Here is a 53,065-nt window from a genome sequence, read left to right as displayed (position 1 = left end):
GCTCAAAGGCAGCCTGTTCAAAGTGAGTCTGCCCCCTTGCTTCTTACCACTTCCATGCTCACGAGTCCTCTTAATGTTACCCACCATCTACTGGGTCTCTCAGGCCAAAAACCTGGCTGTTCTTTTCATGGCTTTTTCTTTTGTCACCCATGGCATGGACTGCTAATAGCCTACCAATGGCTGCTTCCCTCCTCTTCTACTGATATAAAAGTTTTAATTAATTAATTAAGTTTTATTTTATTTTGAGAGAGAGAGAGAGAGAGAGCAGGGGAGGGTCAGAGAGAGAGGCTAAGAGAGACTCTTAAGCAGCCCACGCTCAACGTGGAGCCTGATATGGGACTCCATCCCACAACCCTGAGATCATGACCTGTGCTGAAATCAAGAGTCAGATGCTCAATCGACTGAGCCACCAGGCGCCCCTAAAAGCGTTCATTTCTATATGGTGCTCAACTCAAGACTACATTTCCCTTGCAGATGGGGGCAGCCACATGACTAAGTTCTGGCCAATGGAATATGAGTGGAAGTTATGTGTGTAGCTTTTAGGACATGCCTTTAAAGAGAAGGACTGAGATGCTTCCTCTCTCCTGCCTTTCCCTTGGCTAGAATGTGAACGTGAAAGCAGGAGCTAGAGCAAACATCGTGGGCATGGATTGAAGATGGCTGAGCAATTGGATGGATGGGGTCTTGGTCCCTGATATAGTCAAGCCACCATTCCAGGCTTGATGGGAAATAAACATCCGTCTTGCTTAAGCTCTTGCTATGTTTGGCTCACTTTGTTATGGTGGCCTAAGCTGTATTGTAACAGCCCCACTGTATCACCTCACTTCCCACTATAACCAATCCATCACCGTGTTGTACCAGTTCACTCCTTATTATCACCTCCTGATTCAGTTTCTTCTCCATTCTCACTGCCCTGTCTTCATTCAGGTTTTCATTGCCTCGCATCCGAGCTGTTGCTATAATTTTTTATCAGGTCTTCTTACCCTCTCCAACCCACACCCCCTCAGCGGTCCATCCTCTATGCTGCTGCTAAAACTATCCACCTTCCATATCTGTGTTTCTCAACCTCAGCACCATTGACATCTCAGTCCAAATAATGCTTGGCTGCAGGAGACTGTCCTGTCCACTGGAGGATGTCTAGCCTCATCTCTTGGCTGTACTCACTAGACGCCACTTGCATTCTCAAGTTGTGACAACCCCAAATGTCTCCAGATACTGCCAAATGTTCCGCGGGATGGGGAAGAATCACCCCTGTTGCAACCACTGCCCTACACCCATCTGAGTACATCTGTTCCTGGCCCTGGCCAAACCCTTCTGTGGCCCTCCATGGCTACCTACAGACTGAGTCCCATTTGGTGAGGCCCCTCATACGTTGGGTCTTGCTTTCTTCCCAGGATGGTGTTTCTCCTAAGCCCTCACGTGCACCCTGCTCTCCACTTACCCTGAACTTTTTGCCACATGCTGGATGTGCCATGGTCTTCAGCGCCTTTGAGACTTTGCAAATGCTATTTGTTCTCAGAGGCCCAAACGCCCACTCATCCTACTGGGTTTAGTCCAAAGGCCTCCTCCTTGGGGAAGCCTTCCTCCCATGGTCCAGGAAGGCTCAGCGGCTCCCTTGTTGGCCCCAACCCATGTATACCTTCCATCTGAATATGACTGTTCCTGTATTTGAGTGCCTCCCAGAACAAATTCACCCCTGTATACTGGCACTCAGCCAGGGCCTGCCACTTACTGAATGCTCTATTTGCTGAGTGGATGCAAAGCCCTGTGGCGAGCAACCAGGACAGTCGAGGGAAGGGACTACGTGTGGTGTGTCCAAAGGGGCAGATGGCACGGAGGCTTTGGAAGGGGGTGAGCCTGTTCATGGGTCTCAAACATCTGAGGCGATGGCCCCTAGGCCAGGGCAGGCACTATGGTGCCTGAAGAGGGGAAGGGAATCCACCGGTGGAGGTTCCAGGAGGTGGGTTTCGGTGTAATAAAAAGAAATGTTTAAAAGCATAGAACTTTAGGGGCGCCTGGGTGGCGCAGTCAGTTCAGCGTCAACTCTTGATTTCGGCTCAGGCATGACCTCACAGTTTGTGAGTTCAAGCCCTGCATCGGGCTCTGTGCTGACAGAGTGGGATTCTCTCTCTCTCCCTCTCTTTCTCTGTTCCTCCCCTGCTTGTGCTGTCTCTTTCTTTCTCTCTCTCTTTCAAAATAAATAACTAAACTTCAGAAAAACAAAAGAATAAAATTTTTAATTGTCTTTTAAAATAGTTGTTCTAATTGTCCATGAGATGCAATTCAGGAATGTGTTTCTATTTAAATGTAACGTAAGACAACACACAGTTATAAAAAATCCTTATCCATCACTCCCTCTGCTACTGTAGCAGTTCTGTGTGTCCTTCCACGTCCTTGTCCTTTCCTAAGCATTTATACATAGCTATAGACAGAGATCACATATGTGCACATGTGTGTACACACGTATATGTGCACACACATGCATGCACGTGTGCACACACATGCACACACGTGTGCATACACAGATGTGCGCGTTTACATGCACTGAACACACGCACGCACAGCATACATGTGTGTGCACGCACGTGTGTACACGTGCACATGTGTGTACATACACGTGTGTCTGTATGTGTGCATGCACGTGTGCGAATACACACACACACATACATATAGATATAAAACTGGATGAAACTTTATCTCACCTGCACTGTTCTTTCTGGTTCCTCCTCATCTGTGTTATGAAAGCTGTTTTATAAAACTGAGAAAACCGACAGAGACTTGGCTGGCAACGTAGTTTTTCAGTCCCGTTGTGAGAAGCTGTCCACACGAGCGAGAGAGATGGCTGTTGGTCTTTGAGAGTCACTGCTCTGAGAAGCGACCTAAAATTCTTCCTTCAAAGAACAGTCAGGGCTTTGGGAATGAGCTGGAAACCAGGTGGGGCCCCGTGGCCTTCTCTGATTCCAGCATGGCTGGGCGCCACCCCTGACCCTGGGGACCAGCAGGTGGGAGCAGAGCAGAGTGACCTGGGGAAGAAGAGGGGTGGGGGACAGGCAAAGACAAGAGCCTTGGGTGCTCATTTGAGGCTGATTCCATGAGCCATTCAGTAGGAAAACTGATTTCTGTACCATCTTCTGGCATCTTGTGTGATCATGATGGGCAAATAGTGACATTGTTTTCCTCACTATGTTTCCCATATATTGAAATATAACTGAGGAGTTATACATGTATGTGTTTTCCCCCTAAAACCAGTAATTGCAATATATAAAAATATATATATATAATATTAACTATAATATATAAGTAATATAATATATATTAATTATAATAATTTTGATAATGTATATATATTAATCTCTTTTTTAAATGTTTTTTTAATTTATTTTTGAGACAGGGAGAGACAAAGCATGAACAGGGGAGGGGCAGCGAGAGGGAGACACAGAATCTGAAACAGGCTCCAGGCTCTGAGCTGTCAGCACAGAGCCCGATGCGGGGCTCGAACTCACAGACCATGAGATCATGACCTGAGCCGAAGTCGGACGCTTAACCGACTGAGCCACCCAGGCGCCCCTATATATTAATCTCTTAATACATGAAGTATATTTTTCTTCTTTGGCCAATGAAGATGTATCCAATCTTTTTAAATTGGGTACTTGGTATGGGTTTTTATGATACACGGAATCATTGTCTTATGGAAGGACATTCACATTAACACAACCTATTGTTGCAAACAATTCTGCGCTGAGTGTTCTTGGGCATGTAGCTTTGTGCACACATACGATCGTGTGTGGTGTTGCACTGACCGTGGTGAATGGGTTTACACATTTTGAATTTTGATAGCTGCTGTTCTACCAATTTATATTCCCATCAACAGTACCCACATCCTGAGGAGCCCTGAGCGTTCTCCACCTTTTTTATCTTGCCAACCCCCCCCCCACCCCAGGGACTTCGTTGTGCAGTCCTGACTCCCCTCTCCCGGAGGTGGACCAAGCAGAGCTATAACTCTGTCTCTTGAGGTTGCTGTGAAGGGCTTTCATGACCCCAGCTCCCTGGGTTCTATGCATATTAACTAGACTTGGGAAACATGCATGGGTGGGAGGGATAGACCTCTTTGAAGCCCTAAGGCAACCCGGGCCCTTCCGGTTCGAGGGGAGGGGAGGGGGGCCTGGAAAGTGAGCCTTGAGGTTTATAGGGCCTGTGGGTGGTGAATCAGGCTCTTACTTTCACCAGGAGATCTCACTTCTGGGGGCTGACGGGGCCATTTTGCTTTCTCAGTAGCAAAGAACGTGCTGCTCCACGAAAGAGGGGTTCTCGGTGAGCTAAAGCTCACAGGTCCTGTAGCTGGATCCCCAGTCTGGAGAACTGGTCCTTCCTGCACGGGCTGCTTACTGTCTTGAAATCCATGTCCTGTCATGAACACCAGAGAGGATGGTAGGAGTGCTTTGGAAACTGGATGCCCTGTGGACAGCCAAGGGTCCTCCATTAAATCTGAAACTCCTGCCATACTATGCTTCCTGCAGTGTGGCTCTGACTGTGCCTCTACTCTCCTCCCAAACCCTCGGTGTCTCCCTACTGCCTGTAAGGGACCTCATGTTCCTCAGGGAGGCGTCCCAGCCCTCTCCAAGAAGACCTGCCACAAAGCCTAGGCTCAGAGTTTTTGGAGAGCCCCCTCTCCTTGCTCTGATTCAATGGTTTTCCTTAACTCGCTGCTCTCATATTTCCAGATCCTGCTCATCTTTGAAGGCCACCTTCTTCACGAAACTCAAATGCATCCACATTTATCCAACTTATGCTGAGGACTTCACGTCCCTCGACTTCTTGAAATCTTTACTCTAATTTAAACATGGCCACACTCCTATCTGCAAGAGTTAAGTGAGTGTAAGCACACAGTGGGAGGGAAAGCATACAATGCACAACCAGGGTTTGAATTTTGGCTCTGTCACTTAGAGTGTGATCTCAGGGAAATTAGTTAACTGCCCTGAGCCTTAGTTTTCTTAGTTACTCCCACTCACAGGATTATTGGTATATCAGTGGCTCTCAGCTCTGTGCGTGTGTGGGTGGGTGGGTGTGCATGCTCTGGCAACATGCATTTTTCGTTGTCTCAACTTGGGAGGGACACTAACGGTATCTAGTGGGTTGAGCCCAGGGATACTTTAAGCATCCTATGATACAGGCACATCTCACCTTTTTGCACCTTTTTCTTTCTTTTTTTTTTTTTTACAAAATCAAGATTTGTGGCAACCCTGCATCAAACAAGTCTATGGGTGCCATTTTTCCAATAACATTTGCTCACTTCATGTCTCTGTGTCATGTTTTGGTAATTTTTGCAGTATTATAACTTTTTCATCATTATTATATTTGTTGTGGTGATCTCTGATCCGTAATCTTTAATCTACTATGGTAATTGTCTTGGGGATCCACAAACCACACCCACATAGCATGGTGGACTTAATCCATAAATGTATGTATTCTGACTGCTTCACTGACTAGCTGCTCCCCCCATCTGTCTTCCTCCTTTTGAGCCTCCTAATTCCCTGACCCATAGCAATATTGAAATTAGGACAATTAATTGCCCTCACATTGGCCGCTAAGTGTTCAAGTGAAAGGAAGAACCACACGTCTCTTGCTTTAAATCAAAAGCTAGAAATGATTAAGCTTCATGAGGAAGGCATGCCGAAAGCTGAGACAGGCTGAAAGCTTGGCCTCTAGTGCCAAAGAGTTAGCCAAGTTGTGAATGCAAAGGAAAGTTCTTGAAGGAAAATTAAAAGTGCTACTCCAGTGAGCACATGAATGATAAAAAAAAAAAAAAAAAAAAAAAAAAAAGCAAAACAGCCTTATTGCTGATATGGCGAATGTCTGAGTGGTCTGGATAGAAGATCAAACCAGCCCCAATATTCCTTTAAGCCAAAGCCTAAGTCAGAGCACAGCCCTAACTCTTTTCAATCCTATGAAGCTGAGAGAAGAGAGGAAGCTGCACAATTAAAGATTGAAGCTAGCAGAGGTTGGCTCATGAGGTTTAAAGAAAGAAGTCGTCTCCATGATATAAACGTGCAAGGTGAAGCAGGAAGTTTTCCAGAAGGTCTAGCTTGGATAATTAATGAAAGTGGCTGCACTAAGCAACAGATGCTCAATGTAGACGAAATAACCTTCTCTTGAAAGAAGATGCCATCTAGGACTTTCACAGCTAGAGAGGAGAAGTCAATGCCTGGCCTCAGAACTTGAAAGCACAAGCTGACTCTTTGGAGACTTGAAGTTGAAGCCAGTGCTCAGTTACCATGCTGAAAATCCTAAGGCCTTTAAGAATTGTGCTAAATCTGCTCTCCCTGAGCTCTGTAAATGTAATAACAGCACCGGGATGACAGCACATCTGTTTACAACGTGTTTACTGAATACTTTAAGCCCACTGTTGAGACCTACTGCTCAGGAAAAAAAAGATTCTTTTAAGAATATGACTGCTCATGGACAAAGCACCTGCTCACCCAAGAGCTCTGTTGGAGAGGGGAAATGAGGTGTTCATGTTTGCTAGCCCGACATCCATTCTACAGGGCACGGGTCAAGGAGTCATTTCTACTTTCAAGTCTTAGTCCTAAAGAAATACATCTCAGAAAGCTTTACCGTCATAGTGATTCCTCTGATGGATCCGGGCAAAGTACACTGAACACCTTCTGGCAAGGCTTCACCGTTCTAGATGCCATGAAGAACATTCATGATACATAGGAGGAAGTCAAAATACCAACATAAACGGGAGTTTGGAAGAAGTTGATTCCAACCCTCATGGACGACTTTGAGGGCTCAAGACTCCCGTGCAGGAAGGAACTGCCGATGTGGTAGAAGTAGCAGAGAACCAGAATCAGAAGTGGAGCCTGAATATGGGACTGATTGCTGCAACCTCTTGATAAAATTTGAATGGATGAGAAGTGGCTTCTTAGGGATGAGCAAAGAGGGTGGTTCCTTGAGATGGAAGAGACTTCTGGTGAAGATGCTGTGAAGATGGTTGAAATGATAACAGAGGATTGAGAATATTACATAAACTTAGTTGATAAAGCAGTGGCAGGGTTTGAGAGGTCTGACTCTGATTTTAAAGGAAGTTCTGTGGGTAAACTGCTATCAAACAGCACCTACGTGTTCCAGAGAAATTTTTTGTGAAAGGAAGTGGCAAACTCCGTTGTTGCTTTGTCTTAAGAAGTCACCAGTGGCCACGGTTTTCAGCAGCCACCACCCTGACAAATCAGCAGCCGCCCACACTGAGGCATAAGTTCCTATCAGCAAAAACATTATGACTAGCTGAAAGCTCGGATGATGGTTAGCATTTTGAAAAAAAATCTTTTCTACATTTATTTATTTTTGAGAGACAGAGCACAGTGGGGGAGGGGCAGAGAGAGAATGAGACACAGAATCCGAAGCAGGCTCCAGGCTCTGAGCTGTCAGCACAGAGCCCGACGCGGGGCTTGAACTCACAGACTGCAAGATCATGACCTGAGCCGAAGTTAACTGACTTGAGCCACCCAGACGCCCCGATGGTTAGCATTTTTTAGCAATGAAGTATTTTGAAATTAAGGCATGTACATTGTTTTAGACATGATGCTATTGTGCACTTAACAGACTACAGTAGAGTGTAAAGGCAACTTTACACGTGCTAGGAAACTAAAAAATTCATTTGACTCGCTTTACTGTGATACTGGCTTTATTGTGGTGGTCTGAAACTGAACCCACAATATCTTTGAGGAATGCATGTACCTGGGACAGCTCCCCACAGTAAAGAATCCTCTGGCCCCAAATCTCAGTAGTGGCAACATTTAGAAACCCGGTATAGATGAAATACTGTAGAGATGTAATAAGGTGCCTGTGGGCTCTATGGTTCACAGTAGGTGCTTCATAAATGTCCGTCCTTCTCTCAGCTCTTCACGGGCAAGAAAAGTATCTGATTCATCCCTGTGCGGACCTCGGCAGCCAGTGCAGAGTGGCTGAATGTTAGAATCAGGAAGGAAAGAAAGAAGGTAAAGAGGGGATATTTTTATTCTTCCGGGTTCTACAAAAAGGCGGTTGACAGCTTCAGTTTGGGGAGGTGAAGGTGCCTGGTTAGTAAGAGGGAGGGGGTTCTCCACACAGAATGTTATTTGGAAGGGAGGTTGGTCGTTGAAGAACCAGGGCTTGGTGATCCCTCCAAGCGGTGCCTGCCCCTCTTGGGCTCATGTCACTTAATGGACAGGGTGCTTTTTGTTTCTGGCTCTGAATCATGGTGCCACCAGTGAGGAGGAATGTGACATGATTCAGGCTGTAGGGCTTGACCATCGCAAGCCACCCAAGTGACTATTTCGGTAATAACACTATGCAGTTTTATATCTTCCTTTCATCGCCCATCTCAAAGCACAGTGCAAACATTAATTAAGGCTCCTGGCATTCCATGAGGCATTGTGTGTAAATATCACTCTCCCCACTGGGCTGAAAAGGTAAACTGAGCCAGGGAAGGGCACGTGGCTCAGCCCAGCGCAGTTCCTGCCTTATTGAGGCTGCATCTTGGAGAAGATGCTAGGGTTTGGCTGCCTCCTCACCCCATAAACTATGACTTCTTTCTCTTCTTCCCCAGGTCCTCTTGGTGATACCAAGAACAGAAATGGTTTCTTGTCCCCCACTAGGGCAGCCGGGAGTGGGCTCCAATGCAGAGGTGAAGGTCACAGGGAGCCTCTCATTCTTAAATATGCCCCTTGACCGCAAGCCCCTATCTCTGCGGGGCGGCAGCCAGGGAGCAGAAGTTGATATCAGAAGGGAAACGAAACTTTGTTTTTTGGGGGGGGGCACGGTTGGGGGGTACTTTATCTCTCTTTGGAACTTAAATGCTTTTCCCACCATGTTAACAAATAAGCAAATTGGGTTAGGCACAGAAGAGTGTTCCTTGTATTATTCTTGCAAATTATCCGTGAATTTGAAATTACTTCCGAATTTCAAAGAAAAAGGGAAAAAAAATCAATGCACGGAGCTTTCCCAGAGCCGAAACGGCCAAGGCAGTGACTGAGTCCCAATGGAGCATTGGAGGCAGGAGGAGAACGTGTTCTGTAAAAAAAAAAAGAAAGAAAGAAAAGAAAAGAAAAAAAAAAAAACACAACCAAATCATGCAGGAGAAGCCCCCGCACCCTGCATCTCCGAGGAGGCTGTGCCCACGGCTGGGCCGCCCGCCGGCCCCGGCCCCTCCCCGCCACCGCGCCGACACTGCCCCCGGCGGTGACTCACGCCAGGACCGTTTAAATACGGGGGGTGCCGGGCCCGCCGCACTCATGCTGCCGCCTTGAGCCGGCCGCGTCCTGCTCTCGGGCTCCCTCTGGTCGACGGCGGGCGGGCGCCGAGCTGCTGGTAAGTGGGCAGGCCGGCCGCCGCGCCCTCCCTCCCTCCCTCCTGCCGGCCAGCGCCCCGGCTCTGTCCCCCACCTCGCGTCCGGGCCGGCCGGCGTCCCCGTCCCGGGGAGAGGCTGGCGGGGTGCCTGGGGATGCTCTCCGGAGGGGGCCAACCCCCTGGGGCCACCCGCCCCCTGCCCCACTTACCCTTACCGCCCCATGAGGTCAGTCTGTGGTGCTGCCCAGGTAGTTTTCAGATGCCCCGAAAGTTAACTAAACTATCCCTGGGACTGTGCTATTAGGGGAAGAAGTTCCCTTTTTCCAAGGTTCGGGTTATTTCGAACCCGCGTCCTTTCCCCCCGGCACTTACTGTGGTGGCCGCCAGTGGCCTGCCCGGCGTGTGGGTCTGTCCAGGACCAGTGGAGGGTTTCCCAGAAGACAGATCTGTCCTCTTTTCCGGGCCTTATCATTGCTACAAAAGTGGCTTTAGCAGAAGTGCCCGCCCAGTTCGGATCTCCAATTTGGATTTCGGCTGTGGACTGAGCATCGTTTCAGGGTCTAAGTTTGTGTGTGGCTTAGGCGGCCGGCAGCCTTGCCCTCTGGCCAGCCAGATGAGCTGGGAGTCGGGGCTGGGTGTGCATGTAAAATCCTGTGACTGAGGCACCCTTACCCGCATCTCTGCTCAAATGTAGAGGCAGGAGTGGGGCCACGGGACCAACTGTGGAAAAGCAGAATTTTCTAGAGCTTCCCCCCTGTGCTGAAGTGTGAGAGAGCCAGTCTACCCCCAGGGCCAGATGTATTACCTCAGGGAAGGCCTCGATGCTCTTGGATTAAGGTGTCACTAAGACTGAAGGTGCCAGCACCTTCTGGGATTATAGCACTGGATCTCCAGCGACTCCCAGATATGCTGGTGCCACCGTCTCCATAATTTAGAAATTCTCTAACGGCTGTCACTTCTTTCACTTCACTGATGGGACCTCGGGGGTACAGTCAGGACCGGACAGTCCCATTTGCCTGTGGTCTTGAGTCAGTGGGTGGGCTCGGCAGTGATGAGACAGGCCTGGGAGAGAGGTCAGGGCCAGGGGGGGAGCGTTGTGAACAGACCCTGCAGAAAGTCAGGGCACTGGAGGCTACCTGGGCTTGCTCCGTAAATGGCGGGCGTGGTGGGCTGCGGATGGGAGTAGTTCCAGATGCCGAGACATAAGGAGAGATGGGGGAGAAGCTGTCCCCACTCGGTCCTGCCAGCACATGCTCCGGAGGCTGTGATTACACATGGCAAATTGCTTCCCTAAATCCCGACCACGAACGAATGACTGTAACTTCTGGTTTCACTGCCTCTCTGGGGCTTTTGGGACATAGGATTTAGAAACTTTTTCCAAGATGTTTTGTTGAGAGGTTCATCCATTTCTGTCTGTTTTGGGTCCCCTGGGGGTCACCCCGAGCAGGGGGCTGTAGCCGGTGGCTTCTTTCATAAAAGCGTCCGTCGGTCGAGTGGGAGCTTCTCCCCTGCTCCGCTGGCAACTTTGTTAGTATCTCCTGCCCCTTCCTGCGAGCTAATTACAGGCCTGCTTTGGCCTCTGCAGGAAGCCCTACCTCCTCTAACCCTGGGGCTGGAAAGGACTTGCTTTTTCTTACTCATGTTCATTTTTAAACAAGTGAAGAATGCTTTGGCTTTGAAGGACCAGGAGAGATGGGGTCAACAATCGAGTCAGGTGGGGGATGAGCCTTGGGGCTCCAGCATGCTTTGTGTTTTGGGGTAGAGCATTCCTAATTTGGGTAAAACCCCGAGGGGGCTGTGTGTTCAGATTATGGGATTAATCCTTTCTGGCAACCCCTTCTGTCCCTGCCTTCTGCTCTTCCAGGCCACTCAGGTGAAATTGAGCCAACATAGCATCAGAGCAGCCTTAAGGAAGGAATCCCTCAAACAATGCAGGCTGGGAGTAGGGAGGGGTACTTGATCTTGGTTAATAATGCTGGGCAGCTGGAGGGTGGATTGCATGTGAGCCTGAGATCATTTTAGGACAGAGGGAGTAAAGCCACCTCTTCCCCCCTTTCAGGCACTGCCAGACACATGGTGGATAAGGTCCTGAAGCCTCGTGATAAGGTTCAGGGGCTCACCAAGCTCTACAGTTAGGCAGAGTCCTGATCTGGATGTCAGGAATCTTCAACTGACTGTATGACCTTGAACAAGTCCGTTCCTCCTCTGGGCCCCTTAGTTTTCCCATCTGCAAAATGACCAGATGGTTTCACAGGATAGTCACAAGGCCCTTGCACCTCCGATGTCCTGGGCTCTAAGTGCTGCTTTTGGAAATAACTTGTACTGCTACGTTCAAATTAGCACAAATCTCAGATTTCTGACAGCGGTGACGAAAGGGCCAGGGAAGGGAATATTGGTAGAGGTCTCTGGGCGAGGTCTGTGATTTGGCCTTCAGCCTCCTTGATCCTGAGTTCAGTCTCTCTGTTCTTGGCAGGAAATGACACAGGTCAGGAGTATGTATCTGAGCTGGGCTAGACCCCAATGAGTGCTTATGAGTATAGACCATGGACACCAACATCAGTGTCCCTTGGGGAATTTCTTAAACTCTGCAGAGTCTGGGGCCCACCCAGGCCTAGGAATCAGGATCTCTGTGGGTGGAGTCTCAGGAGATCCTGGTTTTACTCAACAGCAGAACGAACAGTAACTATCAGTGACATTTATTGGGTACTCATTCTGTGCCAAGAACGACTCTCAGTGCTTTGTGGGTAGGATTCATTTAATCCCCACAGCTGCAATGCTACTTCTATTCAACAAGCATCCCAGGATCTTCCAGGTGATTTTTATCTACTGATTTGGGGTGTAGGGTGGTTACCCCCCGTTTAGTGCAATGGGGACGTCTGGATGCACTGAGCCTCTCAATCAGTGGCTTTAAGCCCGTTGACCAAGCACTGACGAGCAACTTGATAGAGGCTGATACTGGCTGGAGGGGGTGGCAGAGTTGCTGGGGGTGGGGGAAGACAACCCCTCAACAGCTCCAAGCCTGACATCTCCCTCGGCTGGATGGGGCAACATGTCACTGCAGGTGAGGCCATGCTTAGGGGAAGACCTCTGTGGGGAGAGGGCACAGGCCAGGGAAGGAGATCTTCTCTTGGGTCCTCAGTTTCCCCGGGTGCACTGGAGGGGGTCAGGACCAGAGGCTCCCCAATCCCATGAAATGGCTCTTGGCTATTTGAAGATGCACTGATTAAGAAGCGGGGTTGCCCTGCCTGGGAAACTTCTGTAACAAGGTAGACCTGAAAAGATGGGTATGAGTTCCTCAGTCTTGGCATGAAAGGGTTAGGCCAGGTAGCGTTGCCGGCCGTTCAGGGTAACCTGCATGGTCTATGGAAGGGAGGGTAGGTGAATGGTGGGGCTTCAGGCCAGATTTCCTTTCTGTCTCCAGTCAGAAGACATCAGAGCTATCAAGGGCCCTTGGAAGTCTTTACAGGAGGCCTGGAGAATGTACCCAAACTCTCACTCCAGTTTAACATCAAGACCAGCGTCGCACATCTGTCTCCCAGGCTTTTTCCAGAAGTTTGCTCCGTGGCATTGCAATAAGAAGGCATCTCCTCCCAGGGAACCTCATGTTTAGGGGATGTGAATGATGGTAGTAAACCAAAAAAGTGCCAACCCACCAACCAACAAAGCCCAGGGCTTCAACGCTAATTATGTGTTCACTCATGAGTCACAGGCAGTTCTTGCTGAAGAGACTCACAAAGTGCCTGGGCCAAGTGCTTCTACTCCTGGGGAGGGACCGCGTCGGGGTGTCCGGGTGAGCTGCCTGTCCGTCTGCTTGGCTTACTGAATTCCTGGGCCGGCGACAGACCCTGGGCTGTCCCTCCTCCTAGGACAGGGGCTGGGCTGAGTCGCTGCAGTGACTGAGGACGCCTTTGGCCGCCTGGAGGAGGAGGGTATAATTAGGGTAGCTTTGTGGGTCTTTAACTGGCATTTGTCACGGCTGCCAAGCAGCACCGGGCAGCGTGTGCTATTAGGCTGCTGTGTGCCGGGCTCCTGAGCACGCCCGCAGCACTCGCTGGCTGGCCAGCCCCGCGCCTGTGGCCCCTCCGTCCCCTGAGGGCTCTGTAGCTGGGTTGGAGGTGGGCCCTCTGGAGGTCCTCTGGAGCAGTCGGTGCCTTGTGGCGGGAACAAGTGCTGGAAAACAGGAAGCTGCTGCGTGTGGCGCTGGGGCGGACCCCGCAGACATAAGGATTTATAAGAAGGAAAATCTGCAAATTCTTGCAATGTTTGTCAAGCTGAGTGTGGTCCATTTTGAACAACAGTGGCTCTGTTCCCATAAGGGAATTATCTTTTCTCTCTTCTTCTCAAGCCGTGAGGCACCCTCCCCTGGCCCTGGGCCCTCCCTGAGACTGGCATGACGCCCTCCCCACCTCCCCCCGCCCCAGCTGGGGAATGCAGACTCAGGGAAGGTCTGAGATGGCTTCCTCAGAGGGCATCTCATCCCGCGCCCTCACTTACAGAAGGGGAAATCTGACAGGGACTGCCTTGGACTTGCCAGGTTGTGGGCACTTAAGTTAGTCCCCGACATAGGGACCACGGCACCATTTTGAAGCGTGGTGAGCATAGAAGTAGACATTAAAAATAAATGAAGCACATCGCATTACCAGGAGCATTTAGAGCTTCTCCTTTTTTTTTTTTTTTTTAATTTTTAATGTTTATTTATTTTTGAGAGAGAGACAGAGGCAGAGCATGAGGGGGGGAGGGGCAGAAAGAGAGGGAGACACAGAATCCGTAGCAGGCTCCAGGCCCTGAGCTGTTGGCACAGAGCCCGACGTGGGGCTCAAACCCACAGACTGTGAGTACCTGACCTGAGCTGAAGTTGGACGTTTAACCAACTGAGACACCCAGGCGCCCCATTTTGTTAAGCCAGTCCAAGGGGTAAGTCTTTCACACACACATGTACCAAGGAGATGGGCAAACACCCACACCTGTCCACACAGACCCTTGGGAGCACAGGCACAATTAGCTGGGTATATGGATCTCACATCCTTGCTCTGGACTCGGCCTTAGAATCCCCAAATCTTGGGGGATAGACAGGACATCAGCTGTCATCCAGTTCAATACCCTCCCAGCTGTAGGAATCTCCCCTCCAGCATCCTTTCCAGAGAGTTAGTCTGCCTCTGCTTGAACACTTCCAGTGATGGGGAGCTTACTAACGCCATGGGTTGTCCATTCTCATTCAGACAGTGGTGAGCTGAAATGTGCTCCCCTAAAATTTCTGCACACCACTTTTGACCTCTGGAGCCACAGTAAGGCTGCCTTCTGTGTCCCAGGGCAGTCCTTCACGTATTCTTGGCAAGTGCTTATAGCCTCCTCCTATCTTCTTCCAGGTATCTATCCACAGTTCCTTCAACGGGTGCTCGGAGGTTCTCATTTCTAGGTCCCCTCACCGTCCTCTTACCCCTCTCTACAGGGCCTTCAAGGGACCAGTTTGTTATTGGCCTTCTTGAAGCTGGGGCACAGAAGCACAGGTGTGGCCTGATGAGGGCCATGTAGAAGAAGACCATCACTTTCTTTGTTCCACACTTAATACTTCTGTTAATGCAGGCTAAGATCAACATTAGTTTTTCTGGCCAGTCTTCTTTCTCTGCTACTATCAATAAAAAGTCTTAAGTCTTTCCCCTGGGGTGGATGTTGAGTCACTTTTTCTGTGCCCCCTGTTTAGGCTGTTCATTTTCTACCCTTAAGTTCTGGACCTTCTTTTGTCTATACAAACTTGTGCTTCTGGATGTGTCTATAGCTTCATCGGACCCCATTCCTCTGCATCTAGACTCTGGTGGCCAAGTTTTTCTTTCTTTCTTTTCGCCAACACGTTACATAGTTACTCAAGTCCTTAATGCAAAAATACACCAGGTCGGGGGCTTGGATGGGCTGTGAATAAATGAAAAATCAAGGTCTGGGTGGGGAGAGATAAACTTGGGTTCTGTCCTCAGAGTCGGCTTGTTGAGAGGGCAGGAAAAGGGTGCACTGAGTTAAGGCCAGGTTGGGAAGCCTGGATTATTCTGAGTTATGGGCCAGACTTTGGACTCCATGAGTTCAGGAAGAGAGGCTAGAGAAATACCTTCCCCACCCAGCCAGTTTATGCCTCACATGCCATCATTTCAGAGTCCTTGCTCTGACCTGTATTGCATTGCAATAACACTCAGAGCACTCACCCAAGAATCTGGAGGTCCCGGATTTGAGCTCTGAGCCTCAGTTTCCCTGCTTCCTTCATCCCCAGAAAATAGTGGGGATGTATGATCAGCCGTTCTTCGCCTTTGGAAGTTAGAGACCCCTTTGAACCTCAGTTGGAAGTTACAGATACTGCTTTACACATACTCAGAAATCTCTAACCCCCTTGAGTAAGATTTCCAAGATTAAAAACACTTTGAGGCCTTCCTGCCTCCATGAGTCTATAGAGTCCAAATCGTGGATGACCTTGAACAACCGCACGCATTTGCACAACACTGTGCAGGACACCCCCACATCCATTCTTCTGTTTGCTCCTCCCAGCGGCCTCAAGAAGGGGCAGAGGCTATCCTCCCAATTTAACACACGAGAAAGCTGAGCTTGAAGGTTTCAAGTTTCCTTTCAGGTCAAACAGCTAGTTAGTGGTTCTTAACTCTACGTAGGGCTCAGTGCCCACAGCTCATGGCTCCACCATATTGTATACGTTATATATCTAATTATATATATATATATATATATATATATATATGTACACATATCTGTTTATGTATCACTTCTGACCTCTGATCTTAAATCACCTCTGACCTCAAATATCGAACCTTTCATGGGTTTGGGCTCCGTTCCCAGATCAGCACCATGCTCTATGGGAGCATATGGCCCTACCACCTTTCAGCTCAAAGTGCGTCCCAAGTTTTCTGGGACTTACTCAAGGCCACTCAATGTTTCTTTGTGGAAACTGGAACTACCCAGAAGGTAGACCCCAGGCATTGGCTCCTTCCAGAGAGACAGAAAGTGGCATAGATAATTTCCTTTCACTGGGAAGGGTTTGAATTAAAGCCGGGAAGGGGTACCGAAGGGCCAGGTTGTGAGTGGTGGTGATGGGGCAGGGTAGTGCCGGGAAGTGCCAGGCAGAGGAAAAGCTGAACTTGCCCTCTCGTCCTTTCTGCCAGATCAGCAGCGCATCCCACCTTTGTTGCCTGCTCCTGCTTTCCCAGAAGAGGTCCATGTTTGTGGTCTTAGCATCTTCTGCCAGGTCTCATTTCCTATCTGCTCCTCCCCAGGAGGTCATGTTCAACCAGCAAGTTAGTTGCGCTGTGAGGGATACAAGGATGCGTCTGATCCAGGGGGCTGGATCCAGGGTACAACCCAGACAAGATACTGTTCCTGCCTGAAGGAATCTCTGGGGATGAATGATGAACATCCCTGCCCTTGAAAAACTTATTGACTAGAGAGGGACAGAGACGGGGACGCAACGAATTCCGAACGAGGCCAGCTGTGGCATGGCCATAATGGACACTGGGAAGACCACCTGCATGGGAGGGTAACTAATGCTGACTCACAGAATCTGGGGAAAGCTTCCTAGAGGCGACTGCATTTGAGCTAGACTTGGAAGTATGGGGAAGATTTAGATGAGGACAAATTCCTCCGGGTGGGGGAATTGCTTGGCATGTGGGAAAGGTGAAGGGGCTTGCTGACCGGACCGTAAGTAGCATATGGCAGGGCATGTGGTTGTGGGGTTCAAAGGCAAGCTGGTGTTTGGCACCAAAGGTTGACATGGGCTTAAAAATAACAGCAGTGTTGGTGAGATGACCCTGACTCACGTGTGCTCTCTCCCCTTGCAGAGGCCATGTCGCTGAAACATTACCTTCTTTTGCTGGTGGGCTGCCAAGCCTGGAGTGCAGGGCTGGCCTACTATGGCTGCCCAACTGAGTGTACCTGCTCCAGGGCCTCCCAGGTGGAGTGCACTGGGGCACGCATCGTGGCAGTGCCCACTCCCCTGCCCTGGAACGCCATGAGCCTGCAGATCCTCAACACGCACATCACTGAACTCAATGAGTCCCCATTCCTCAACATCTCAGCCCTCATTGCCCTGAGGATTGAGAAGAACGAGCTGTCCCACATCATGCCTGGTGCCTTCCGTAGCCTGGGCTCGCTGCGTTACCTCAGCCTTGCCAACAACAAGCTTCAGGTGCTGCCTATTGGCCTCTTCCAGGGCCTGGACAACCTCGAGTCGCTCCTTCTGTCCAGCAACCAGCTGGTGCAGATCCAGCCGGCACACTTCTCCCAGTTCAGCAACCTCAAGGAGCTGCAGTTGCACGGCAACCACCTGGAATATATCCCTGATGGTGTCTTCGACCACCTGGTGGGCCTCACCAAGCTCAATCTCGGCAAGAATAGCCTCACCCATCTCTCGCCCAGGGTCTTCCAGCGCCTGGGCAACCTCCAGGTCCTCCGGCTGTATGAGAACAGGCTCTCAGAAATCCCCATGGGCACTTTTGATGGGTGTGGAAACCTCCAGGAGCTGGCCCTGCAGCAGAACCAGATTGGTATGCTCTCCCCTGGCCTCTTCCACAACAACCGTAACCTCCAGAAGCTCTATCTGTCCAACAACCACATCTCCCAGTTGCCCCCTGGCATCTTCATGCAGCTGCCCCAGCTCAACCGTCTCACCCTTTTTGGGAATTCCCTGAAGGAGCTCTCTCCGGGGATCTTTGGGCCCATGCACAACCTGCGTGAGCTTTGGCTCTACGACAACCACATCACTTCTCTGCCTGACAACGTCTTCAGCAACCTCCGCCAGCTGCAGGTCCTGATTCTCAGCCGTAACCAGATCAACTACATCTCCCCAGACGCCTTCAATGGGCTGGTGGAACTGCGGGAGCTGTCCCTCCACACCAATGCGCTTCAAGAGCTGGACGGGAATGTCTTCCGCATGTTGGTCAATCTACAGAACATCTCCCTGCAGAACAACCGCCTCAGACAGCTCCCAGGGAATATCTTTGCCAATGTCAATGGCCTCATGACCATCCAGCTGCAGAACAACCAGCTGGAGAACCTGCCCATGGGCATCTTCGATCACCTGGGGCACCTGTGTGAGCTGAGGCTCTATGACAACCCCTGGAGATGCGACTCAGACATCCTACCACTCCGCAGTTGGCTTCTGCTCAACAAGCCCAGGTTGGGGACAGATACTCTCCCGGTATGTTTCAGCCCACCCAGTGTCCGAGGCCAGTCTCTCATCATCGTCAGCGTCAGTGCCGCTGTCCCCAGTGTCCAGGTCCCAGTGATCCCCGAGGTGCCCAGCTACCCGGAAACACCACAGTACCCGGACACACCCAGCTACCCCGACACCACCCCCATCTCCTCCACTACTGAGTTCACCAGCTCTGTGGAGGACTACACCGACCTGACCACCGTTGAGGTCACCGATGACCGTGGCACGTGGGGCATGACCCAGGCCCAGAGCGGGCTGGCCATTGCCGCCATTGTCATTGGCATCATTGCCCTGGCCTGTTCCCTGGCTGCCTGCATCTGCTGTTGCTGCTGCAGGAAGAGGAGCCATGCGGTCCTGATGCAGATGAAGGCACCCAACGAGTGTTGAAGAGGCGGGCTGGAGGCGGGGCTGGGGGACAGTGGGACCACTGGAAGATCTGGGAATTTCATTGTTCCACCTCCACCCCTGGGTCCACAGAGCCATCCCCTGCTTCCTCTCTGCTCCCCAAGAAAAAGGCTCCCCCCCCCCCACTTTTTCCTGACCTGCCTGGTTCTCCTATAGAGAACTACAGGAGAATCAGCTCTTTCAGGGCCTTCGTAACCACCAGGGAGATCGAACTGGCCATGGCAAAACCCCCCTGGGGTTTCTAATTCATGTCTAATTCACTCGAGAAGGCCCCTCTCCACAGCCTCACCAGCTCTCCTCCAAGAACAAGCTTCCCTGTGTCCACGGCCCTGCTGGCCTCTGTAGACTCCGTTCCCATGTCTGCTCACTTTGTGGGAATAGTTCTCCCCGGGGGGGGGGGGCAACTCCCCTCCCAAGTATGATGTAAGTTGATTCCCCTTCCTTCGCTTCCCCCCACCGCCTGTGGCATGGCTGTCCCCTGTCCCCTGAAATGAAAGGTCTCCCTCAGTGTTCTGCTCCTGAAGGCAGGGTGAGTTCTGTCCTCAAAGAAGGCTTCCACCCACTCAACTGGCTTCCTGAGAGTGGCCAAGCACCCTGGCTTTCGGATGCTGTGAAAGAGACAAGGAGGGACCATGTCGCTCAGTTCCTGTGGAGAGGGCCGCTGTCAACATCTCTCACGGGATCGTTATCTGGAAAAGGAAGAAGGGCACCAGTGCAATAAGTCAGCCTCGTGGAGAATACTTCTGAACTGCAGACTTTGCTTTGAAAATTTTGGTCCCTTGGGGAATAAGATCATGTAGAGTGTCTGCCCCCTAAAAACATTTAAAATCAGCTTATTGGTACTGGATGGAGAAAGCACCCAGGTACCAGGGGGCCCTTATGTTCACCCCTAGGGTTTTTCTCTTTTAACTTTTTATTGAAGTGTAGCATACGTACAGAAACGTGGGAGAGTGATCATGTAGAGTTGGATGGATCTTCACAAGCAGTTCATACCCATGTAATCAACATCCACATCAAGAAACAGAGTATCACTAGTATCTTCGATCCTGGGCTTTAACTGGAGAATACAGGCTTTTGGAGATGGGTCCCCATGAGCCGAGCCAGCCCCTCACTGTCCCTGCCAGCCAGCCCTTGCAAAGGCCCAGCTGCCAGGGGTGGCGGAGAGGATGTGGGTACATTCCGGCCTAGACAGCAGATGTTATTAGATCCCCATGCCCCAAGGCACCCAGGATGGCCAGGTTAGAGGCATCTCGACTGCAGAAGACCTTTCTCTGCCTGCAAGCTGTCTGCTGCTGATCGGAGGCCCCTCTGCCTGGTCCTTTTATGGGCATGCTATGCCTTATATCTGTTTTTAATTTTCACTCCCCATTTGAGGGAAGTGAAATAGTTCAGAGATGAGATCCTTTAATTGAAAAGCCAAGTGTAATGGAACCCGGTAATCCTGTTAGTGTGGTAAAATCCCCCATCAGTCAGCTAGACACGGACGTTCATCACATACAGCAGGCAACGTCAGGGCATACAGAGAGGTCACGCTGGGTCAGGGGGCTCTCTGGGACTCCTTGTGCCTGTGGCCTGGTTATGAGAGTGGAGTTGTTTGGTCCGGGGTTATAATAGTCACATAAATGCCTTCCTGTCACCCTTCCTGCTCCACACACATTCACACTGGTAAAGAAATTTTGCTCAGGGCAACTCACATCTTCGTCTGGACAACTGGTCTATCAGTTGAGAGGTAAAAACAGTGAAATGGAGAATTTCGGGTGCCTGTGTCTGCCCAGGAAAGAGCTGCAGCCAATGCTATCACGATTGGGAAACCCTGACTGGCTCTTACTAGTTTCCTCTGTAGCACAAGATGAATGGGAAATCCCGCGAGGCCTTAGCAGCACGGTGCTACCAGGTTCCCAACAAAAAGGGTCCATGAAGGGATGTGCTAACTAGTACACTTAGTAGTGTTATACTCTCTGTCCCAGAGAATCTGGGAGAGACAGGGCTTGTCAAAGGCAAAAGACATCTTCTCTCCAAGGTAAATCTGGGCCTCCAAAATGTTTTCAAAATATTTATAGCAACTAGTGGACAGGTACTGACACTTGCCAGAGCCTGAAAGGAAGTGAGCCCAGAGCTTGGGGCATGGGCATCATTCCACTGATGGTGCTGCCCTATTCGATCCTGGGGCCATCAGGGGAAGCGGCCTGCTTTCCTCCAGACAGGAAGCATGGCGTGGCACCGCCTCCGGTGTCTCGTTGTACGGTGCAAGTGGGCCAGAGATGGCAGGGAGGTGAGGAAGGAGTCATCTTCACCCAGTGTGTCCCCTTAACTGACCCCTCTGGCTTGCCTGTCCCTTTCTTTCATCAGAGTGGCTTGGATGGAGCCACTGGGCCTCCAATTCTTCGGCAGGCGTCTTGGCCTCTCTGCACCATGTTGTCTGGTCAGGAAGCTACCAGAAAAGCTGGGTGGAGTTTCCTTTCCCACAAGACATTGCATTTGCTCACTTCTCAGCGCTGGAGCGAGCTGCTTTGTCCCCCAAGGTTGAGGTAGGGCACAGAGTTCACTTTAATTTTTCACCTTGCCGGTACTAGCAGCTTCCATTAATGTTAATGTTGCAGGAAAGATAATAAAAGCCAGTTAGAACCACTGTTTAGCGACGATGCTTACTTAAGTGCGTAGATACCCTTTAAAGCACTTAACGAGCATTTTCTTTTTAAACTTCACAACACCCTTGTGCATAGGTACTACCGTTATCCCTTTGAAATGGGTCTAAAATCACTTTCTTCCGCAACGTTATTCAGTGGGCTGTGGGTTTCCTTTCTGTCTTCAAACTTTGTACGAGACCTTGTGGCCTGTCCTGCGCTTTCATCAGTCGAGAGAATAGGAGTCACTTTCCTGTTGCTTCTTATAGTCCCAGGCATGGGAACCTCACGTGGTAGTGTGTGGACCAGAAGCCTGGTCAATACAGGAAAACATGAAGTTCACCCGTCCCTTACAGAAAAAGGGCCCCTCTCACGGAAACTGTTGGGGCTGTGTGTGTGCTCTCTTCCTCTTTAGGAGTTAAGGGCGCAGCTCAGCTCTCAGGACTCTTCATGGGCAACAACACAAGTTCACAACCCTTCAGATGTCAGTGCAGAGCAGTTTCAGGAATCTGTTTCCAAACTCAGGAAGCTTCCGGAGAGCAGACAGCTAGAGATAACTAGGTAACTAGAGCCGGTAACCAGACGTTGGCTGTATCCCAGCCTTTAGCTACAAACCACTCCGAGCTCAGCCCACAGATCCTACGGTCAGAACCGAATCCAGGGTGCTGGGGAGGTGGTGGAGGGCTCGAGGAAGAAGCCATCACTGGGGTTCGGAGAGGGGGGCCGGGCGGGTGCTTCTCCGGGCCGGACTCCTCCCAGCCTGGATCTCTCCTTCACCTACGGAGAGCTCCTTCTCACCAACCTGTTGCCTTCATGCTGCATTCAACAGTAGATCATATTCGCCTCGCTTAGAGAATCACTGCAAATAATCCCAGGTGCTTGGTGATGCGTTTAGAGATTTCTAGGCCCCCAGGGTTTTATAGAGTGTGAGCCCTGGTGGGCAGGGTTGGGGGTCCAACTTCGCTGGACGCTGCCCGTAAAACCGTGGTGTACAGAATCAACAATAAATGGTATACACAGGACGCCTGTGCTCTCTATGGACGCCTTGGCTAAGGAATCTCACACCTGTTGATTCTACCCCTGTCACATGCGTGCAAGGCTGACCCAGACAGCCCCTGACAGAGAGTAGATTCCAAGCGGGGAAAAGGCCTTTCGAAAGTGAGGGGGAGCAAAAATGGAGTAACAAATGCTATCTATAGGCCACTGTGGCTGGAAGGAGTCTTAAGAATAGGTTCAACCTGAAGAAAGTGAGATCCAAGGGGGAAATGAGTTTCCCATAGTCACCTAGTGAACTCAGCTGAGCTTGGACTGCCGCGGGTCCCCAGACCCCCAGACTGGAGGTTCTTCTACGTCACCAGAAAGGCCACGAAGTCCACTCAGCCTTCATTGACCGTGCACGTGCACACACACACGCACACGCACACACGCAGACTCAGGCGGACAGGGCTCTCCTGCACACCTCAGGACTCTTATCAGTGTTGAGCACCAGGCTCGGTGACAGCCAGTGGGCTGTCAGAAGACACTAGCTCCCTCCAACGTGTCCAGGTGTCCCCAGGACTCGTTCAGGTCTCCAGATTGCAGGGGCTGCCATAGTGGCTGGCACAGTGCTTCAGAGAGGAATGACTGCTGTTCCTTTATCCCACTGCTATGCCCAATAAAGGAGCTTCAAACTGTATTTTCCCGGGCGCTTTTTAGCTCTTAGATCCCTTCTGCCGGGTGTAAGCTTGTCCCAGGAAGCTGGACCTGAATGGGGGTCGATAGTGTGCTCGTTGTGTTGTCCTTCCTTCACCACTGGACCTGGCCTCTTAGACAAGTGTCTGGAGTTCTGGGTAATGGAAAAAGGGGTTAGAGTCTTTATCCCATTTCCCAGAAGGTCCCTAGAGTTCCTAATGCAAATCTCCCCTTCACACACACACATCAGCCCTCTACCACACCCATTCCACAGATGGGAATGCAAAGACTTGTAGAGATAAAATAACTTGTGTGAAGTCTGGTTAATTAGGTGAAGAGCCAGGATTCCAACCCGGATCCGCTGAGACCCAATTTCTCTTGTTCACCATGATATTGACAAATAGACAAACTCTCTTTCTGCAGATGAGTGTCAACGTGATAAGAACCTATTCAGAGCACAGGGCAGATTGGACTGTTCCCCTAGCCTGGCTGTGAGTCTTCTCCAGAGGTGTGCCCCCTTCATTCACCCCTTGGCCTCTGGCCATTCTTCCAATGTGCCATCTTGCCTCTGTCAGCCTGGGTGCTATGAAGGTGGGTGCTATGAAGGGCGGGTGCTTTGGAGGGTGGGAGCTATGGAGAGCGGGTGCTTTGGAGGGCAGGTGCTCTGAAGGGTGGGAGCTATGGAGGTCCACAGGTTTTCTCCGCTCTGACATGCTCCCATTTCCCTCCGCCAAAGTGTGGATTTGCAACATGTCTCTACTGAAAAATGTTTTCTTGCTACATTTTATCAGACGTTTGTGGTTTGGCTGATGAAATATTAGTTAATATTTGAAAAGGAGTGAGGTAAATATTAATACCATGCAACGAATTTTAAAGTCAACATTCTGCTTTGAATGGTAGACTGGACATTGAAAATCATCTGAGATTGCTTATCTGGGTCATGCCTTCACCCTGCATCCCTTAAAACATATACATGCTCGGGGCGCCTGGGTGGCTCAGTCGGTTAAGCGTCCGACGTCGGCTCAGGTCGTGATCTCACAGTTCATGAGTTCGAGCCCCGCATCGGGCTCTGTGCTGACAGCTCAGAGCCTGGAGTCTGTTTCGGATTCTGTGTCTCCCTCTCTCTCTGCCCCTCCCCTGCTCATGTTCCATCTCTCTCCTTTAAAAATAAATAAACATTAAAAAAATAAAAAAACATATATATGCTCATATACACCCCCCACCCCCCTCCTCCCCTCCCCCTCCCTCCCCTCCCCTCCTCCCCTTCCTCCCACACACAGTTTGCCTCATTCTGTAGCCCCTGGATGAACCTTTCCAAACAGGAAAACCACTGCCTCCCAAGGCAATGTCTTTCATCCTTGGCTAGCCCTGTGGTGAAAGCATGCCTCTCCATATTGGGCCCAAATCCACCGCCTTCTATCTTCTCCCTTTTTAACCCAGAAAGGCTTTAGAAAGTTGGTTTATGAAACAAACAGACAAACCAAGGAACCAGCCCACAGCCCTCTTAGAATGTCTCCTGTCATTGATAGCCCAGCAGATGTCTGTGGCTGGCTGTTTGGCCGAGGTCAGGCTCCCAGCACTGGCCTGGCCCTTCACCAGGAGAGGATGTAGGCGTGGACCCCCGGTCCTAGTCCTCACCTCGGGATAGGCCTATTGGAAACTTTCTAGGGCCTAGTGGATGCCCTGGGATCCTCCTGCAGGTGCCAGGCCTGGGATCTTAGCCAGATTTTGGCCTCAGTGTGGATCTGTCCATGGAGACAGTTCAGGGCTATTTTGTAATCTTTAGAGGCCTTGTGCCAGATTCTATTCTCCTGTCCTGTGACCCTGGTGACATTCCGGGAACACTTAGGCCACGTGAGGGGAGGAACCACTGCCTGGAACTTTGATCCGCGCTGGCACTGCTGGGTTCATACTGATCACAGACCACACCAGACCCTTCCGCTCCACCGGAAGAGCCAGGGCGGCCGGTGTGCACCTGATCAGCCCCTCACGGTAGGTCTCCTGGGGTCTGTGGGGACGTGGGAGGAATCTGGCCTCAGTCCCGGCTGTGGGGCACGAGAGGGGAAGGCCAGTCTCCCAGGTTTCAGAGCCTGTCCCCAACTCCAGGCAGGCTGCACTATCCACGTCCTCTGCCATGGGAGGAGAAGCCCCTGAAGTGCTCAGCCGGGTGCTCAGGTGCTGGCCTGAGGCAAGGCTTTCCTGAGATCAAGGTGACCCGGTCCCTGTGCTCTGGGGGCACATAGTGAACCGTGGGGATAAGCAGACAACCACATGCCCAGGTTTGTCTGGTTCCAGCCTCGCTTATGCCTTGTTAATGTCACCCTGGCATAATTATCCATAGCTCCTGTTTTAGTCCTGGCTTAGTTGATAAAGTCTATAGTCCCTCTAGGAATAAAATACGTATGTAGCTACCTTTTACTGAACATTTACTGTTGCCCAGGTACTGTGTTAAATGCTTTATATTTACTATCTAACTTACGCATTGAATACTAATTTTAACCCCGAGGGACGGGGTTATAATCATGCAGGGGAAAATGGAGGCTGGATGACCTGGCCAAGCCCACACAGCTTGTAGGTAGCAGTGTCAGAATTTGAACCCAGGTCACAGCCCCGGCAGAGCTCAGGTGCCCCCCGGCTCCACTAAGCAGAAGGAACATAAGGCGTGATGTACAGGGTTCCATGAGCCACAGACACTTGTGGTTCAATTCAGCACACAGCACCTCGCCCGGGCTCAGCTCGGTGCTGGGGGCGCTCCGTCAGGTTGGACCCGACCCGCTGCAGAGGACAGAAGCCCAGCCCCCTGAGGCTCACAGTCAGATGGCTGCAAGTGATCAGAATGTAGAGCAGAGGAACCCAAGCGTTCCACCGAGGACGGGAATGGCCTGTGGGATCCCCAGGAGATGCAGTCAAGGAGGGCTTCCTGGAGGAGGTGTGACTTGCACGGGCTGGGGGTGCAGGCAGGATGGGGAGTCTTGGGGGCATTCTAAAATGGAAAGGGCTGTAGAAGCAGGAGTTAGAGGTGGCACCCTGTGGAAAGCGTTCGAGGAAACACCGTGCTCAGTTCACAACTTGTCTGATTTCACGAGGCTGGCTATCTTTAAGAACACCATGGCAGCTGGGAGATGGGCTCTTCCAGGCTTTTGCAGTGTAATTGCAAGGAGGGAGAGAAATCAAGGGAGCCCATTATGTGTTTGGAACTGTGCTGTGTGTTTTACAGGATGACCTGAATTTTTATAACTTTTGACCTTATTACAAAAGCCACTGGTTTGTTATATTTTTAGAATGTAAAACATATATGATAAAAGCAAAAGGAAAAAAGTAAAATCCCACAGTTCTATTTTTCAAAGATTACCCCAGCAAATACTTGGTGTACAATCTGAACTTTATCTAGGGGCCCACGGAGAGTCACTTCATTGACATAAAGATGTGGGTTGAAAGGCGCTGATTCTGAATAACAAAAGAAGCCCCCTATTATCTCTCAGGAAGCTTCAAGGGTTTTTGGAGCTGTGTCAAGAACCAGGATAAAGAGAACAAATGTATATTTCTTTTTTGTTTTTTAATTTTTATTTATTTTTGAGAGAGAGAGAGAGAGAGAGACAGAGTGAGAGTAGGGCAGGGGCAGAGAGAGAGAGAGAGAGGGAGACACGGAATCCGAAGCAGGCTCCCGGCTCTGAGTTGTTAGCACAGAGCCTGACACAGGGCTTGAACTCACAAACCCATGAGATCATGACCTGAGCTGAAGTCAGACGCTCAACTGACTGAGCCACCCAGGTGCCCCCAATTTTTTTAAGTGTATTTTTTTTTTTTTTTTTTTTGAGAGAGAGAGAGAAAGAAACACAAGTGGGGAAGGGGCAGAGAGAGACAGAGACACGGCATCTGAAGCAGGCTCCAGGTTCAGAGCTGTCAGCACAGAGGCCGACCCAGGGCTCGAACCACAAATGTATATTTCTTATATCACCATGTCACTTATCTTACGTCATTACCAGTTCTCTTACGTGATTACCGCACTAACTGTAACAAAGCCTTAATTTAGGGAGTAGTGTTACTATTGTGACTGTTCTCAATTTACGAGTGCAGAAACTGTCCCCGAGGGGCCACTCCCCTGCCTGGGACACAGTGGGCAGCAGGGTGGGGAGGGCCGGCTGGCTGGGGTGGAGGCAGGAGCCCAGGAAAGGAGGCTGGGATCCAGGCAGTGGCAGGCGTTCCCCGGGGACCGGGATGAAGAAGTCGGTGGCTCCAACCTCTGAAGCCGCTCTTGCTGCTCTCGGATGCCCTGGGCCCAAGAGGCAGAAGGCAGCCCTGTTGGCCGTGCAGACGGCAGTGTCGACATCTCTGAGTATAGCAGCAGTCCGCTGGGGGTTTGGGGCTGGGGCTCTGGGCTCCCGTCGCCCTCTGGAAGGAGTGAGGGTTGGCTTTGTGGTGGATGAGAGACTGGCTTGTGGCACACACAGAAATGTATCAACCCAAAAGCAACTTGAGAAGAGGAAAAAGTTCATCTGCAAGCAGTGAACCGCCCTCCCTGCCCCCGCCAAAGCCAGACTTCCTTGGCTTGCTAAAGGCATGGAACAGTTTTTGCGGGCATTGGCTGGTCTCTGCATCAATGCAGAGGTGGTTTCTCGGATGAGAAGCAGGAATCTTCTGGCTGCCGCCCCACAGTCCCTTCTGGTACCAGGCTCCATGGTGCCTAGGCAGGGGCACTTCCCATCTCCAGAGCCCCCAGTGACCTGCTCTTAAGGGCGGTTGAGGAAGGGGCCCAAGTCCAGGGCATCCTAGCCAGAGCCATCAAAATCTGTGCTCTTCTAAACCAAGGGCAAAGCAATTACATGTTTCCCTTGGCTGGGAGGAAAGAGCCAGAAAAAGTGCTACAGAGAGGCATCTCGCTGGTCCATAAATGGGGTGGTTGGACGATCTCATCAGGTTTTCCATAGCTAACTTCTGTGATGACTTCAGAACAAAGCTGGGACTGGCCTGAACTCAGAATAATCAGGGTCATTAATGCTCTGTTGCTGAACACTCACTGTGGGCAGGGCTCTGGGTTTGTAGCTTTCAACACATTTTCTCATTCAATCCTCAGAACAACTCCATGAGGAAGGTAGTATTGAAGCTTGCTGTTTTGAAGATTAGGACCTTGAAGCACAGAGAGGTTAAGTAATTCAGCCAAGGCCACACAGCTAATGAGGGATGGAGACAGGATTTGAACCCATGCTGTCTGACTCCAGAGCACAAACTCTTAGCCATTCTAGAGTGGTGACAATGAGTCTCGGGCTGAGAGTGGATCGTTTGGAAGTGGTCAGTGTTCCACACCCTCACTGTGAGTGCCGTCCCCTGCTTCCTCCAACCCCCCCAGACCGGGGCTCTTTCTTTCCTGAACTTCAGAGGCCCTGTTCTTGCCCTCTTCCCACCACGACACCTCCAAGGGGTGAGAAGTTTGCAAAACCACAGGGACATAGCCATCCGGAGGCTATGCCCCTATTTTATTTTATTTTATATTTTATTATTATTTTTTATTTTTTAGAAAAGGAGGGGAGAGAGTGTGCGTGAAAGCAGATGAAGGGCAGAGGGAGAGAGAATCTCAGACAGGCTCCATGCCCAGCATTAGAGCCTGATGCTGGGCTCGATCTCATGACCACGAGATCATGACCTGAGCCGAAATCAACAGTTGGATACGTAACCGACTGAGCCCCCCAGGCCCCCCAGGGCCCACATTTGAAATCATGCTTCAGGTACCCAGGGGCCAGGGCTCATGTGGGCTGCCTTCCCAGGTCCATTTTCACTATGCTGATTATGTCACGGAAGTGCATGCCCTTAGGGATCTGGGGACAGACAGCACGTGAGGTCCCTTGTATATATTCACTCCAGGACCTTCATGTCCATACTAGTGGAAGTCTTTCTGGAAACTGCCTTTGAGAACCAAAGACTAAAGGGGTTTGCGAGGAAGGATACTGGCGCAGTATGCGTTTTTATGCATTATGGCACGTTTAACATAAAAATTGTTCTCCTCTCTTACTCTCTGGAGGAGAAGCATTCGAGTCTGCTCTCACGGCCTGGCTGATGGTCATTCACTTGGGCTCGAACCATGCTAGGGAAGGGCAAATCTACCTCCCACGCTGCTCATACCAGCGATGAAGCGTTTGGGGCCACAAACCCTAACCAAGTCCACGGTAAGTCCGCACTGTGCTGGACGCTGAGCACAGAGATGAGCAGCCTCATCTCACAAAAAAGGACAGCCATGAAAGGCCACCGTTCTGGAGGGCCCAGCTAGCTGTCAAGATGGAGAAGCAACCACCAGGCACCTCATTTCTGGGCTCAAGGAAGTCTTCTGTCAGGATCCCTAGGGGCAGCCTGGGTGGGGGTGGGGCAGTGGCTGCCTCATCCTTCTCCAGAACCTCTGCTTCTTATCTGTATACTATACGTACGACCTCAAGAGTCTTGTGCTCAAGCTGAACTCTGTAACCGCTGGTCTAAGCCTTGTAGCACCAGGGGGCACATGCTTGTCTGATGCTTGTTACTTTCCCGCCTGTGCCTGAGTGGCAGGCAGGCGCAGTTACTATGTGTCCTTCCCGGCCACCTCCTGTAGCTGACTCAGTGTCTCTGCAAGCATCAGGGGAGCCTCAAGGGAGGTATCCACTTTCTGTGGGACAAATGGTCCCTTCTCTATTGATTCGGCAGAAAAGTTCCTGGAAAAACTGAGTTATTGAGTGTCTGAATGGGGGGAGGGTATAGGGGGCTTTTGTAAGCACTGTGTTTGCAAACGGAGCCCTTTGGCCAGAAGTAGAATCTTGGGATGGAAGAGGCAGCCAGCAGAGGGCAGCAGAGAAGCAGCCAGCAAAGAGACCTGTGGGGTCCAGATTCTCCAAAACCAAGCCAATTGTGAGTGCTTACTGGGGACAGGTTGTTTCTGTATTTCTTCCTTTTCCCTTGTCTCTTTTCTTCCTTCCTCTCTCCCTTCCTAACTTCTTTTCTGTCTTTTTTGCTAAAGTCAAATGTATTCTGTCTAAAGGACATTCTGCTCTTCCCACTCTTTCGGTGTTTAAAAGAGTAACGATGTAATGATGAGTAACGATGCAAGGTGGCTTGCAACCTTGAACCATAATTAACACACTTTATTAATTTCTCATTCCATGTTAGACACTGGCCTAAAACTTTTGCTTATTTGTTGTCATTGAGTCCTCGCAATTCCCCTGACATGGTAGGCACTACAGAGGAAGTAAGACGCCCACGGTCCCACAGCTAGAATGTGATGGAGCTTGTATTCAAACTCACGGAGCTTGGGCCACTACAAGCCACAGAAACGATGCGTGCGAGGGAGGGGGGCGGGTTGCACACCCCCTAATGGGGCAACAAAGCCCCAGTCGGTCTTGTCATGTGGCAATGTGAGCCCACAGCCCCTAAATCATCCTGAAATCTGGACTTCAAAAAAAAAAAATCTTTTTTAATGTTTATTTATTTTTGAAGGAGAGAAAGAGCGTGAGCAGGGGAGGGGCAGAGAGAGAGAGGGAGACACAGAACCTGAAGCAGGCTCCAGGCTCTGAGCTGTCAGCACAGAGCCTGACGCGGGGCTCGAACCCACGAACTGCGAGATCACAACCCGGGCTGAAGTCAGACGCTTAACCGACTGAGCCAGCCGGGGGCCCCCTGAAATCTGGACTTTTAATGTGAGATTCCTCCATGTTTACATGTTGGCTGATAGTTCACATACAAAACAGACTGAACCATAAAACACACTTATGACCCGCAGCGCCAATCCAATCCTGTGGTTGGATGCTGGCATTTAAAATTTTTTTTTAGTTAACTAAAAACTCAGTCTTCTTCCCTTGAAAACAGAAACCTACTGGTCTGTGGAATCCCTGCAGCTGGGACCCTCTTTGTCCACACGATGTTGGAGAGTTCCAGGGGCTCCGAGGTGGGGGGCACAGGCAGGTGGGCAGGAGAGCACTGGGCAGCCGTAGTGAGGAGCAGGGATCATTCGAGGTAAGAACCTGTCTTGTCCCTTCTGCTGCTCTCACCCTCAGCGGATGCACAGGAGCAGATGCTGAAATCTCCTCATAATTAGGGTCCGAAACGTGCTGAGGTCTGAAAGCTCAGGAAGAGTTACGGTTTAAAGATTTCCAACTCACTAATAATCTGCCCATATTTGACCCATGACCTTAAAAAATTCCATGGGCAAAAATACCCACGCTCTCCTTACACCCTGTCTTTCATGCCTTTTTATCCCATTTCCGCCCTTTCTCTCATCTGGAAAGAGCATGGGAAGTCCCAGAGGCCTGGGTCGCTGTCCTGACACTAACCTGCAGGGTGACTGGGCACAGGCCACATGACACCCACAGTGTCAGGAGGTCAGAATGCTGGTCCTGCTGACCTCACGAGGCTGCCGGAGGCAGTATGGGAACAACCCCTGAAAACACAAACGGCTGCCCCAACGGGTGGCCTCCCTGACAGCTGATCCCCGTCCCTGTCCCTCCCACCCCCCGGGTCTTCTGGCTGACCCAGCGGTGCACTGGCCACCGTGCTGCACTACCCTTAAGGCGTCGCTTCTGTTTTCTCTTCCCACTGGGGTCAGGAGATGCTGCCCAGAGCCTGGCTACCCTGGGCCTGCCTCCTGCTCCTGGCCAGGCACGCCCAGCCCTGCCCGGAGGGGTGTGACTGCTTCATCGGGGAGGTGTTCTGCTCCGATGAGGGGCTGGCTGCCATCCCGCCAGACCTCCCACCACACGCCACAGATGTCATCTTCGTAGAGACCTCGTTCGCCACGGTGGGAGCTGGGGCCTTCAGCGGCAGCCCCAACCTGACCAAGGTGGTCTTCCTCAACACGCAGCTCCGCCACTTGGGGCCGGACGCCTTCGGGGGGCTGCCCAGGCTCCAGGACCTGGAGATCACTGGCAGCGCCTTCTCCAACCTCAGCACCGACACCTTCTCCAACCTGACCTCGCTGGGCAAGTTCACCCTCAACTTCAACATGCTGGAGGCCCTGCCCGATGGCCTCTTCCACCAAATGGGCGCCCTGGAGTCTCTCCAGCTGCAAGGCAACCGGCTCCAGAGCCTGCCCGGGAGGCTCTTCCGGCCCCTGGCCCGTCTGAAGACCCTCAACCTTGCTCAGAACCTACTGGCCCAGCTGCCCGAGGAGCTGTTCGACCCCCTCAGCAGCCTGCAGACCCTGAGGCTCAGCAGCAACGCGCTCTCCAGCCTGCCCCAGGGCGTGTTTGACAAACTGGGCTGCCTCCGGGAGCTCTTCCTGGACGGCAACTCCATCTCCGAGCTGCCACCCACGGTGTTTTCGGGGCTCTTCTGTCTGGAGAAGCTGTGGCTGCAGCACAACACCATCAGGCACCTGCCCGGCTCCGTCTTCTCCTCCCTGGGCCGCCTGACCTTCCTGAACTTGCAGGGGAACGCGCTGCGGACGCTGCCCGCCGGCCTCTTCGCTCACACCCCCGCCCTGGTCAGCCTGTCTCTGTCCTACAACCAGCTGGAGGCTGTCGGCGAGGGCACCTTTGCCAACCTGTCCAGCCTCAGTTCCCTCACGCTCTCGCACAACGCCATCGCCTGTCTCCCCGCCGGCATCTTCAGAGACCTGGAGGGGCTGGTCAAGCTCTACCTGGGCAGCAACAACCTGACAGCCTTGCACCCAGCCGTCTTCCAGAACCTGTCCAAGCTTGAGCTGCTCAGTCTCTCCAGGAACCTGCTGACCACGCTCCCCGAGGGCATCTTTGACACCAACTACAACCTGTTCAACTTGGCCCTACACGGCAACCCCTGGCAGTGCGACTGCCACCTGGCTTACCTCTTCAGCTGGCTGAACCAGTACAGCGACCGGCTCTTCAACATCCAGACCTACTGTGCGGGCCCCGCCTACCTGAAGGGCCAGGTGTTGCCCGCCCTAAAGGAGGAACAGCTGGTGTGTCCCGTCACCCGGGACAGCTTGGGCATCCAGGCCCCGAGGATGGAGGACAGGGAGCCCGGGGAAAGCTGGGATCTGGTAGCGGAGGAGAGGGCAGCCGGGAGCCGGTGCACCTACAGCAACCCCGAGGGCACCGTGGTGCTCGCTTGCGACGAGACCCGGTGTCGCTGGCTGAACATCCAGCTGTCCCCGAGGCAGGGGTCGGGCTCCCCGGGACTGACCCACAATGCCAGTCAGGAGTGGGACCTGAGGTCGAGCTGCGGCTCCGTGAGGCTCACTGTGTCTATTGAGGCTCGGCCCGGGGGAGACTAAGTATAGGGTCACCGAGCCGGGAGCCTGCATGGATGACCCCCGGGGCCTGACCAGGCGGGAGGTGGGGGCGGAGGGGGAGCTGGTGCTTTGCTTTTTCAGAGGGACGGAGCTACATCTCCAAGGGAGAGGAGGCCACGCAGCCAGCTCCACCAGCCAGGGTCCCCTCGTCCTCCTCCTCCTATTCCATGATTACCACCCCAGCTCAGAGGCTGAGCCACCTACCGAGACCTGCCTCGGCCTTCCTCAAGCTTTGCAAAGCAGCCGTTAAAGCTGCACCACGGTCTGGAGAATAAAAGAACATTCTCCCTGGTGTTTCTTGATCCTCTAATACCCATCTCACTCTCATCCTGCCCTGAGGTTCCAGAACCTCCAGTCCACGTCCACGGCACAGAAGCTACCCTCTTTGGACATCCAGATGTCCCAAGGCCAGATGTCCCTTTCCATCTCTCTCCCTGGAAATTTGTTTTTCATTGACACTGAGGAAAACAAAGGAGGTGATAGAAGCGGGAGTGACCAGAAGGTTTAGGAGCAGAGGTGTGACTGCTGTGCGGGGCACTTGTGTCATTAGGGGCCACCTCTGGCAGCATGGCCGGGAGAAACCAGGATGAATGGTGCCTCAGGAGAGCAGACACGAGCTGTCTGGCTCTCCCCACACCAAGCCCGCTGCCCCTCACGTCCAGCAGACGACGGGGCTGCTCCTCGAGGAGGAAGGGAGGAGGGGGCATGAACTGGGTGGCCTGGCACGGAGGTGCTTAGGTTCTTAGCTTTCTGATGGCATCTGACGCCGTGGGCCACTTGCTCACTGCAGTGCTTCTCTGGTTTGCTTATAGCCCTGGCCACTCTTCAGCCCCCCGGCCACCTCTTCCACGCTGCTGCCCTGATGGTCAACCTCCCTGAGGAGTCTCATGCATGTCCCTGGGGTCCGATGCATGATGACCCAAATCTTCATCCCAGGCTCCCGTCCTTCTGGCCCCCTGACGAGATATCATACTTCCCATGTACAATCATGCAGCCACAAACACGTGTAGACCAAACCCCTGTCCCCAGTTCTTCCCGGATTCCCATGGAGCAGATTGCCAAGGCCAGGGGCCGAGCGTGTTCTCCAGTGTCTGCTCGGCCTTGATCTCCACAGCCTACCAGTTGGTGGATGCCCATGAATACCCCTCTCGCCATTTCTCCCTCCCCCATTCCCAGCCCAGGGAACCACAGTGCAGCGTCTTACCTGGTTCTCTGTGTGTAGTGCGGATGGGTCTGAGAGAACCGCTCGGTGGGGGAGGGAGAAATGAATCTGACTTATGGCAGGCCCTCCAGGAACTCACTTGAGGTCTGGTGGGAGAGATCAGACGACGGGGCATATGAGTGGAGTGACTCCCAGCTTTCTCTCCTGGGTGGCGGGGAGGACAGCGAAACCATTAACCAAGGACAGGAACAGATTTGGGGGACGGGAAGAGCAAGAGGTCAGTTGCAGACAAGGAAGTGGAATTCCTCCTTCATGTCCAGGGATGCCCTTTTAAAAAAACGTGCTTCCGGGGCGCCTGGGTGGCTCAGTTGGTTGAGCGTCCGACTTCAGCTCAGGTCACGATCTCGTGGTCCGTGAGTTCGAGCCCCGCGTCAGGCTCTGGGCTGATGGCTCGGAGCCTGGAGCCTGCTTCCGATTCTGTGTCTCCCTCTCTCTCTGCCCCTCCCCCGTTCATGCTCTGTCTCTCTCTGTCTCAAAAATAAATAAATGTTAAAAAAAAAAATTAAAAAAAAAAAAAAAAAACGTGCTTCCTGGGGCACCTGGGTGTCTCCGTCGGTTAAGCGTCCAACTCCGGATTTCGGTTCTGGTCATGATCTCGCAGTTTGTGGGATCGAGTCCTGCATCGGGCTCTGTGCTGACAGTGCAGAGCTTGCTTGGGATTCTTTCTCTCTCTCTCTCTCTCTGCCCCTTCTCAGGGGCTTCTCATGCTTTCTCTCTTTCAACACAAATAAATAAACTTAAAAAAAATTAAATTAAAAAACCCCCACACTTCCTGAGGCTCAGATCAAAATCACAATAGATTCTAAGGTGATGGAAGATAGAGTTCAGCAGATTTGCCAGAGGAACAGACTCTCTCCCAAACTTACCGGTTTCAGTTCCCAGGAGCATTTGGTTTCCTAATCTCAATCGGTCCTCCAAGGCTGGGAACCCTGCCATCCCAGAAAGGCTGAAGCCCTGCGTGTCTGAGAGCCGGGTAACACCAGCCCCAGGCTGCTGGCACAGCCCAGGCTGGAGGCCTGGCTGTCTTAGGCTGCTGGCGGCCATCAGGGGGTGACACTATTTGGGTAAAGCATCGTCACACCTAGCCTATCTGGTGCTTCACGAACCTCCATCCAATGAATGAGCTACAGCCCAGGGTCCAAACTGTCATGCGTCGATGGCCAGGGATAAAGGAACAAAATAATCAAGCGGACATTTCTCTTAATTATATTTTCCCCCAAACTAGAACTCTTTATTCAATTAAAGTATAATCACTTCTGTCTGGGCTGAATGATGCTGGGGAAAGAGCACTGGCTGGCGGCCAGGGGCTGTGCGGTCTGGGCAAGCTGCTTGCTCCCCCTCCTGGCTATGTGACTGACCCCAGATGCACTGTGTTCTTTCGGGTAGGACTGCTGGATTCTGCAAATAAACAAATAAACCTAAACATGTTGCGTGGGACATACTTATACTACAGAACAACTGGTAGTTTATCTGGAATCCAAATTTAACTGGGTATCCAGTGTTTTATCTGGAGACCCAACCACATGATGAATGTCGGGAAAACAGTGGGGCAGAGGTGGTGGGGAGCGGATGGTTCTCCTCAGGGCCAGAGGGAGGCCGGGGCTGAGTCTGCAGTGGTAGGAGTCCTGACCACTGACCACAGGACCTTGCCGGGAAGCAGGAGGTGGGAGCTTCCCTCCAGCTCAGACGGGGGGAAGCAGAGAAGAGGCTCCGAGTGTGCCGCACCCCCCAAGCGTCCTCATGCCCTGCTGTCTGTCCCCTTGTGGAGCCGTCCCAGTCTGGGGCAGCAGTAAAGCTTTTGATGGGTTCTGGAATAGAAATCAGGATACTTGACTCCCCCCACTGCCTGAACCTTCAGCCTCTGGCACATCATGGAGCCTCTCCGGGCCTTTCCTCAGCTATACAAAAAGGAGTTTGGTTCTCAATGTGGATTGAACCTCAGAATCACCTGGGGAGGTTAAGCAAACCCCCAACAGCGGGTACCTGGGCCCCACTTCCAGAGATTCTGATTCAGGTGGCCTGGGGCCGACCCAGGTACCTGTTTCATTTTTAATTCCTGCAGGGACCCTAGTACTCAGCCAAGGGTTGAAAACTCAGGCTCGATTTTGTCCTGTCCTGGGTCTCACAGCCATTTGTAGCTACACTCGAGGCAGCCAGACCCACCTCCTGTGATGCTCCGGATGAACTCAGGAATGAAACAAGCCCCAAAGCTGCATGTAAAAATATTTCATAGGGTTTCTTTTTTCTTGTTGGTGTTTTTTTTTTTTTTAAATTTTTTTTTCAACGTTTATTTATTTTTGGGACAGAGAGAGACAGAGCATGAATGGGGGAGGAGCAGAGAGAGAGGGAGACACAGAATCGGAAACAGGCTCCAGGCTCTGAGCCATCAGCCCAGAGCCTGACGCGGGGCTTGAACTCCCGGACCGCGAGATCGTGACCTGGCTGAAGTCGGACGCTCAACCGACTACACCACCCAGGTGCCCCTTTTGGTGTTTTTTTTATTTCACCATCCTCCTGCCCCCGGTAGATTTTGAACAAACAAGCTGGATGCATGCATTCCTGAAGTACAGGAATGGCTAAGTCGTCCCAAAGCACCTCCTTCCAACAGGCGGGGCCCCTCGCCCTGCTGTCTTGAACCTTCCACAGTTCGGTGGTTCCGGGCCATTTGCTCGCAGTGTACTCTTGGGCAAGTTACCATAGCTCTCTGTGCCTCAGTTTCCTCATCCATCCTGTTTATCACCGGCACAGTGCTATTATTGGTGAAGAGAAAATAAATGCATTCATGTAAGGTGGCCAGAGCAATGACACGTGGGCTCCCAGAATGCTGTTATTATTATTTCTAGAGAAGTGTGGTGGGTGTGGCAGGAGGCAAAAACTGGCCAACCTGTTTCCACTGGTGTTTCTGGGAGGCCATTAAAATTGCTGTCTGCATGTGGAAATTGTATTGTTTGGGAGGACCGGAGAAGCCATTGACAAACTGTGCATACTTGCCGGGGACTCTGGAAAGCTGGACAGCAATGCCAAAGATCAGACAGTTTAGCACAGTGTAAGCCCAACAAGTTCTTTCCCACCCTGTGTTTTCAACCTGCCTCCACGTCCCCATCTGCAGACTTTTCCACATTTCACAAACGGCACACGGGCCGATTCGGCGTCCCAGGGCGCCCCCTTGTGGCACACTGGAGGAACGGCTCTCCTCGCGGGGCCTAACGAAGCGTCGCGGGCGCTGCGGGGTCCGCTGCGAGAGACAGAGGGGCACATTGACTCGGTGGCGCGGGGGCCGCTCCCGGGCAGGCGGACGGAGCTGCCGAGGCGTCTGTCTCCTGCAACTCTGGGCAAGGGCCAGGCCGCTCGGTGTCCGCACCCGAGGGGCGTCCGGTGGCGTCCGGACACGCTGGGGCGTTCTCGTTTGCCCCAGTGATGCTGCGTGTCCCGCACCGTGGGACAGCCCCGCGCGACAGGGAGTGGTCACGCGTCGCCCACGACTTGCCAGCGGGCTGCCAGGCACTGCTGTGGGTGAAATCCTGTAGGGGTCTCCGCCCGTCATTGACCCTGTCACAGGTGGACACAAAGTTGTCCTCCTTGATGGGACACTTTTGGTTTCCCAGGACGGCACCTTAGCATATACGTGCTGGGAAGACGGCTTTTTCTTTGCAATTGTACCAGAGGTGTTCAGCATTTTGGAAAATCTTACACCCTTGGCGAGGCTTACCCCCTATTTTCAAGAAGACAAATACAAACAGAAAGCAAGTTCTCTTAAATTGATCCTTTGCTCAGTATCTAGTAGGGAAAGCTGCTGACTGATTCATCAGATCTCTAGTGAGGTCTTACTGAGGCATTTGCATATGGAAATGAATATTCTTTTATCCTAAACTACCTTTTATGTCTAATTGGTTGCTGTTAGGACACTTAATTTTTAAATTCTCTACCCGATCTGATTATAATTGTCCCTTCCTCCACCCTTTTGTTCTATTGCGGCCCCTCTTCTGGGAACACCCTCACAAGACACACCCAGAAGGAATGTTTTACCAGCTCTCTGGACGTTCTCAAGCCCAGTCAAGGTGACCCATGAAATGAACCATCAGTCTTTACTGATTTGGATTATTTCCCGGCACTTTTCCCCTTATGAGGTGGAGGTCCCGGGTCCCTGCCTGTGGCTCCCCCTTCCCTCGCTATGGGAGAGCACCGCTCATTTGCACTTTACCAGAGAGGCTTTGTAAATGGGAATAGAGACTGAAGTCGGGTGTGGAGGGAGAGAAAAGATTAGGGACAGTAACCAGGGGCTTTGTGCACACATGTTCTCTTCAGATGGGTGTGTGGAGGGTCCAACTTTCCGCCCCTGCCCTCCCGGGTCTGCCCACCTGGCCTGGGGGGTGGTGGGTCCCCCAGGAACAGGGCCCCGGGCCAGAGTCTAAACTCCCAGCCTTGCGGGGTGGGGTGGGGGGCAGCTAGACACCTGGGCCACAGCTGATGTGCACGTCTCTTTTCCCACCCACGAGAGCAGGCATGTGACTTCTCGGGAGAGGAGAAAGGGCCTCTGGCTTAGAGTCGGAGACCAGACGGGGAGATCTGTATTCAATCCCTGGACTGAATTCATTTTTGTTCTCAAATCTGTGTGTCAGCCACTCTTCTTTGGGTGCGATATTGTTTTGACATCTGTGAAGCTGGCGAACTGGCGAAGTCTCCTAGAGTTTTGAAAATTGGATCTGTGAGATGAGCATATCCTAATAAATGGCAAGCCAAAAGCCGTAGGGCCTTTGCGATAAGTATTATTAGACCCACTGTGTTTGCCCACAAACACATCCCGTATTTAGATTGAAATAGGAGAAGTCATTCATGCAACATTTCACTACCCAACTACTGCACTCTCCAAGTTAGAGCTCCAAACCAGGAAAAAAATAAAAACATCTCCCAAGCAGCGAAAAGAAGTTTCCAATGCCTTAGATGAAAGCTTGTGCGTTGCTCAAAGGAACATTCCTCCACTCAGAGTCCGTTCACTTTTATGTCAGACACAAATCTATCAAGTTTGGTCATATGGCTTCCAGACTGTGGTAGATTAAAGGCAAAAATCACAAACAGGGAGGAGGGTGGAGGTCCTGCTGGAGACTTGCAACAAAGAAAGAGATGGAGACACGGCAAAAATCAGACACAAACTCCCAAAGAGCACCAGCCCGGGCTGTTTAGCGGAGGGCACCTCCCGAGCTCCCGAGGCAACACATCACTCCAGCACAGAGCTGGGGGTAAATAATGAGCTGAGGCGGGTGGCCATGACCCTGAGCTGCCCGGGAAAAGTGGACATTAGGAAGAATATGGTTTTGGTTTGCGTGCTCATGAAAGCAGAACTTGGGGCAAGAACTTGGATGTAGTTTGATGGGGAGGGAATCCCAGGAAGCAGCACCTTCCTTACAGAAGGACAAACCACACAAGGATGTTCTGTGGACGCTGCTCTTGCCCACGGGGCTCAAGTCCCTGAGAAGCACCCAGAAGGTCCCGGAGCTGCCCTTACTCGCCCCGCACCTACCCCCAGCTTCCCTTCATCCCCACTTCTGGAAGTGGCCCTGGGGAGGGCCAAGGGGCAGAGAGACAGCGACAGCCAGTTTTGAGGCGGGCAGCTCCCACGCGCCCAAGCTGTTACTGAGAATGGGCGGGCCGGAGGCACCTGCCGCAAGCACCCTCTGTCTACAGCAGCAGCTGTGAACTCCAAGCGGTGTAAACGTTGGATGCGGTATCCATCAACAGCGCGGGTACTCAGTTATCCAGATGAGCCAACCCAGAGTGACAACGCAAGCGGGCTGTGGGCTCACGGGGAGTCCCTGGGAGTGTTGAAGAACCCGTGCTTGTGGGTATGGTCACGGGGGTGCTGTGGGTGCAGTACCTACGTGAGCAGCTATAAGTGCAGGCACCTGGGCACTTGTCATTAATCCTGGCTTCAGCCCTCCGCACACCGTCTTGGGGCCAGGGCTGCTTCCCTAGTGTGACAAATTCCCCTAGTCACACATTATGTTTCATTTGCCCCTCTCCTGGGCTGGTATTAGGGTCCATCCCTTCATTCATTCCACAAATGTTTCCCGACGTCTTAGGTCAGGCTCCCCGGAAATAGACGTTGAGATGAGGGTCCAGATGTAGGTGATTTTTTTTTTAAGTTTATTTTACTTATTTTAAGAGAGAGAGTGTGTGAGCAAGAGTGCGAGCTGGGGAGGGGCAGAGAGAGAGGGAGAGAGAGAGAATCTGAAGCAGGCTCTACCCTGAACCTGACATGGGGCTCGATCCCACAAACTGTGAGACCGTGGCCTGAGCCATGATCAAGAGTTGGATGCTTTTTTTAAAAACATTTTTTTTAATGTTTATTTATTTTTGAGAGAGAGACGGAGACAGAGCATGAGCGGGGGAGGGGCAGAGAGAGGGGGAGACACAGAATCCGAAGCAGGCTCTGGGCTCTGAGCTATTAGCACAGAGCCCAACGTGGGGCTCGAACTCACGAACCGTGAGATCGTGACCTGAGCCGAAGTTGGATGCTTATCCGACTGAGCCACCCAGGCGCCCCAAGAGTTGGATGCTTAACCAACTGAGCCCCTCAGGTGCCCCAGTGATTTCTTGAAAGGAAATGATCCCAGTGAGAGAAGCAGGACAAGGACAGGAAGCCATGCAGCATGTGATTTCAGGTGGAGAGTCAGCCTCCTGCCCAATCCAGCAGGAAAGCTCTGGAGTGCAAATTGTTTCTCAGTTTGCCCCAACCCAAGGCAAGGAGCTGGGCTTTCTACCCCTCATCAGTCAGCCACTGCTAAGGACAAGTCCCCCGCATCCCAGCTGCTCCCCAGGATGCGAAGCAGCCCCAGCAGCCTGGGGACAGCTCTCCAAAGAGGCACAGGAGCTCAGGTGAGGAGTGAAAATACCCAGAGGCCGAGGAAGAGCACACAGAACAAGAAAAAGGGGCCCCGGGGATCTGGAGGAGCTTTGCCGGTGCCCAATACAGTTAGGCTTTACTCTGAGCCCGGTGCAGGGTGGGGCTTTACCAAGAACTCTGGGAAGAACTGATTTTGGCTATTCCTGTCCCCAAGTGCACTAGACCCTAGGAGACGCGAGTCCTCTATCCAACCCTGTAACTTTAAGAGTTTTGGTTTCCCGTGTATAAGTGAGGGGGTTAGACTCTGTAAGACCTCCCCCCTTCTACACCGACAAGTGGCGTGGTTGGTCATTGAGGCTTAACGTTATGGCACATATGCACTGAAGAACAGTACACATTTTAGCAATCGCGTCATCTTGGTTTTTTTCTAGAAGCATACGATTAAAACTCTGCTATAAGGCTGCTGATGAGACAGTCAGATTGTTTTCTTCGGTGGTAGGGTAGAATCACATGAGCATTTTACTTATGTAAATTCCATCACAAGAGTTCCGCAGAGGGAGAGAGAGAGAGAAAGAGAGAGAGAGAGGCAGAGAGGAAGTAGGGCGAGGTATGTGATTTTAGGTGGATATCTCCAGGGTGTTGAGATAGTCGAGACAAACCTGGTTTAAGAACAAAAGGTACAAATGAAAGAATAAAAGGTAATTGCCACTTGAGACCAGGGCCAAAGGAGAGTAAACAGTGGCGCTCCGCTGTCATCTGGCTTTTGCCCACCCACGTAGCGGAGAACACAAAGGCCAGATTTCTGCCTGGAGTAGTAGCTGTTATATGGAGCGGGGTGGCTGTGGTTGCCGTGTGGGGTCATCTGTGGTGTAGGATTCACCGTGACCAGATCCACCTCGTGGATGCGGCTGTGGGTCTGCTTTCTGGAGCCCATCCAGGAAGGGGTGGCGTTTTGAGCGATGAGGGTTTTCCTGCCTGTCTCCGGCATCCATAAAGTATACTGGCAGGGCACGGGGACGGCTCAAAAGCAGTGTGCTCCTGGCTGACCCAGTCTGTGCCTGGGAAGGGCCGCCGCACCCCCAAAGAATGCCTGGGGCCGGGGTCAGGTCGAGGCGGAAGCCTGAATGCCAAGCAGTCATTAGGGGAGATTGATGGACGGCCGTGCTTTGCAGGGGAGGCCCCGGCAGCCCGCTGCAGTTCCACTGTGGTTATTTATGGCCCTGCTAGGGTGTCAGAAACCAGGTTGACAGCTCCCCGTAACCTGACCCGGCTGGTGCACGGCCTGCGGCCTTCTGCCTGCTCATCCCTCAACGTGAGGAATGTCGGCCTCAAAGACAGTGACCAGACCCGGTAGGTGTGGGAGGAAAGATTCCAGAACGCATAGACCTCTTTATCCAGAGGGAGGTGTGTGTGCGTGTGCATGTGGGACACACGCCGGGACCCCCTAAATATTTATAGAAGCAGACATTGGTGAAATAGAGCACAGCTAAATGGACTGGTACTCTTGGTCCCGGGCAAGGGAGCTCCAACAGCCCCGAATAGTAAGTCACCCAAAACTAGTTCTTTGTCATTGGCTTGGGGAACGTACGCTGAAGGTTTTTGTGTGTTTGTCTTCTCGGTTTGTTTGGTTTTGCTCTGCGCGCGCGTGTATCTTTTGGTAGCCATGGTACTGGTTCTCATCCTATTTGATTTACCGGAGCATTTTTTTTTTTTTTTCCCTGTGCTTAACTGACGCTGCAAGTCAAGAGGCCTAGAAATGTTCCGGGTGCTGAGGGCTGAGCCAAGCCGGTCAGGTGTGTGTGGCTGATTCAGCCACCCAGGCCCATGCAGCCGGGCTCAGCACGGTGGTTTAGCAGCAGGCCGGCTGACGGTGGCCAGCATGGGGCGAGGTGTGCAGGCACAAGTCTGGGCTGGAGTGCCAGTGGGACCCGTTCCCTTTACAACACGGGCCTTGTCATTCCTGCGGATCTGCCCCCATGGCCGTGTGGCAATCAGGTGGAATGAGGCAGGAGAAAAGCCTCCCCACGCCGAGGTCCGTGTCCTCGTGAGACGGCTCTGAGTGGGGGGCCTTTCCGGGAAGGAAGTGTGGGTCCAGCCGTGGAGAATGGTTTGGTCTGTGACTGCAGAGCGGTGTTCTGTGTTCGGGGTGGCTCCCTGTGGGGGACAGCCTCGGGGAGTGGGGGGTTCTCTCTGGGGGTCTCATAGAGTCCCCGGGGCAGCGGCGGGGAGGGAGAAAGTGAGGCTCCATGAGAAGAAGGACACTGTGGAATCCAGTGAGCTGTAAATACAACTTGGTGGTTCCCTGAGGTCATTTAGGCTGGAGGGACATGGCGGCCATCAGTCCCTCTATGTCCTTCATCTGTTTACTCCACAGATGAATGTCTGCAAGCCGTAGGAGACCAAGGCTAGTGTGACCAGTTCATGAGGCGTTCAAGGTTTAAATGAATATATTCTCTCTGATACTTAATTCATCTAAAAAACACATATCTCCCGGGGCACCTGGATGGCTCAGTCGGTTTAGCATCCGACTCTTGATCTCAGCTCGGGCCATAATCTCATGGTTTACGAATTTGAGCCCCGCGTCGGGCTCTGCACTGTCAGTGGGATTCTGGGATTCTGTCTCCCCCTCTTTCTCTGCCCCTTCCCTGCTCCCTGTCTCTCTCAAAGTAAATAAGTAAAAACTTTTAAAAAAGTGAATAAAAATCACGCATCTGCCATCTTTAGAGGAGTAACTCAGCTAGGAGTTCATTTTTTTTTTTAACGTTTATTTTTGAGACAGAGAGAGACAGAGCATGAACGGGGGAGGGGCAGAGAGAGAGGGAGACACAGAATCGGAAGCAGGCTCCAGGCTCTGAGCTGTCAGCACAGAGCCTGACGCGGGGCTTGAACTCACGGACCACAAGATCATGACCTGAGCCGAAGTCGGACGCTTAACCGACTGAGCCACCCAGGCGCCCCTAGGAGTTCATTTTTGATACAACGAATCATCTTCCTGCTAGTTCCTGGGTTTCATTGGGTAGAGGTTTGCTGAGTGCCCTTGGGGCCCCAGAAGGGAGGCTGGCCCGGAATGTGGGGATGGCAGGTGGTCTGGGCCCTGGGTCCTCAGGGTCTAGCGAGGAGCCAGAGCTGTCTGCCAACAGTTACGGCTCATGGATAAAATGTGCTGGCAGAGAGAAGCCCAGGCGTCCTGGGCCTCCAGAGAAGTACTTTTATCAATTGCTGCACAGCAAATTACCCTAAAACAGAGTGGTTTCAAGCAACAGCAATTATTTATTACCTCTCTGGGTTTCCGCGGGTCAGCACGCAGACAGGCATGGCGGGAACACTTTGTCTCGGCGCCATCAGGGGATAACCTGAAGGCACACCTGTTGTGACCTGTTGGCCCGGGGGCCTCCTGAGCATGGTGGCTGGGGTCCAAGAGCAAGTGTTGAGAGAGAGAGACAGAGACAGAGAATAAACACAAATACGAGTAAGAACCAAGTGGAAATGCTGACCTCTTCTGACCTAGCCTTGGAAGTCACAAGGCCTCACTTCCCCTCCACTCGACGGGTCAGAGCTCTCACCAGACAGACCCAGACCCAAGGGGAGGGCCTGAGACCCACCTCTCCACAGAACCAATGTCAGTCACACTGCCAGGAGGTCCCGTGGGATGGGACAAGTGCATGGGAGTGGCCATCTTCAGAAAATACCAGAAAAATATCAGAAAATGCTGTATGGGAGAGGGGGGAGGGGCAGACGCTCGCACCGAGTCTTAACGACTGGTAAAGCTAAGATGTGTGGCGAGGGGGGGGAGAGGGGCTCCAGGTAGCGAGGCAGCACCACTAGGCACCAGGATGTTGACGAAGCATGGAGACTTTGGTAACTGCAAGCAGTTCCGTGGTGCTGAAGCCACTTGTGTGAGGCGGGGACGGCAGGGGACGAGGCTGTGGAGTGGGGGGGGGGCTCAACCTGGAGTTCGTGACCCCCCCCAGGTCTGCCAACTCTTCTCAGAACCTGACAGAAGCTATGGCCCCTCTCTCAGGAAATGGTGCACAGGATATTGTACACCATTTCAGGGACCGGGGCAAGGCCTCCAACCCAAGAGGACCTCAAAGACCCCTTCCTGCCCTGCATTCTTTGGAGCCAGAGTGGGCCCCATGCTTGCCAGTGGCTGTGAGCGGGGCGCTAAGGGCAGGGGGTGAGGAATTCACCCCCCACTGTATCAGGAAAGGAAGAGTTTGAACTTTATGTGGGGGACGTGTCCGTGGGTCAACGCCTGCTGCTGAAAGGCCGTGTCCTCTGCTCTGCCCCCAATCCCCAGCCATCCCAGGTGAGTGGCATGGCTGTGGGGACACGACGCGTCGTGCTGCGCTGGGATAACGTGAGTGCTTGGGCGGAGCTCTCGAGGCCGAGCCTTCGGGAAGGACCGGGCCTCCCTGTGAGCAGGGCTCAGTCATTCCCATCTGTGTGAGAGGTGTGAAGGTGAGTGAACATTACATTTTTTAGGTCAGCGTTTCAACACTTCGATTCGTTGTCTAGCAAAACAAAACAAAACAAAACAAGTGCAGGTTTACCTTGTCAAGTGAGAACACTGACAGTCACCGTCTCTCTGCCCTTGTGATACAGCCAGCCATGGTGCAGACACACAGATGCGCCCGTATGCCGCGCTGTTCCTGTGCCCCGTCTCTCACGCCCTTCCCTGGCCCTCCGGTGGCCCGGCTTCTGCCTGCACACCCACCGGCATCCGTGGTGTCAAGGGTACTTACTCTTAGCTTGCTTGCCTCCCTGCTACCAGGGATGGGGTCACAGGTCTCATAGGGACCAGACAGTCTGTCTCTCCTTGGGGCCTCACCTGCCACTCTGCCTTCTCAGTCATTTAGAATAGGGTGGCTCGTCATAACAGAAAGGCCAGAGGCGTGGCCGGGCGGTTAAAACTCACCAGAAACTAGCCTTCGAGTCCAGCAGTCGGCAGCAGGCCGATGGCACCAGCCTCTCTGCGGGTGTAGGTAGTCCCAGGAGGCCCCAGGAGTGCGTCAGATTCAACCCAGCCCTCGTCCCCAGCGCCTCAGTGGCATCACTGAGCCCTGGCCAGGTCTGGCATCTGCTTGGCACCCCGGGTCTTCCTGCAGTAGCTAGAGCCTCACTGTTCACAGAGTGCCTCTGTATGGTTTCCAGTCTCCCACTGGGGGGAGAGGCGGGAGGGTACGCTCTTCACAGATGGGAAACCGAGGCCCAGAAGGCACTGTTCACTTGCCCCAAGTTACACGGCTAGTTGCTGTCAGGACTGGCCGCTGCCGTGAGCCTAGCAGCCTCTCCAGGACAGCCCCGTCTCCACAGCACCGTCCGGTGTCCCTGATATCACTGAGGCACCAGACAGCACCTTGCCCGGCCCCACCCGTGAGGCTCGGCTCTGGGACAGTGTGGCCTAGCTGTGAGTCAGCTGTTGCCTCAGCCAGGGAAACCTCGAACAGAGCCATGCTGACCCGTCCACATCTGCCAGCCCTCCCAGTCCACGTCTTCAGTGTGGACTAGCTGTCCTTTCGGGGAGGAGCCTCACGCTCCCTGTGTTCCCGCTGTCCTCCCCTCAGCTGCCCACTCTGTTCTGCCCGTCCTAGGCACCGGCCTGCCGCTTTCACACAGAGTCCCAGCCTTCTCTGCTTGCTTTCTGTGCTGGGGACACATTTCCCAGGCGTCCTGATCTCTGGGCTTTCAAGTAGGCGTGGCCAATAGCAGGCACGAGGTGGGAGGGTGGGCGAGGAGAGAAGCCAGGCCATTCCGTCCCTTGTCCCTGCGCTAGGCTTCCTCCACGCGGCCTCAGCCCGCACCGCACTGCACAGGCCTGCTTTGGTTTGTGCAGGGCCCGGTGGTTCCTGGCTCCTGGCTCCCAGTGCAAGCCTCCCTCTTTTGTCCTTCTTGCCCTAGATGATGCTGGTGGCTTCTCACCATGGCTAACCTCTGTGCTGCCTCCACACCCTGTTCGGCTTCTTAGCTTTTACATTGCTGTGTGACTGGTCCTCTGTATTAGATTCCCTCTGTCTGAAGGGCTAGTGTGCTTCCTGCCCCCCTGCACCCTGCAGATGGGGCCTGCCTCCAGGTCCCTTTCCTGTTGGGACGACAGCCACCAGAGAGTCAGGTGTTCTTCTCCTAACCCCAGGGCTTACCATTCCCTGACATTCTCAATGATCCTGGTTAATGTTTAATTTCAGTCTCTTTGTTTTCTGTGAAGCTGAGAACAGCGTGCTGTAGCCGGGAATGTAAAAGACCACCAGAGGACAACAAGTACCCACCCAGTTTTACTTAACAATTGCAATTGATTGTTTGCACTCCCCCCAGATTCTGGGGAATGAAATTTTATAATCTCGTAAAGCCCCCTAAAGCTGGAGCTGTAGGCATCAGCAATCTGAAGAGCCTCAGCCTTCCCGGAACTTTTTACCAAGGTCGCTTTCCTGCATCACAGGCCAGATTCCAGTGGGATCCTGGATAAAGCTCAAACTCATCAACTTTATATCCAAGCCCCACCTCCCACTCCTCCCTCTCTGTTCGGCCTGGACCTTTTCCAGCCAGACATCGCGTGTACGGGTTCCAGACAGGCCACGAGGTGGGTCTCATCTCTGCACCTTTGGAGGACAGAGTAGAGGAGCCATTAGAAGTGCGAGGTCCAAATTTGGACAGGCTAGGGGTCACGTCCAAGCTCCATCACGCCCTAATTGTGAGGGCCACACAGCCTCCAGGAAGCCCTCTCTGATTTCTCTGACCACGTTGTGCATACTCCCAGTGTCCACCTGTTCCAAATGCCATCCTTCCCAGCACTCCCATGGACATCAAAACCTCCAGTCTTGTGATGTCTATTTCATTGTCATTTATTTGTGTGTTTGTCTAGTCTCCACCCAGGCTCTGTGTGCCCCTCAGACTGCCTGCATGAGTTATATCTAAAGATGGAAACCCACTGTGCACTTTGGCCAGAGCTGGCCGTTCAGCCCGCTCTGGGGACAGGCTGCTCAGCGTGTGCACATTTGTCTACAAGATAGGTACGTGTAAGATCGGCCTCTGATATCTCTTCCTTGACAATTCAGAAGGAGAATCGTGAACAAAAAATCGGGCTGACACTCAAATCTCTACCCTGTCCTCTCCTGGGTCACCTTGTACAGGCCACCTCCCACTGTGCTCTGTTGCAGTTTTCTTGTGTCTCCACTCGCTGCCTCAGTGCACCCCAAGCAGACAGGACAAGAAGGCCGTGGACCTCCACAGGCCTCCGCAAGTTCATGAGGTGCCTGACTTGTGGATAAAGATCAGAACTCACAAGTGCGACCTCTTGGGGAGAAGGAGGGGATGTTTATGCATGTATGAAATTTGAGGTGCCCAGGATGATTGACCCTGGACGAGTTCTTTCCCTTCTTTGGGTCTCAGTTTTCCCCCATCCGTCATGCAAGAGAATTGGATCAGATAATCTGGAACATTCCATCCAGCTCTCTGATCCAGAGATTTTGGGGAGATTTTGCTAGCAGGCTCCACACTAACAGTGCCGGGACGAGGGCTTGACCTGACGAAACGGGAGAGCACGACCTGAGCTGAGATCAAGTGCGGGACGCTTAACTGACTGAGCCACCCAGGGACCCCTTAAATTTTTTTATGTAGTGATTTTTGTCCATATAGATTTATAGAGTTCCTGTGTCAAAAACTGAGAATGGTTGCCTTTAGCCTCTGACCCACCCCCCTTAGAGTTTTCACAAATACTGGCGCCTAGGTCCCGCTTCCAGGGGTTCTAATTTAATTGGGATGTGGTGCCTTTTGGGCACTAAGATTTTTGAAAGCTTTCCAAGCGACTCTAATGCGAGGCCGATGAACGTTAGAAGGTATGAGAGGTGTCAGGCTCCACGCCTAGGCCCGCGGGGCTCCTAGACACGCTCCCTGAGCCGTGGCCACTAGAGTGCGCTGTCGCACCGCCTGGGAGGCGGCGGGAGGCTCAGACTCCTCCCCGCCCGCGGCAGGGGCAGAGCCAGGGCTGGGGGGTCGGCGCCCACGGGAGCTGCTCCTCGCCGAGGCCGTCCTCTCCCGGGCATCTGTACCTCATTAGTGCAGGCCGTGGCCCCGCTGCGCTTGGCGTCAGTGAAGTGCTCCGTGCGGCGGAGATGCGGCCTTTGCGGCCCCACGAGACAAGATGCTTGACGCAGCCACACGTACTGCGCGCCTCCTCCAAGCAGGATGCCGGGCTCACTCTGGGTACTGAGCCTTTGTTCACGCCCCTCCGACAATGACTCCGACTGAGACCCAGTGCCCTTCCCCATCTTCCCCAGCAGCGCTGTGCCTTGTCAGGGATCCGAAGGTCCCGGGAAATCCCCCAGGCCCAAGTCCTTGGATTTGCCAGGTCAGCGACAGGAACCAACTCAAACCTTTCTTAGGAGTTTTTCTTTTCCTTGACTCTCCTCTGCTCAGTTCCTTCCTTGCTGCCTGCCCTTCCCTTTTCTGTCTTATCTGAGCTGTGTGGATCAGATATTCCAAGCTACTGTGTTTTTGTACGCAGGAGTGGCATAGATGGGGCCAGATTGCCACGGTTTCATATGACAGATAAGGCAGTGCCATTTGTAAGCAACATCGGCTCTCTTGGTGGGTGGGAACTGGGTGAGTTCTGGATGTTGATGTAATTAAAAAGAAAAAAAAAAAAAGTACCCCTTCAAGCAGAGGTGGGAATTTATTCTGGAGATGAGAGCCCAGGCAGGCACAGTGATGCTGTCCTAACTTCCCTCACTGGCTGAAGACTCTCTTCCTTTCTCTGGAGTTGCTTTTCCCAGCGTCCACGCCAGTGTTGCTTTTTATCATAAACGTTCCATTTCATCCCTGCTTCTGCACGTCCCCCCACCCCCTCAAATCTGTTTGGTGTCTGGGCTCACTGGTGTGAGATTTCATCTGGAGAAAGACTGTGTGGGTAAAAACAGCTTGACTACCTCTGGTCTGGATGATGCCTCATGACCGGTATGGCTTCGACAGCTCCTTCTCAGAGGGGAAGAGGTAATTCTGGGAAGCAGGAAGCAGGCTTCATTTCTCCCTCTGGCCTTGCCTTCAAGTACCTGTTCCTAGTTTCTCTCATTTGAGTCCCACAGCATCCACCCCTGGCCATGACCAGCCAGTGAGGTGGGCGTCCCTGCAGCCCCACAGGAGGGTGGCTGCTTGGACATTGGTGAGGGACGTTGGCGGAGGGTGTCAACACTGGGCCGATGGCGGAGAGCCAGCCAGCTCAGAGGGGAACAGAGGCCCAGAGAGGGGAAGGGAATTGCTCAAGGTCACGCAACTGGTTCTTGGCAGATCCCTTTTCAAGCTAATTCCTCAGAAGCCCCTGCCAAGGCCCCTCCGAGCTCCTACTAGGTCCCGGGTATGACATTTTAAGGCAGTGTTGAGGGAGTGGTGGCTGGGATCCAAAGGGAACCAATTGGGTTTAATTTGAAGAAATCTAGTTTCTCCTTGAATCCAGATGAGTGACCTCTTGTCAAAGCAGATGTCATTCCCGGGCTTAGCCTGAACTTAGGGCAACACTGAGTCACCGATCCAGCAGGGGTGTGGGTGGAAACAGCCTCCCCGGGACTCGGGGAGTTTAGCCTGCCCCGCAATGGCCTTCAAGAGGGACGGAAGGCCAGGGGAGTACACAGCCTTCTCCTTCCAGGGTAGCCTCTGATAGCGAGGGCCTGAGCCTTGAATTGGATCTCAGATGGGTCTGGGGTGGGGGTGGGGGGCAAGGATATGGAGACACTGGTGCATTTGGACTTGTGTCCCTGCTGCCCCAGCAGCCCATCCGGCATCAGGGACTCCTGTGCCATCAGCATGGAAAGGATCACGGAGATCCGTGTTCATGGCATATGGGTGAGAAATTTGGGTGTGGCAGGAGGGGGCTGGCCCAGGTCCCTGAGCAGTTAGAGCCAGCGCTTAGACACAGGCTCTGGACTCTGAGTCGTGTGTCCTGTTTCCCATGTGGAAAGAGGCCCTGACCCCACCCTATGCGGGCTGCCTCTTGTCCTCCCTTTGGGATATGTAACGAATGTATCTGTGTGCATGTGCACGTGCACGTGCACAGACATTTCCTGTTTCTGGTATGCCTGCCTCTAAATCCTCTCTCTGCTTCACGAAAACCCAGAGAAAAGAGATTCTATAACCTTAGCCACCGATTCCAGGATCACCATCAGGAAACCCTTGTCCCCACCTCTCCCGAATCTGCCATGCTCTAGTTTAAGTCCTTCCAGGTGGGGCTGGCAGAGTCTGGGACATGTTCCAAGGGCCCCCAGGGAAAATGGGCCGGGCTGTTTCCCGAGGAGTGCCTGCTCAGGGTGTCCACACTGCTGTCTCCAGCACATGCTCTCTCTGCCTGGGATCTTGAATGGTGCTGCTTTTGGGGGCGCTGATCCCAGCTAGTGATTTATTGTCCGCTTCCCCCCAGACACTGCTTGTTCACTTCTGCCGGTGGGAAGGGATGGGGGACGGAGGGCGGTGAACACGTGTCCTCTGAGCTGCAGAGGAAGCCAGCAGGGATGACTTCTCACCTCCCTCCGACAGTGACCTCTACGAACTCTTCCTCCCTGCCTCTCTCCACCTGATGCGAAGCAGAATGCACTTCCCTCCCACCTGGGAGGCTTCAAGCACCTTTTCTGCTCAGAGGACATTGAATGCAAAATTCCACCCAGAAGAGGAGGATGAAGGAAGGAAGGAATGCACGGAGCACTGCTCTGAGCCCCGTTATCTCACTGGATCCTTGTGTTGTGACCCTACGATTTGGGTATTGTCTCCGTTTACAGATGAGAGAACTCATGCTCCGGGGGCTTACACTGCCTGAAGTGATATGGAGGCGGATACAGCTGGCATCCGAACTCTTGTCTGGCCAATACCAAAGCATGCTCTTCCTTGACCAGGGCTTCTCAGGAGTGTGTCGCGGGCCCCCTGCGTTGGAATCCCTTCTTCATTCAGTCAGTTCCGTTAAACGGATAGGACCGACCCAGGCACTGATCCAGGCTCGTGAGATTCAGCAGGAAACAAGACCGGTCCTCCCTTTGTGGAACTTGCGTTACTGGGGAGACCAAAATAATTATAAGAAACAAATCCGTTATACAGTTGTCTTAGCTTGGGCTGCTGTAACAAAATACTGTATGCTGGGTCGCTTAACGAACCCTTATTTCTCACTGTTTTGGAGGCTGAGAGGTCTAAGGTCAAGGTGCAAGCAGATTTGGGGTTCTGGTAAGGATTGTCTTCCTAGTTTGCAGATGTCTGCCTTCTTGCTGTGTCCTCACAGGGTGGGGAGAGAGCTCTGGTCTCCCTCCTTCTTATAAGGGCACTAATCCCATCATGGGGGCTCCACCCTCATAACCTCGCCTCAACTTAATCACCTCCCAGAGGCCCTCCCTCCAAATACCATCGCATTTGGAGTTAGGACTTCAACATACGAATTTGTGGGGAGGACGCAAACATGCAGTCTCCAGCAACGGCGTGACAGAAGGTATAGTGTTGTGAGGAGCAGGAGCAGGGGAGGGGATGGGGACCAGGGAGGTGGTGTATGGGTTGTGGTTTTAAATGTAACGGTCAGGATAGGCTTTACTGA

The 53,065-nt window shown here is 52.4% G+C and overlaps 2 protein-coding genes across 3 annotated transcripts; both read left to right on the top strand.

The window, feature by feature from the left end:
- Nucleotides 1-9,259: 9,259 nt before the first annotated feature.
- LRRC15 (leucine rich repeat containing 15) lies at nucleotides 9,260-22,574 on the top strand. Its single transcript, XM_086675028.1, has 2 exons — nucleotides 9,260-9,345; nucleotides 17,151-22,574. Exon 2 carries the CDS (start codon nucleotides 17,156-17,158, stop codon nucleotides 18,908-18,910), a length of 1,755 nt encoding a protein of 584 aa, XP_086531154.1. The 5' UTR covers nucleotides 9,260-9,345; nucleotides 17,151-17,155; the 3' UTR covers nucleotides 18,911-22,574.
- Nucleotides 22,575-25,058: 2,484 nt separating this feature from the next.
- CPN2 (carboxypeptidase N subunit 2) lies at nucleotides 25,059-33,740 on the top strand. 2 transcript variants are annotated; one of them, XM_086675029.1, is made up of 2 exons: nucleotides 25,059-25,215; nucleotides 31,784-33,740. In XM_086675029.1, exon 2 carries the CDS (start codon nucleotides 31,787-31,789, stop codon nucleotides 33,428-33,430), a length of 1,644 nt encoding a protein of 547 aa, XP_086531155.1. In that variant the 5' UTR covers nucleotides 25,059-25,215; nucleotides 31,784-31,786; the 3' UTR covers nucleotides 33,431-33,740. The 2 variants fall into 2 exon arrangements, with proteins under 2 accessions (XP_086531155.1, XP_025769661.2); XM_025913876.2 differs by having other exon boundaries at nucleotides 25,060-25,215; nucleotides 31,787-33,740.
- Nucleotides 33,741-53,065: the final 19,325 nt, after the last annotated feature.

The sequence above is a fragment of the Puma concolor genome, chromosome C2 (assembly GCF_028749965.1).
Source record: "Puma concolor isolate L17-30 chromosome C2, mPumCon1.1.hap2, whole genome shotgun sequence".
NCBI classification, from domain to species: domain Eukaryota; kingdom Metazoa; phylum Chordata; class Mammalia; order Carnivora; family Felidae; genus Puma; species Puma concolor.
Note: the sequence above shows the minus strand (reverse complement) of the source record. Positions and strands in the feature narration are given on the sequence as shown.

What these genes read in the sequence shown, in the direction of transcription:
- LRRC15 (XM_086675028.1), top strand. Translation starts at nt 17,156, where the DNA reads ATGTCGCTGAAACATTACCTTCTTTTGCTGGTGGGCTGCCAAGCCTGG.
- CPN2 (XM_086675029.1), top strand. Translation starts at nt 31,787, where the DNA reads ATGCTGCCCAGAGCCTGGCTACCCTGGGCCTGCCTCCTGCTCCTGGCC.